This window comes from Cupressus sempervirens, chromosome 3 (genome assembly GCF_028749045.1).
Source record: "Cupressus sempervirens isolate cs-2001-9-10 chromosome 3, ASM2874904v1, whole genome shotgun sequence".
In the NCBI taxonomy this organism is placed as follows: Eukaryota; Viridiplantae; Streptophyta; class Pinopsida; order Cupressales; family Cupressaceae; genus Cupressus; species Cupressus sempervirens.
Window position 1 is genome coordinate 127,326,665 of NC_143120.1, and position 72,089 is coordinate 127,398,753.

Sequence of the window (72,089 nt, forward strand, 5' to 3'; positions counted from 1 at the left end):
TCTCAATGAGAAGCTCTCTTGTTGAGTAGCTTTGTCTAAATAGATAAGATGTATGCTCAAGCTTTATGCTTCAAAAAGGGCTTCAAATGGAGTTGGAATTTGAGTGTGAGTGTATGGTTTTGATGTAAAATGGCTTCTCAAAATGGCATTATAACTTTACTTCATGGATTGTGTTATTTTGCAAAGAGGAAGGATGCAATTTATAGGCAAGAGGCTTGAGGGATTGAGGGCTAAGATGCAAGGATGGGAAAAAGCTCATGGAGGGCTCAGATTGCATGAGAGGAGAGCACATGGATTGTGCTTCCTTACAGCCAATTAGGGAGTGACACATGTCACAGGGTGAGAGGATGGAGGAAAGGGGAAGGATGAGTCAAGAAAGGAGGCTCAAGGGATAAAATCTTCATAAAGACCCTCATAATGGCTTGTAAAAGCAATAAAAGGCCTTTGGAAGAGTCATTTATGGCCTAGTGGGCTTCATAAAGTTTTATGCTTGGAATATTTTGAGGGAGATGAGAGGAATTTCGACTTGGGCTTGATTAGGAAAGTTTTAAGCTTGCTTAGGCTTGTGCAAATGATTAGAAGATGGATTAGGATGGTTTAGGATTAGCTTAGGGATAGGCAAGTGGATGGCATTTAATGAGGGTGGGTGAAGGAGGAGATATTTGTTAACTTTGGCTCAGGTTAGTAAGTCTTAACCCATGTTTAGAGAATGTGACAAGGTTAGGAGGGGATTACGATTAGGTTTAAAGACATCTTCTAGAAGAGTCTAGACTTTGGATGAGGATAAAGACTTTCTAGAATAGTCTAGAATTTCCTAGGATGAGGATGAAGACTTTCTAGAAGAGTCTAGAACTTCTTAGGATAAGGATAAATTAGATTTTTAGGAAATAAATAAAGTTTTATTTATTTCAAGGGTTTGGGTTGAGCATATATTTATTAAAACTTTTTTAATAAACATGAGGATTAATATTTAATCTTAATTAAATATTTTGAGTTGGGATTAGGGGTAGAAAATTATGGGATTAGCCTTTAATCAAAATTAAAGAAGGATTAGAAGATTTTGGAAGAGGTTAGTGGTCTTAAGGAAATTGGCCAAGTTTTGGGCAAAAAATAATTTTTTTATTTATTTTAGGTTTTTTTGTCAATTTATTAATTAAATAATTAATAAATAAGGAAATAATGTTGAAATAAGATTTAAACATTTTTGGGAGGGATTCCTTAATTAAATATTTTTAATTAAGATAAAGGGATTTAATGGCATAAAAATAAATAAATAAATAAATAAATTAATTACTTAATAAATGATGATGTCATCAGAAATTTTTTAGAAAATAAAAATACTTTATTTTCTAAAGGTTTTTAGGTGTCTACACAACTAACTAAAACTCAAGAGTTAAATGTAAACAACTGCTAACTAGCTTTGAGATTCTTCAAACAATTAAAGTAAAGTGATTTTGATTTTAAACTTGATGCTCATTCATGATTTCTCCATATATAGATTGAAATGATTTATTAGGGCCTCATCCATTGGTATTCAAAGTCTATTCAATATCCTAGACCTAATTTACTACATTACAATCAATATTATCCACAATTCTTACTAAAACTCATTCTTACACACATCCTTCCTACTACCATAGAAATCATATCAACTTCACTAAAACATTTACATAATTTGTTGAATTAAAACCAATAGTAAAATGACATACAACTTAATTTAAATACATTCAATTGAACAAGCTATGCTCATACAATTTTAACATAACTAGGTAATAAAAATGGAGATAAGATCTAGGAAGAAAGATATGGGGATAATTCATCTTTGTATTAATTTCCTTTGAAAATTGTATAACAGTTGTAATAGAACTCAAATGACTCAAGATAAGACATCAAGATCCTGTAACATCAATGTATTCTTAGATACTTGCAGAGAAAATACATCATAAAGTTTACATCAAGACTAGACCAAACAAAACCTAGCAAAACTAAAATTATGCAATGACTCAGGCCTCTTCTCTATCCTTGGAATCTCACTTATATAGTGTGAGATGCAACAAGCTTTTGGCATAGAGAACTAACAGTTGTCCATAAGACAAAGGATATTTACATTGTTACTATCACAAAGGACAAAAATTTGTTCAATAGAATGTCTTTCATCATAAATATTTTTTTATGGGACCATTTTCTACTACATCCTTTTGTTACATTTCTTTGTTGATGAATAGTTGATGATTGGCTTTATTTCTATTGTGGCTCCTCAAAAGATGTAGCTAATGGAATTTATTGTGATGTATCTGGCTTTTCTTGTTGCAAGCTTACTTTAACTCGAGGCTCTCCATTTACATCATTATGAACTAATAAGATAACATTCATATCTAATTTCTCTTTTGCCAAATCACTAGTCTAGATTTATGTGCTTGCAACTGCAATTGGTTTCTCACCTTTTTCCTCTTCTTCTTTTACTGATGTGTCAATAATTTGCACTTCATCTTATTTCATTTCTTCATCATTAGTTTCAACACCTTCTAACTGCTCAATATGAGCAAAATCTACCATCCACTTGTCAAAAAGTGTGTCATCTAGCCAATTAAAACTTAGAAGATCATGTTGTTTCTTCATTACATATTCTCCTAATTTATCAATTTTAACAAAATCCTTCTTCAAAGAATCAAAGAATAATTTCACTTTTATAACTTCCTCATTTTTGGTTGCCCACCATGCATTTCCTTTTTCATTTATAACCTCATTAATTCAAAGGCACAATAAATCATCTAATTCTTGGGCCAACTCCTCCTTATTTTTCAATCCATCCTTTCTATCTATAGTATGTGGGAACAATCTAAAGTTAACATTCTTATATTTGTCTAGATAATTAGCAATTCTCCTTTGTAGCTCAACTCTTTTATCATCAAACTCTCAGAGATCACTAGTAATATCATAAGTCTTTTCTATATATTGATAAGATAAAGTGATGATAGAAAAACATAAAAGAGTAACCTCTTTACTCCTTTTACTCCATTTGTTCACAATTGGCTTCACGACTTCATCATTTGCCTTTATCTCATCCCATATATTTATTGTCTTTGATAGTTGCTCATAAAATGAGGGCCAATAAATTTTGTTAACTAAGCACATGAGAGCTTTCCTTAACTTATCCTCATATTGTACATCTAGTTCCACATGTAATGCCCATAATTTTCTCTTTTATTCTTCAAAGTCTTTTATCGTATAATACTATAGCCTTTGTTGTGTGTCTAAGATTTCAATGAGAGGAGTGGATTTAAAAGTCTCCACTGATGGGTTAGGATAAGTGATTCTAGGCTTTCTAGAGTTCCCTTGATGTCCCATCATTTTATTTTCTAACTCAATTCTTTTTTGAACTTTTTTATTATAGGTAGCTAGAACCTTTTTATACTTATCTTACAATTCCAACCTTTTCTTTTTGTCTCTTTGAGTTGTGGCTAAGGTAAAGTTGGATGATCCAACACCTAGCTCTGTAGCTTCTACACTGGTAGTTTCTTCAACTCTTTTCACCATTAGGTTGGCTATCAAGCCAATATCAACAGGTTGGGAAGAGCCATTCTTGGATCCTTTTCTCACTGACCAAATGACTAATGTAGCATGATCCTCACTAAACTTAGCACCTATCATTTCTTTCTTCCCCTTCTCCTTTGTACTCAAACTATTTGTAACAAAATTGAAGACCATGGCATCTGCAATATCCCAATTGTGTAGCAGCAAAACACTAGATGCTCTTATCATTTGTCTCCCTTCTTCAAGGATCAAGCTCTTGAATTCTTGCATCATCTCTCCTTTGATTTGGTTTTTCACATCTACCTCTTCCATCTCTAGATGCTCTATTTTCAATTTTTTGCATCTTTCCTCAAACATTCCAATGTTTGTTCTCCAAGAAAATTAGTAAAAGGCTCTAGATTTGATAAAATTATTATTAGAGATAAATTCATGGCAAGCCTATTCCATCATAAGGTTCAACTCCCTTCCTCTATAATCTACCACAGTTAACTCAAGGCTTGGCATTGGAGGTTTCTAAGGATTTCCCTCTTCTAATTTTGATGAAGTAATAAAAATTCCCCCTTGGGATCCCAATTGCTCTAGCTGCTCCCTAGTGAGCTATTCATCTCCTATTTGTAATGGGGACTAAGTGGGTGAAGATTCCTCAATTTGAGGCACTTGTTCTTTTCCCGCTCTTTGTCTTTTGGGCATGGGCTCATCTGGTCTCTCCTCAAAAATAACACTAGTAGACCCCATTATTTATTTTCTCTTATCTATAGTGGCCCTTTTGTTTTGAATTACACTATAACCAAGTCTTCTTTGAATAATTATCTACCCTAATCCTACTATACAAGTAAATGATAATCTCCTCATAACTTCTCCAGCCTTTTCTAGGAAAGAATTGATAAAGTATATTTTTTTCTCATTCATAACTTCCATAATTTTAGGAAAAGTAATCATAACTTTATTCAACTTGTCTGCATTTGTTTTTCCATCATCTAGATTCTTATACCCTTAAACAAAACAATGAATGAGTTCCAAAACTCTAGAATAGACCCTCCATTTTTTCCTTTTTGATCTCTTGCTCTTGCAAAGAGAACTCATTTCTTATTATATCTTCAAGAAAATATGACTCATGGTCTTTTGCACTAGTTCTAAATATTTTTGCAAATGCCTCACTATCACAAAAATGAGGATAAGATATTGCCATCTTGTACTGGTCCAAGAATTTATATAGGAATATCCAACCACCCCTAGTGATAACAAAATGATGAACCATAGTACAAGTGGAGAACAGTGAGCCTCAAGATCTACCAACCAACTATGTTTCTCCTAACCCACTTATCTACCATAGCATTTCAACTATCCCTACCTTTAGAGGTACCTTGTAGGGAAATACATGGGGGGTCCCTTGAAAACTATATACCCTAAAAACTATAGAAATAGGGTAAGGTATGATATCAGCCCAATTGTGGGATACTTTCAAATCAGAAGGATTATCCATAGGTCTAATAAAATCCATCAGGGCCTTGCGGATTTTGGGATTGTCCCTTAATATGAGCCACCTTAATCTAGATGCAAAGTATCTATCAAATCTAAAAAAAATGGCCTCCTTTGCATCCCAAGCCATATTTGCACTCCATAACTAGATTGGTAGAGCCTTTCCTTCATATTCTCTATTTAGAACCTTCGCTTTTCCAAAATATGTAACCCCTTGGAATAAGAATATGTGCATTAATAGTGAATAATGGGAAAGAGTCTTTTCCACCTTGCTATTTGAAATTCCAACTAACCCTATGTGGATCTCTTCTAATATATAGGATACAAAATAAAAGATAATATCCACACAAAAAGAAGAGATTTGAGTCATCATATACATAAATTTTATTGGCAAAAAACTTTGTTCATCCTCACCAAGAATCCTACACAGAGTAATATATATTTATATGGCCCTAGAAGTGAAAAATTCCTTCTTAAAGGGCTCTTTAGTAGATGCAATAACCAATTGAGCCCAAGTGTGCCCTCAGTGCACCCTACCTACCTTATCCCTTTTAGACAAGTATTATTTTTGTAGTCCTAGCAGGTCAATGGTTTCATGATAATCTGAAAGTGGTTCCAAACCAAAAACCTCTCTAATTTCTTCAACATTTATTCTTACCAAGCATTCCCCATCTATTCTTCTTACTATCCTAATTGCTGGGTCACAATTTTGTGCAATGGCTGTGAGTAGATCAAAGTCCATGAAAATATTAGGGACCACTACTTTTCCTAGATCAAAATTCCAAATATTGCCATGGGGAACAAATAGTTTTCTTTCCAAAAACCACTTTTTAAAAAGATAAAGCCCTATTTTGGAAGTGGTAGAATCCTTGACGCAATTAACTTTTTCATACAAGCCATTTGCAATATTGAGCCTGGGGTTCATAGGAATTAACTTTTTAACCTAGGCTAATTCAATCATGGATTCAGGTAATTGTTCAAGAAAGTCATCATGGATATTTCTGCTTGTGTACTCTACCTTTCTCAAAAAGACTTTCTTTGGAGGCATATTTACTAATGATGTTGAATACCAGAATTATTTACTATCTAATGGATCAAGATACTTACTCGGCTTGTTCGCTACATTTCATTGAAATTCTGCAACACATGGTAGATACTAGAAATTCTTTTCCACTCTAATCTCATTAGAGAAAGCTTTCAATAGGTTCTTAGCTCTCGAAGAATCTAAAATCTATTTGCATAGAGAAGAACTAATTAAATCTTTACAATATATCCTTGGTTTTACTTCATACAAGGAGCCTTAATTTTCATAAATAGATTGTAAGGAACACAAGGTGGTATCACCTTCTAAATTTAAAGATAGGCCATCAATTTCAAAAAATTCAACGATCTAGCAATAAAATTGTTAATGACTTAGTTTTAATCATCTAGGTTAGCAGTCAACCCAATCAAAATTCTCCACATAGGCCTTTCTTTCAACTATTGGTAAGTTTTATTGGAACCACTGGCACTTTTGGACATGTGTTACACTCTCACTATGTCACTATGCATAAACATTGAGCAACTCCTATATGTGACATAGCAAACATCATTGATGCAACTTTAATTGGATGATGCATAATTCATGATTATTTTATTGGAACTATGGTGTGTCCTTCTAAATTTTCTTTGGTCACCATATTGTGTACACTAAAGATCGAGCAAGTTTTTATAGTGATATGGTGACCACCATCAATCTGGGATGATCTAATGGCTCCAATGAACACATATCTTTTTCTGAGTGTGAATTAATGTGGCACATGACATAATACCATCTTGACATGTTGACAGGGCTCTTTATGACATGTGGTTTCTATAGCATTGTCTTTTAATCAAGTCCCGCCAGATTCTAGTTTCACGGGGGCTCACCATGTCATATCTAGCAAAGTTCTCAATATTTATGATGGAAAAATAGCAACCACCATAGACTTCATAGAAATTCAGTGTCATGAAATAAAAACATGTTCTTTCCATGGTACATCCTTTACTATACTTGACACTTCTAACATCCCATCATGTTAATGTGGTTCATTAATGATAACCATAATTTATGGCACCCATATTTCATTTTGGCCCCGTCGTGTTTCTCTTTTGTGGGAGCTCACCATGTCATGACTAGTAAAAATCTTACAGTTCCTAATGTGACATAGTGACCACCATTGATCTTAAAGGATTTGGTGGCATAGACAAAGCACATTAAAACTATGCTAATATTTAACAAGGTGCCAGAGGCATATTACTTGCTTGGTCACCATGTCACATGCTATAAAATAAGTAAAAATTTCTATAGAAACAATACAACTATCATAGATCTTAAAAAGATCTAATAGTAAGGTATATTTTGGGAGATTTTGAAGCAAAAATGAAAATTCTATAAAACATTCTCAAAAAATGATTTTTCTTGCTTGATTTATAAGATAAAGGCATACGGCCTAAAGGGCTTGCTTATGGCACAAATTTTGTCTAATTAGGTTTTTTTCTTAGGGTTAATCAATTTAGAAAAAACCAAACTCTAGTTTTCACATAAAAACCAAGAGCACTCTTAGTAAAATATACTCTTAAAACATGAGGTAAAAACATGACCAATAAATCTAATGATTTCACTCTGAGTGCTTATACTAATGCTGATTGGGCAAGTAGTATGGATCATAGAGAGAGAACTAGTGGTGGCGCCTTCTTTCTTGGACGAAGATTGGTTTTTTGGTTGAACAAGAAAAAGGATTGTACCACACAAAGTGCAATAGAAGTAGAATATATTGTAGTAGCAAACAATTGTAATCAAGTTGTTTGGATGAAGTAGATGCTAAAGGATATAAGGATAGAATTCAATGTTATTTTCATACATTGTGACAATACAAGCATAATAAATATGTCTAAGAATCTAGTGTTTCATTCAAAGACTAAGCACATTTCTATCAAGTATCACATGTTGAGAGATAAATTTGTAGAAAAGGAAATTAGATTGGAGTATGTGAACACTAACGAGTAGATTGTAGATATATTTTCTAAGTCTCTTCCCAAAGAGACTTTTGAGATGCTAGGGGTTACACCCCTTCCTACATTGGAGTAGAAGATGCAAAAGTGCATCAGTCTAGTGTAACAAAGAACCATTGTTTGTTTGGATTGAATGATGATGCTTCCTATATGGGGGAGTATCTGTGATGGACAGAGTCATCAAGGACTCTTGTTAGATGATGTTTTTGAATAGTTTATTTAGAAACTTGAGCTAGTAAGAATCATTTGTTGTAGAATTTGATGGAAGTTGAAACCTTTGACATTGATGTCAATCTAGGAGAAGATTAGCATGAAAAACAAGTTGGGGAGAAGATTCAAGTTGGTGAGAAGATTAGCATGGAAAACAATTTAGGAGAATGATTGACGAAGAGGATTTGAAAAGTGAGATTAATAGTCTTGAACTATTGGTATTCTTGGAACTAGATGTTTTTCATCTATGTTGCCATCAATGCCAAAGGGGGAGATTGTTAGAAGCATGAATGCTGATCATATTCCTATGGGGGAGTATAGTAGATATGTTACTATGATGATATGTTACATTCATGATCGAGTTTTTTATTGATGTCAACATAGTAGTTTTCCATGGTATCTGACAAAAGAATAGTAGAAAGATTAAGTTAGTATAGATGCCTAGTTGAGTATTCTCACTATTGAAGGTTTTTGGAGATACTTCTGAGTATCTAGTATATGTAGTTAACATTAGATGAAGAAATGTCAATTCTGGAAGAAGTTATGTAAGTTTTGGTGATGTCTTTTCTAAGATAGCATTTATAGAGGCATGTTCTAGTAAACTTGTTATATCTCTTAGAGGAATTGTTATTCTTAGAATTGAGGTTGAGGATGTATAGAAGATATGTTGATGATGATGTGGTTAAGCTCACTTTTTATAATATTCCATGTACAAAAATTTACTCAAGTTTCAAGGTGAAAGATTAATTTTATTGCTAAGTTTTACATGTTCTTAATGTGGTCCTATAATAATTAATTGAGAAGATGTAACTGAGCTGAATTAGGAGATTTTTTTATGGACTTGGTATAAAGGAAGGATATCTTCCTTTATCATGATATATGTGGATGAAATAAAGAAGTAATTGAAATAAACACAAAGAGAACAATGTGAAGTTGAGAAAAGCAGAGAGTAAGTGAAGGAAGCTTCATTACAAAAGTTTTATTGTGTGATTCAAGGTTTGATATTTGGATCTAAGGTTCATGACCTAGTCTACAATTATTGATAGTGATTGGTTTGGTTGAGAGAATAGAGGAAGGAGGACCTTAACAATAGATTACTTGTTTGGGTAGTGAGCTCCTCTTTCAATTGAAATTGCATGTTTGGGTAGTGGGCTCTTCTTGCATATAATGTACTACAACTCCTGATAGGGTTGGAATCTCCTAATAGGGATTCAAAGTCCCCTAATAGGGACTCTATGTACTAAATTTTTTAATGGACTCCTAATAGGTTCCATCCTCTAACAAGGAATACTTATATTAATATATCATCTTGTGGGCATCATTCTCATCAGGGTTTTCCCTCTAATCAAGGGTTTCCCTAGTTAACATATCTGGTGTAATTGTCTATGTGCATCTTATTATAGTTTATTTTTACTTTGGTTAAATAAATGATATTATTTAATGATAATAAATGTTTTAATCATTGGATAACTGATTCACCCCACCACTCCCCCTCTTAGTTATCTTGGTGGACTATTGTTTCTAAGATAATGTACCTCATTATAGAATAATAGATCATATCCAAAGGGTCAAGATTATTTTTCACAAGAAAAAATGCCACAAAGACATTCAAGTTCCTCACCTAAGTGAAAGCACTTTCTCAAATGTGCTTCATCTAAGACCCTAGGTTGTTTTCTCTAATTCCTCCCTTCAAAGGATAGCCCACTGGCATTCATAATGAACTCCTCACTGAACTCAAATGGGGCACCATTAACAATCACCTATCTATCCTTCAAAGAGTCATTAAGTTGAATAGAGACCCTTCCTTTGTGGTCCTCAATGAAATCTATCAAAGGAATCAAACTCCCTTCACGTAGATAAGACAAAGAGGCTTTGTCTTTCTAATTGGATTCTTCAATCCTTTGTGGCTCAATATTAATTTTGTTACTCTCTATGGTTGTTTTTCTAAAAATGTAAATTACCAAACCTTCTAAAATTTATGACATACCCACAGCTAACCAAGTAGAAAAATTAGAGGAAATGGGAAAAAATTTGACAAGGTCACCTTTTCTCAATTGATAGAAAATGACAATACTATACAGGGTATTAATGTTAAGGTAACACTTGATTTCATCATAGGTTAAAAAGGAATAAAATATATTCTCCATGCACTACTGCATTTCCCTATTGAAGTCATATAATAAATGAAGAATAAGAAGCCTTCAAAAATTAGAATGTCCACCCTTAGGGATTGTAAATAATCACTTCTGATCTCACCTTGAGCTCTATACATGTCCTTTGCATATGAAGAATAGTTAAATCACTCATTGAAATGAAAACCTATTTCAAAATTTCCATCATATATACATTTTCCAAGGTAGACACCAACTCATCCCTACCATCCACATAGCACAAATTTGAAAATACCATCATAACAATATCTAATTATCTTTTTGAACTAGTGATTATAGTGCTCTCACAAGATTCTACTCCATTGCCTAGACATGTTGATTTATGAGGCCATGCTTATATGCAACCAGACTATCAACCACATGATTACCCTCACAGTACACAAATGTTGAATGGTGGTGGTATTAAATTTGTTTGGAAAAATTTGAGCATCCTTAATTATCATCATGACATGCCAACACATTCTTTTTTCCCCTTAAACAGCCTCAATGATAAGAAGACAATCACACTCGATCACCAATTTTTAAATTCTAAAAGTAATAGTAGTCTCAAAACCCCAAAGAAATCTCATAGCCTCCACCTCATTTCTTGAAATATTACCATAGTTAATTGCATACACCACAAAATTTTTGCAAAGATTGTCATGAATAACTCCCCCAGTAGTCAGAGTACCATTCCTACTAGGGTTATAGAAATTTATTTTCCACCAATTTGGTGGAGTGAGTGACTATCATTTAGTACCCTTCCTCAGAAGAGATTTATAATTATCTGTCTTTTCAATTAAATGAGATATATTCCAAACCTTCACCCAAATCTTATATAGCTATAAAGGTGGGCAACGAGGAGATTTCCACTTCTAAGGAAGAGTGCATTCCCTAATAAAAGCCATAACTCTATGGGTAACCACCTTAGAGGGAGAAAATTTCTCTATAAAGATGTCATTATTGTATTCTTTCCATATGTTTCAACAATATATTGGGGGATGGATTCCCATAGAGTTTTAATGAGGGGATAATGGGAGGGGAAATTCCAATTTCAAATAAATTTGCATGCTAATTTTAAAGATCCAAGTTATCCTCATCCAACAAAATATATTTGATCAAACAACAAAATTATAAGAGAAATGAATTAAGAGGTGAGGACTAGTTTCGTCCTTTCATTTGTGTATAGCACACTAGTTAACAAGATAATAGCCATGCCTTTTGAGGTTATCAATGATGATTTGATGTAGTACAAGGGAGCAGAATCCTAAAAGGAGATGTCCTAGCCCTCAGCAAATAACTGCATAGAGGAATATACACAATAACATAGAGATCTAGATCTAAAGTTATACCAATTCTCATAATAGAATCATTAGATTTCCATTCAACATGCCCAGTTGTAAGGCCTTTTAGATTACAACCAAATACATAAGTAAATACAACAAAAATACTACAAGATCTTGCAAGATCCAACATCTAGCTAGTCAATATCCACAATCTAATAGAAACCCTCAAGAAGAATCTAAACTTATGTTTCTAAGTCACCAAGCAACCTTCTTATTCTCCAAGCAACAATTATCTACTAGCTCTACTAAAATTCGCTCCTTCTCAACTACTACATCTTCTCCATGTTGGATGATATTGACTCAAGATTTCATAAGACACTCTTCTTATACCTAACTAATCCATTGGATGACCTAGCATGTTACAAATTAAATAAACCCTTATATTAAACAAAGACTCTAGCCACAAGTCAAGCTCATGCAATTAGAACACAAGAAACATAAACATCCTAAGTCGGCTTAAAATAATCATTAAATACACATAAAAAAGATAAAATGGATCCAAATAGGTCCTCATGCATCCCTACCATTGTGCCATGTCATGATCATACTCAATAATGACACACATCTTCTTTGATTGAGCTCTCTATCAACCTCAAGGGAAAACCACTCCAACATTCAAGATTTCCAACTATCCTAGGATGGTGCTACATCATGAGTATAGTATTTTACATAACTAAACACCAAAAAAGAATTCAAAACATACTTCCAGCTCTCAAAGGAACTCCTTGGGCCAATACTATTATAGTAGGCCAACCTCACACTAAAGTTACCTCTAGATTTTTTGTCCTAGATCATTTTATCCTTGTTAGGGAAGGAAAGTATATGAATTTATCTCAATAGTTTCATGAGATCCATATTTAAAAAACCATCAACTAAATTGAGATTACCAATATTCGCAACTTTCCATTTGCCATTCTCAACATAATTAGACACCTTGAGACCATAGTTAGCCAGACTACATTCTTTCAAAGATGAAAACATGGTGAAAATAAGAGGAGAATCCCCAATCCATATTTCTTCTTAGAATATATCCCTATACCCATCCTCAATGCTCCATCTCACTCCTATTTCTTAAGAACTTGCAATATTTAACAATATTTGACTAGGTCCTCGATCTAGGTTTGAGGTTTGCACTATAAAAGAGCTAGTTGAAAGGCTTCCCACACAATTTTTTGTCTTTAGTTATCCTACACCATCCAACAAAGTTCTAAGATAGCCTCCATCAAATCTTAGTCATAAGTTCTTTATTAATGTCCCATATTCTCCTTAGGTTCAACCTTCCCTAGGATTTTGGCTTACAAGCTCTCTCTCAACTAACAAGACTTATTACCATTTTCTCCTATGTACCTGACCATAAAAACATTATTTGGATTTTCTCCAAGATATCCTTTAACCAACTGGAAACATTCAACAAAGACACAAAATGGATCAGATTCACCTCAAGAGAAGTATCAATAAGTTGCAATTTCCTAGCATTACTAAGCACCTTTACTTTCCAACCTGCCAACTTCTTCTACATTCTTTTGACAACTAAATTCCAAATTGAGGGGTGAGTTCATTCAAACTAAAGGGTAGGCCAAGATAAGTTTTATGGAGTGAAGCAACCATCTAGTTTCCCTAGTTAGACAGTGTTGGAGATCAATCTCAATGTTGAAGAAAAAATGCTTTTTCTTCTAAAAATTAGTGTATTGTCTAGAAACCTTTGCATACTAATTCAATAATTTCTTCTAGGCTTTAGCTTCTATTATATAAGATAGGCTATCCAAAAATTTACCATCAACACACTTTTGTAACACCTCCAATAGAAGAGAGGAAGTTCATTTAAGTCACATAATCTTCCATTGTGCAACCATAGAAAGGAGATTCTAGTTCGAAATAATAGCCATTATAATAAATAAATATTGCGATAGGATGTTCCCTTGGCATAACCCCCAGGTAGAATTAAAGAACTCACCTAGGGAATGATTAGCTAAGACCAAGAATTGGATTAAGTTGATAATTCTCCTAATTAAAGTAATGACCTTCTCCCCAACACCAAATTTAGCCAGGATTTTCAATAAAAACTCCCTCTTAACTTTATCACAAGATTTTGAAATATCTAGCTCCTATTGACAATTGGCTAATAGTGATATGTAATTTTTGTCAATTATGGAAACATATGATGTACATGCTGATAGGAAACCTCAAAAATAAAGATAGTTTTTGGTAATCAAAAAATTGTCTAAGTATAGAGTTTGGTTTACAATAGTATATTGCTTTGTTTATAAAATGTTGCAAATTTTATATTATGACTAACAAAGTTACATGGAGATAGTCTACACATTGGTGATGACATGTATATAACATCATAATTTTGTACAAAATATTTAGAACAAAGATAATCATGTTTTGTTGAAGCAGGATAGCAAAATTGAAGGAAAAAATTGTTTTGTTTACAAATTACTTGTCCAATTAGGGCCAACATCCTAGATGTTTACTCTAACTTGGAAAAGTGAACTGTGGTCTTACTTGACCCAATAGTAATTTTTGTAAAGGCATGGTATTCATGCAAAGGACTTGTTGTGATGAGAAGAGAGTGTGTTCTTGTGAAAGTGTGATTGTAACTATGAAGTGAGTGAACTTTTGTGAAAGTGATTAATGTGAAGTTTAGTTTGAGCTATCTAGTAATCCAAGATCAAGCTTAAGATCATGGATTAGAAAAGGAAGGAAAATAATAGTAAATTACTTTTTTGAGTAGTGAGCTCTTCTTGTAGTTAAAATTGCATGTTTGGGTAGTGGGCTCTTCTTGCATACTTTGTACCACAACTCTTAACAAGGTTGCAATCTCCTAATAGGGATTCAAAGTCTCCTAATAGGGACTAATTATACTAAATTTTCTCATTGAATCCTAATAGGGTCCATCCTCTAATGAGGAACTTATATATTAGTATATTATCTAATGGTTATCAGCCCCACTGGGGTTCTCCCTTGGCTAGGGTTTCCCTAGTTAACAAAATATGGTGTTATGAGTTATATTTATGCATTGTTAGTGTTACTATTCAACATTAATTTATTGATTTTTTATGCATGGTTTAAAGTAAGTAATAATGTCCATATGGCAACAAAAGTTTGTAGATTGCTGATTCCTATTTCTAATAGCTTCATCTCTATACTAGGATTCCCAATATTCTACAAAGAATATAAAACCTTGTGGGAGGTTATAATTGCATCCAAGATCTAAAACTGAGCCACAAAACTATTCTAAGTGGGGCTAATGACTTTGTCACAAAGAGGTCTTGTGTATTCCACCATTATCTTGGATAGGATTTTGTAGATAGTATTGCATAGTCTAATTGAATTGAATTCCTCCAAACTAGTTTCTACCCTAGTCTTGGGGACTATAACAATATAAGTCTTATTAAAATCTTTTAGGATTCTATCAATCCGAATAAAATCATATGTTTCTTGTATCAGATCATACTTAATAATTTCCCAAAACTATTAGAAAAAGGATGGGTGCAAGCCATCAGGCCCCAAGGATTTATATGCTCCCATATCAAAGATAGCTCTTCGTAGAATTCCTCTTCACTAACTTTTCTATTCAATTCTTGATTCATTTAATCATAAATCATGGGGTTGATAAAAATAACTAGAGTTTCCTCATTATTAGGACCCACTAGCAAAGGAGGGGAGTTTTATGTGTCCTAGAAGTACATCATAGCCCAATCCCCAATATCCTCTTCATTAGTAAGTTTGACATTATTACTATCAAAGAGTATCATAATGGTGTTCCTCTTCTTATATTTAGAGGTTGACCTATGGAAGAACATTGTATTCCTATCAGCTTCACTTAGCCATTCAATTTGAGATCTCTACTTCCAAAATACTTCTTCTCTCCCTATAATTAGCTTCCATCTCCCCTGTCATTCTTGATCCTCCTTGTGGGTAACGAGAAAGATATCCCTACATGCCATAACTCATGAATCTCCTCTAATTTCTCTTCAATTTCCTTATTCTTATTAAAATTATCTCCAAAGAATGGCTTATTCCATCCCACAACCTCCCTTTTAATATTCTCTAAATTTTTGGCTATGTGAAACATAGAAGTACATTGGACCCTAATACTACGCCATTGGTTAACACATTCTCTACATTGTGGGTGAGATTGCCACATAATCTCATATCTAAAGGGCTTCTTCCTATTAGTCTTCTAGTCAAACCTTTTTAATAGGAGCATAGAGTGGTCATAAATGGTCCTTGGGAACATGTGTAGGGAGGTATAGGGGAGGATGTCCCAATTAGTTGAGAGAAGAACTATGTCAAGCCCAATATATATATAAGTTTGTTGCTAAGATAATTATTAGACTATGTGACATGATGGAGAATCTTGCATCACATAATTAATTAGGGCATAATTTAAAAATTTGATGAAGGGGTAAACACTTTGACCTGGAGCTATGAACCAGTGAGGCCACAAATAGGGGACCTCATCCCCATAAGATTTGAACCTTGATGGCAAGGATAACAACTCAAAAACTTAACCATCACAACATGCCACTATTGGCAATTAAAGAATAATTTAAATATATAAAATAAAATTAAAAACTTGTGGAGGAGAGAGAAAGTGATGAAAGTTAGTGAAAATAGTAATGGGAAAAATGGAGAAAAAGGCTTTTTCATTTATCGAGGTGCATGGGTGGCACAAAATAAGAATAAGCAAAATAGTTGTCATTTCATTTATTGAGTTGTATAGGTGGCATTTTAGAAGTTAGTGGAAAGTTCCTTCTTTCATGTATTTAATGTTTTCTACCAAGTTAGCTTGTGACTTGAAGGTGTATTTAATGAGAGTGTTTATTCAATATCTTTCATACTAGGCAAACTTGTAGCTTGGTTTAGCATAAGTAGAGGGTCTTGTGAAGTCTAGACGCATTATCCAGTTCAATGTGGAGTAGTTGAGAGGAGTGAAGTTTATGAGAAGAGCTAGTAGTTGTGGCTTGGAAAACAAGAAGATTTCTTGGTGGCTTGCGAGAATGAGTTTAGTTTCTTATTGCAGTTTTCTACTAAATTACTGATTTGGGCTTGTAGGGTTCGGATCTTGTGAGATCTTGCAAAGAAGTTGTTGTATTTTCTTATGTATTTAGACATAACCTAGAATTATTATTATTATTCCTTTGTTGTTTGGTTAATTTTTGGGGGCTAGGATATCTCCTTTGGGAATTATCTTTCCTTGTACTACATCAAGTAATATCAGAGCAGTATTCAATCTTATGGTGGATTATTCCTTCTAGAGTCCTAGATAATTTTATTGTGAAGTAGTAGATCATGTTTCTAACTTACAATCACAAAGGACTTGCAAATGGATTGCTGGCTACAAAGGTAGAAATTTGATCTTGTTGACCAAAGTTTTGATCTCATTGGTGATTATTAAGAGTGTGGATTTGTTCTAAAGGGTTCACAAAGATCTTGGAAGATGCCTCTCAGAATTAAGATAGGACCCTAAGATGATTATAGATCTCCATAATGTACTGGAAAAGAATATTTTAGAGACATTTTCTTGGTTGGTACCTAGTTTGATTAATCAAGCTAAGGAAGGGGTAATTGAGTTTCACAAAGATTTATGGAGCTGGAGTCTATCGATCTGAAAGAGAGTGGTTTGGTTAGTTTAGAAGAATATGTATAGCAGAAGACACTTTGTTGTTAAGGAAGAGGTAAAGGACAATTCACTAAATTTGCAGAGGATATTTGTTTTCATGATCAATTAGGTGGATGTGGCATAAAAATTTAAGAGCATTTTATAATGGATGATGAGAATGGTGATTATGAGAATTCACATATGGATATTTCTACTAATGTGGATTTGGATGTTGCTAGTATGGATTTGATAGCTACTGATGTGGTTGAGGATTTACATGATGTTGATTTTTTTTTGGAGTTACCTTATGTTGCTGATATTGATTTCATGTATGAGGATATTTTTGTTGGTGGTTGTGATTAGTTGTAGAGATTGTAGGTGAAGCATTATGTTCAGCTTGTTGATTGGGTTGCTGAGATTCATTCGATTTTGATGTTTGAGTGGATGAAGTAGAGATGGTTTATTTTCATATTTTTTCTTTTATCTAGAATGGATTGGAAACCTTTGGTGAAGATGAAGTTATGTGCAGATATTTCTTTTGGAATCATAGTATGGGATATACTTTTCTATCTAGCTTGGGAGTATGATGTAGGAGCATCTTCCATCACAAAATTAAATGCGGCACAATTTAAATTTATATTAAAAAAAAATTAACAAAAAAATGTCAAGGAGACAGAAAGTGAAAAAAATTAGAGAAAAAATATTAATATAAATATAATTGGAAAAAATGAAAATATTGGAATTATTACAATGTTTCAAGGAGAATCTAAAGAGGATCACCTTGTTGAAATATAAGAGGAGTAATTGCAAGGAGAGCAGCGAATCAATTACCACTAAAGCAATTCCAAATCTCTTAGATGTCAATACAAATTTCCTTTTAACTCACAACTCGGGTAGAACTAGATATTCACTATAACTTAGTTAACAGAGAAATCTTGAGATATTAATGTGTATTAACCTTTAGTAACTTAGTTGTAGAAAGATAAAGAAAAAAAAAAACATGAACACAAGAGACGCCAAGATTTAACATGGAAGCCCAATTTAGGAAAAGAACCAATACAACTAGTTATAACTTTTTACTCTTCTGAACTAAGCCCTATTAGGAGCCAACCTTATTAAATATTACAAAAAACATTGTTACGTGTGATCCTATTAAAGGATTTGAATCACCCTATTAGGAGTGGCCTTGTTAGGGGTGAATGCACCAAGTTTTGGTACCAAAAAGCTGGCACACAACTTTTTATTTTCATATTTGCAATAGCATGCACATACTATTGCTTGGGCTCCATAAGCCGAGCCTTAGGCTTGTAGTGCCTAAGACACAGTGCATGCTAATTATAGCACGCACATGCTTTTTAAAACTAATACTTATGTGCTGCAACCTATAGCCAATATCATTTTTTGTTTCTTCTTGCTTGTTTCCTTCTTTGCCCACAACAACATGCACACATTTTGTAAAAGGCCCAATATTTTCTCTCCCTCCTCCTCAAATGCCTCCTCATCACCGGAGATAAAGATCAAGGTCATCAAGTATGTTTTCTACTCTTTTTTCTGCATAGTTTTGTATTTTTTTTAGTTTTTCTTCAAATTTATTTATTTATTTAAAATGAAATTGGTTTCTTATTAGGAAATGTGAATAATAAACCAAAAAATCCTTAGTCAGATCAACAAAATCAAAATAAAAACCCTCCATAATATCAAAATGGAAACCCTCGTGAGGAAGAGCAAGAAATTCCACAACCTTCATCAATTGAAAGACCTCCTCCTAGCACCCAAGACAATATAATTAATGAAATAGAAAGAGGGAAAAATGAATGAGAAGTAATCATTGGTAGGTTAAAACCTTTCAAGATAATTAATCATATGAGAGCACAATTGTCATCCTCCCTTGAGTCTATTATGAGTTATGTAGCTTATGTTAGTGGTCAGTTGGATATTTGGCATGTTAAGTGAGAAGAATAAAGAAGATATTATGAAAATAAATTATCCTATAGAGATGTTTAAGAAAAAAGAACAAAATGAAAGTTAACATATGTGCATTGTTTAAAAATCTAGGAGAAAAAGACACTATTAAACATACAACTAAAAGATTCTCCATCCACTAGTACATACCTAATGATATTAGAAATAACTTTTAGGATAGATGGTGGATGGTCTTTGATACCCATCCCTACAATAATCATGAGGTACAAATCTATTTCTTAAAGAAATTGTATTGTGAATTTCTCCTTGGGGAGACCCCCAATTATTTTTACATGTTAGATTTTCAGGGTAGAGGTGAGGGTTCACCATTTGAGAGTTAGGTGGCACATCAAGACCCTAATGTAGTTAGGGCACATATTTTCAAGCCATAGTGATGTAGGAGCATCCAAAGGTATAAGAGCAATCCCGTGTCACCAAAAAAATGTACTTAGACTTAGTTTCTGTTTCATGTGTTTTCATTTTTGGATACCCATTTGGGTCAAATAAAGGTTTCAACTCTCACAGTTCCACTATCAGTGTGCTAAAAAATCCCAAAAAAATAGGAGCATGTTATTGGTCCATCATTTTGGTAAACTAGAAGGTGTGAATTGGCTAGATGAATGTAATTGTGATTTTGAGCATTCCAGAAAAAAAAATAGGTCAAAAGGCCCCACAGTTTGAAAGTTATTGCAGTTTTTCAAGTTTTGGAGACCTCCTAAGAATGCTTCAAAGTCAGGTTAGGGGCATTAAATGACCTTGAAAAGGGCCAAAAAATGGGGGATGAGCATAGCTCATCCATAGGGCTATAGAGAACTTCAAGAGCTTTTCGAAAATGTAAACAGTTCATCAATCAGAGCTACGGTTCAAAAGTTATGTCTCCCAAAAGTTCAGTTACCGTTTCTGGATTCTTCTAGATTTGCGCCAACTTCTAATGCAGCTTCTAGAACCTTCTATTTGGTCAGTGGATGCCTACTAGCACTTTCTAGAATGTACTCCTATTCCTTAACCCTCTGGGGTCTATTTAAGGAGATTGCTGGCATTGGAAAAGGCAATTCGGAGTGGAGTTTGAGAGCAGGTACTGAAAGGAGAAATTATCTCCACATTTATGCTATTGTAAGCCCTTATGGCATGTTTTGAAGTTTACTTTCGTTGTACTGAATGTACTAGCTTATTTTTTAGTTAATACAATTTCCCTTTTCTATTGTGTCCATTCTGTTCTTGGGTTGTGACACCATCAAGTGGTATCAGAGCTAGTTTTCCTGAGTGTGTAGACAGAGCGCCGACTATGAGGCAGTTTGCACCAAGACTATGTGGTTGTGGGTTTGAGTTAAGAAGATGCCTCCATGAAGAGAGCGTGGTAGAAGGGCCAGAGCTATTAATCCTGAGGAAGTTAGAGCCCTCCAAAGGCAAGTACAAGCATTGCAGGAGGAGCTCCATAGAGGAGCAATTGTGGCTGTAGGTGATGAAAGTGAAGATGCTAACAAAGAAGATGAAATTGGACCAAAAGCGGAATTTGATGGGGAAGTTCTAAATCATGCAAAGGAAAGGCTTTTTAGGGCCATTACTAAGTTTTGGAAAAGACCTACAATTGAAGTGGGTGTATTTTCAAGAAGTCTAAAACCAGATGAGTTGATTGATTGGATCAATGAACTAGAAGAATACTTTGAGTATGAGGATATCAGGGACCCATATAGGGTTAAGTTTGAGAAGGCCAAACTGAAAGGCCATGCCAAAATTTGGTGGCAAGAGGTTCAATTGGAAAGAAATAGAAGAGGAAAGGAGAAGATCCGAAGAAGGTAAAAGCCATCTTGGAATGGCCTACTCCAAGGACTGCTACTAAGGTAAGATCATTTCATGGTCTAGTTAGCTTTTACAGGAAGTTTATTAAGAATTTTAGTGGGATATGTGCACCCCTAACTGATACAATAAGAGGGGATAGAAAAGAGTTCAAATGGACTGCAGCAACTGCAAGAAGTTTTGAATTGCTAAAGAAGAAGGTAACAGAACAACCTATGTTGGCACTTCCAAATTTTAGAAAGGCTTTCCAGGTGGATTGTGATGCTAGTGGTAGTGCTATTGGGGCTATATTAAGCCAAGAAGGTAATCATATTGCATATTTTAGTGAAAAATTGAATGATGCAAAGAAGAAGTATTCTATTTATGATCAAGAGTTCTATGCAATAGTTCAGGCCTTAAAGAAATGGAGGCATTATTTATTGCCAAAGGAATTTGTTTTGTATACTAATCATCAGGCATTACAGTACCTAAATAGTCAAGGTAAATTGAATCAGAGGCATATGAAGTGGGTAGAGTTCTTGCAGAGCTATACATTTGTGTTGAAGCATAGAAGTGGAAAATCTAACAGGGTTGTAGATGCACTAAGTAGGAGACAATTTTTGCTTACAATAATGCAGGTCGAAGTAGTTGGGTTTGATGAACTCAAGAATTTGTACCCCGAGGATCCTGATTTTGCTAAAGCATGGAAAGCTTGTAAAGAGCCTATTGTTGTAGATAGAACCAAGTGGTTAGACTATTTGATTCAGGATGGCATGTTGTTCAAGGGTAGTCAATTGTGCATTCCAAGGAGTTCCATAAGGAAATATCTGATTAAGGAGAAAAATAGTAGACGGATGGCAGGACATTTTGGTCGAGATAAGACCATTTCCATTCTTAGAGAACATTATTTTTGGCCTCAAATTTCACAAGATGTGAAGAAGTTTGTACAGAGTTGCTAGGTTCGTCAAGTTGCCAAGGGGTTTAGTCACAATACTGGCCTATATCAGCCATTGCCTGTTCCATCAAGGCCATGGGAGGACATAAGTATGGATTTTGTTCTTGGATTGCCAAGGACACAAAGGGGTAATGACTCAGTATTCTTGGTGGTTGATAGGTTCTCCAAAATGGCACATTTCATTCCATGCCACAAAACTCATGATGCTGTCCATATTGCAGACTTGTTTTTCAAAGAGGTGGTAAGACTACATGGTCTTCCAAGGACTATAGTTTCTAACAGAGATACTAAATTTGTGGGGTATTTCTGGAGGACATTGTGGAAAAATTTAAGAACCGACTTAAAATTTAGTTCCACGCATCACCCGTAGACTAACGACCAAACAGAAGTGGTAAATAGAAGTCTAGGCAATTTGCTGAGATGTTTAGTTGGGGATAAGCCCAAGGGGTGGGATTTGATTCTACCACAGGAAGAGTTTTCTTATAATAACTCTATAAATAGGAGTACTAGAAAATCAACTCTATAAATAGGAGTACTAGAAAATCACCATTCCAAATTATATATGGGAATAGCCCAAGGACTGCACCAGAATTGAGGAAGATAGAGCAAGGGGAGAGGACAAGTGCTAAAGCGGAAGAATTTTTTGAACATATCAAGCGTCTACATGAGGAGGTTCAGGCACACATTACCAAGATGAATCAAGAGTATAAAGCTAGGGCTGATCAAAGGAGAAGACATAAGGAATTCCAAGTAGGGGATCTAGTCATGGTGCACTTACAAAAAGAAAGATTTCCAGTCGGTACTTACAACAAGCTGAAAATGAAGAAATTTGGCCCCTACAAAATTTTAGAGAAACATGACTCAGGAAATGCATATGAAGTGGAGCTACCAGATGGTATTCACATTTCTCCCATTTTCAACATTGTAGATTTAACAGAGTATCATGATGATGGTGCAGATGAGGAGCTGGTGTTAGAGCCATGTTCAATTCTTGCTTCTAAGAAGGAGGAGATAGAAGACATTCTAGATCATTGTGTGGGTAGGAGTACCAGAAACAAGCAGTATGAAGAGTATTTGGTCAAATGGAAAGGATGACTGATCGAGGACTCAACTTGGATTTCAGAAGCTGAGGTTTCCCATTTGGGATTTCCTCTACCATTCATAAAGTGACAGGGTCACTTTTCAGTCTACCCTGGGTGTCTGATGCAGGAGCATCCAGAGGTATAAGGGCAATCCTGTTTCACCAAAAAAATGTACTTAGACTTAGTTTTTGTTTCATGTGTTTTCATTTTTGGATACCCATTTGGGTCAAATAAAGGTTTCAACTCTCACAGTTCCACTATTAGTGTGCTAAAAAATCTCAAAAAAATAGGAGCATGTAATTGGGCCATCATTTTGGTGAACTAGAAGGTTTGAATTGGCCAGATGAATGTAATTGTGATTTAGATCATTCCAGAAAAAGAATCAGGTCAAAAGGCCCCACGGTTTGAAAGTTATTGCAGTTTTTCGAGTTTTGGAGACCTCCTAAGAATGCTTCAAAGTCAGGTTAGGGGCATTAAATGACCTCAAAAAGGGCCAAAAAATGGGGGATGAGCATAAGTCATGCATAGGGCTATAGAGCACTTCGAGAGCTTTTCAAAAATGTAAATGGTTCGTCAATCGAAGCTATGGTTCAAAAGTTATGCCTCCCGAAAGTTCGGTTACCGTTTCTGGATTCTTCTAGATTTGTGCCAACTTCTAACATAGCTTCTGGAACCTTCTATTTGGTCAGTGGATGCCTACTAGCACTTTCTAGAATGTACTCCTAGTCCTTAACCCTCCGGGGTCTATTTAAGGACATTGCTGGCATTGTAAAAGGCAGTTCGGAGTGGAGTTTGAGAGGAGGTACTGAAAGGAGAAATTATCTCCACATTTATGCTATTGTAAGCCCTTAGGGCATGTTTTGAAGTTTATTTTCTCTGTACTGAATGTACTAGCTTATTTTTCAATTAATACAATTTCCCTTTTCTGTTGTGTCCATTCTGTTCTTGGGTTGTGACACCATCACATAGGGTGAGCATGTCATTATTCATTTAGCTATCAAGAAACATGTAGAGACCAGTACTATAGGGACTATCAATGCTTTTACATAGACCCTCATTCATTATGCTAGTCCATTTGTTGAGGAAGAGACTTCTTCATGCCATACTCACATGTGCACATTATGTGAATCCTTATGCACATCATGTGGATCTTTGTGCTCTCTCTCTCTCTCTCACATTATCTCACCCTCTCCCATGTCCTACTCTATCTATCTTTATACCTCCCTCTCTCTCCCCCTCCCTCTCCCTCTCCCTCTTTCCCTCTCCCACCCCCTATTCTCTCTCCCCCCTCTCCTACCCTCTTCTATGCCCCCCCCCCCCCTCTCTCTCTCTCTATCTCCATTTCTCCCTCCCTCTCTCCATATCCCACCCTCTTCCATCTCCTACTCTCTCCCCATCCTATACTCTCTCTCACTCTCTATCCTCTCTTCCTATCTCCTTCCTCTCTATTAAAATGCAGGCTTACAAAGTGTGTGCACACTATAATGTGTGTGCTATGTAAGCCTAAATTTAGAAATACTTTAAATAACATGCACACACTATTTAAAGCTTTGGATTCTACCAAGCCTAAGGCTTGGATTTACCATTGGGATCTAACCCAAAGTTTTTGAGTCCCTAAATTGGTCTAAGATGTGTTTTGTAGCAAGCATAAAAAGAATGATCAATTTTTCTTGTGTTCTCTCCTTCAAGTTTTATCATTTTTGAGCATCAATAAAATCAAGTTACATGATATTGTAGATCTCTATGTTATCTATATAACCATATAATTTATTTTTAATTTTAACTATTCCAATCCTTTCAACTATAGTTTCTTTTGAGTGTATGTCCATTTTCTCTCAAAAACCAACATATAATAACTAGGGTGTAGATTTTAGTTCATTCATTAAATTTTGCAACAACTTAGTTTTTTATAAACTAGACTCCATTCTACACACTTTGAAAAAAAAGAAATTCTGATTTTATATTAGTTTTCAATCATTTCTAGGAGAAGGACATACATATTTGACATTTTTGGGATGTATCCAATTACAAAATTTATAAAAAAATTAATCAAAAATCTGTGATAACTACATTATGTTAGGTAAATTTTTACCATAGCAATTAAAGAAGTTTTTTATAAGAGTTAAAATTTTTGTGGCACACACTTTGCACTATGTTATGTCTTTTTATTAAAAAATAGTACCACTTTCTATAACCCCTTTTTTGAGGATGTAAAAGTTAACCATTTTGAAAAAAATATAGTACTTTAGAAACTAGATTCAAAGGACTACTACTTTTGTTTTTTTCATATCGTAAAATTTTGAGTGTAATTATTGTCAAATTCTTGTTGAAGTTCAAAAATTGTTAATTTAAAAAAAAACAAAAGTGGCCACTTATACCCCACTTTTGGTACCACAACTTGGTGCACTTACCCTTAGAGGTCTTAGGACACTTCAATCTAGAAATGTCACTTAGTGAGACGATTTACAAAATGACTATTAAGTCAACTCTATTAAGAGATTTCTTCACTACTACAATTGTTAGAGAGTAACAATGTTTGACTTGATTGATGAAGCAATTGGTTTTGCATATTCAAATCATTGTTCTGGTTTATCCTTTGGATCATTCCTAATTAGAATATTCTTTTAAACTCCTTGAATGTTCAGCCCTTAATCAAATATCTTTCTTAATTTACATCTTATCTTCTTTCACAACTTCATATTTGAATCCATAACTTAATTTTTCATATATATGAAATCCACTATCAAGTTAGCTTGAATACCCTTACAAATAAAATAATATCATCCACTAAGTTAGCTTGCATATACCAAATAATAAACAAATTTATTCTGCTGCAAGTTGGCTAATACTGAAATTGGGTCACTTGGTTACCACTGAGTTCCTTGATAATCAACCTAACTTGATTTATATGGAACTCCTTCAGTAATTGACCTGGCTCAATTTACACATGAATCCCTTTGGTAACCAACCTAGCTCAGTTTTCACTTGATCATTGAACTTGGCTTCTTCTTAAAAAGATTCAGCTAGTACTAAAGTCTTCTAAGCTCAGTTCCAACTGGTAGTGCTCAATTAGAGTATAACATTTGTGTAACATCAATGAAAATATACAATTGAATAATTATTATCAACAACCTCTCTCTTTGGAATTGATGGCAACACAACATGTCATTAAGAAAAGAAAAATTTGGAGCTAATATCATTAGTTTGATTCTAATTCTTTGATCATGAGGACTCCAACAAGATTCTCCCTCTACCATCTTATCTTCAGACTCCATCAGGTCAAGTTCTCTCTCTTGCTAATATATAAATTATTGCCTCTAATTCTTCTCTTATTATACCAATCTCATCCTTAATCAATATATGACATGATTTAGTCTCTCCATCTTTGATATCAAATAAAAAAGACTATATACAATGAATTTATAAGGTACCTGATGTACTAATTCATATGCAATGAGATCTGACTTCTTTGCATCAACTTGATAGATCTTCAATATAGTTTGGTTGATTCATCTCTTATCTATACTCTAGTGAGCATCAGATAGTGGAATAACCCCTAGATTTCCTCTTAGATACAAAAATTCATCCTTAGGTAATGGTTTGGTAAATATGTTAGCAACCTTCTCCTTTATGTTCACATATTCTAATCTGATGTCTTTATCTTAATCTCATTCTCTCATAAAATGATACTTGATTGCAATGTGTTTTGTCTTGGTGTACATTACTAGATTTTTCAATAATATTTTCTTGATTTATTCCTTCATTCTTGATAATAGTTTATTGATACAACATACTCTTCTTCTATTGTAGACTGATATATGTAATTCTACTTTTTGCTTGTCCATGATACTAGCCTCTTTATAAGAAAAGAATGCTCCTCCACCCGTGATCTTCCTCTCATCAATAATTCTAGCCCAATCATTATTAGTAAAAGATTTCAACTCAAATTTTCCTCCTTTCTTGTACCATAGACCATAATCTCGAGTCCCTTTTAGATATCTTATGATTCTTTTGAATACCATCATATGATTTTCTTTGGGATTTGCAAAAAATATTGCAACTATATCAACTACTAATGTAATATCAAGTCTTGTGTGAACAACATACTAAAGTTTTCCAATCATAGATTAGTAGGTATTCTTATTTACCTCCTTTTAATCATCATCATTTGATAGTTTATGTCTAGTAGACATAGGTGTCCCAACTAGTTTAGAATCTTCCATTCTAAAGGTCTTCAATATCTCCTTGACATATTTTGACTGAGTAATATAAATGTCATCCTTTATTTGATGAACTTGTAAACTAGCAAAGAATTTTATTTCTCCATATATTGATATTTCAAATTCTCTCCTCATGTGTTCAGAGAATGACTTGCATAAGTCATCATGACCAATAAATAGGATATCATTGACAAATATTTCTACTACAAAAATCTTATTTTATGGTCCCTCTTTAATATATAGAATAATATTTTCATTTGTTCTTTGAAAACCAATCTTTACCATATATCCATGTAGTTTCTCATACCATGCTCTAGGAACTTGATTTAGACCATATAAAACTTTATTTTACCTTATAGACCTATTGAAATTACAATAAGAAAGGTAAACTTCTGAGAGGGGAGGGATGAATCAATAGTTTAAACTTAGACCAATAAAACTTTTTGCATACATCCATCTCATGCATTCAATAGATAAACTAAAATAACATGTAAAGCATGTACATCTAAAACATGTAATCAAGTAAACATTCACACACATTTAACACTAGATATGATTACCCACAAAGCCTCCAATGAGAAGGTGAAATTGGGGTGGGGATGACACCCACAAATCTTCACTACTGCAGTAATAAAGTGTATCCAAATAATGTTACAATATTTTGATCATGAGACATGAGCTATCTTGTGAAAGGTCTACCCTGTTAAAGGCTTACAAATATTGTTAGGTCTCACCCTATTAAAGGATTTCAAGTGTGCCTTGCTAAAGGAATTCAACTCATAATTAAGTAAGCACCTTGTTAGAGGATTTTAATACAACCTATTAAGACTACTCTATTAAGAGAATTTGACTAAAATTACCTATTAGAATGTCTTAGCATTGATCCTATAGTTATCACTTGATTTGTTGATAAAAAATCACCTCTAAATTGTTGTATTCTTGATCCTTCTAGATCAGATGTCTCATTTTTGTAGTCTCTTCTCTTCTTCTATTCTCTTTTAATTGATTTGCCAATGCAATTTCTAATCATAACTCCTTAGCCACCATGAATGCTCTATTTTCACATACAAACTTCTCTATAATCTCTTTCATTCACCTTCTTCACATTCTTAAGAGTTTAGGGTTTTGCCTCCTTAAGAAGACATAAGTGACTTATAGTTAGGTATGAATCAATGGTTGTGATTCATCAATTTTGTTGCTTAAGCCTTCCCTTCTTTATAATTAGATGCATGTAATTTCTTTAGGATTCCAACTTAAGATTTTTCCTTTTCTCCAAAATATTGTAATTCACCTTTAAGTTAGCTAAAAAATGGTTTACAAGGTGTTTGTGCCATTAAAAATAACTATGACAAAATTGTCTCACTTGGCATCTCAAGTCTCTAATGCTCGACATATACTAATCTTTATATTGTAACTTGACATATGTATCACTCATCATGTACTACTTGCTTAGCTCCTAAATCAATTGCCATGTACTACTTGCTCTGCTCCTGAATGACTGAACACATGAGTGGCTTGGCACTCACTATGGACTCGGCATGCTTTATGTTTTACTCAGTATATTTTACTTGTTCGACATGATCTAAGTAAATGGCTTAAGTGTGTGGACACTCATTAGTCAAAACTAATCTAAGATCAACAATCATCCCCTTTTACATGAGTTTCAAAAACACTTGGTCATGCATTAATATATTTATTCTCATGAGCATAACATATCTCTAATTTAGCTTATGTACTAAACTTCAAAATTTTAAAATTTTGTAACAACTTAGATAACACAAAATCTGATAACTCCCTTGAGTTAATAGGTTTGTTCTATATCCAAAATATTGTACTCCTACTAAGTAAATATATGTCATCTAATATTATTTCATCTAATACTTTGTATCTAGTTCTCTTTATTCTCTCCCTTTTTACTTTATTATCCCCCATAAAAATTTATCCCCCTTTTTGACACTTATGTCAATGGGCTATACATGTAGAGTGTGTTTGTTCAAAAAATATTTATGGACATCTAGTATTATATTGAGAGTTGCATACCAATTGTCACATGCAACCTCCAAAGAATTGATTTCGATGGCAAGCTCGGCAACAAGGTGGACTAGGTTGTCTAATGTTGAAAGATTTGGGACCTTCTTCATGAGAGTTTCAGCATAGCCTAGTTCCTTGTGCAAAATTTCCATGTGTGGGGTGAGGGATGTTTGGATGCTAATTAGTTTAGCGTTTATATTGGCTTCATTTGCTAACAATGTAGCTAACTAACTCTATTTTTGTAGCAAAGTGTTGAAGTGCTTCTCACTTTGAGTTGGATTCATAGGTAGTTTAGCACCTAATGAATGAATTTGACTCTCCAAGCTAAAAATGTGACTTCTAGTCTCTTGTGTGAAGAGTGTTGGATTGCACAATTTAGTGTACAATGAGAAAATATTCTCAATTACCTTCTTCACATCCTCAACCTTAGTTGCCAATGCAACTTGTGTTAGTGCTATGTCACTTGATATATTTTCATTGACTTTGCTCTAAAAAAATTTTTCTGACCATCCTAATAATTTGGCATTTGTGTCTACGTCTACATCACTAACCTTTTCCACTATGTTTCTTAGTTGTTCAATTAGTGGCTTGGTCTCATCTAGAGTTGGTAGAATGAATGCATCTTAAAATATTTCTTTAATGTCCAACAATGCCTAATTCTATTGAAAATGATTGAGTAAGATTGTTAAAGAGGGAGATTGATATATATGTTTCAATCATTGTTTTGTCACTAATGTCAAACCTGCTATTTTTTGGTAAGACAACTACTTATATGATTTAAATACTATCACTTATTTGATTATTGAAGAATATTTGATCAAAAGATGTAACAAAAGCACCTAGAGAAAAGGTTGAATTATGATTATGTAAAGGAATACAAGAATCAAATAAGATAGTAATAACATGATGCATTGATAATCTACTTAAGGTTACAAATGTTGGCTACACTAAGAAAGCTTAGAAGAATAAGTTACAGAAAGTTTTTCTACCAAGCTTGACTGAGAGGATAGTAGGTTTTGAGCAAACTCAATGCAAGACAAGTAGAAAATCAGTTGGAGCTAAGTAAAAGAAAATTCTAGTGGAGGTCGAGTAAGACAGTTGATACCGAGTAAAGTTTAGTTGATGTTGAGTGTTGGAAATATAAGAGGACTAACTAAGAGGGGAGGGTGAATAAGTTACTACTAAAATAAATCCCAGATCCCTTAGATTTTAGTACAATCTAAAAACTAAATAATATTGATGCTCGATAAACATAAAATGTTGTAACTCGGTAATTACTAAATGTACTCAATAAATGTTTGACACACAAACTTTAGATGTTATCTATGATTACCATTACTTTAACTTAGTTGCAAACATATAAACTAAAATAGCATGGACACATTTGACACCAAGATATAATGTGGAAACCCAATTCAAGAAAAATCACTAATTGTAACTAGTTACTATTTTCACTCTTCTAAAGTTAGCCTTGTTAGGAGCCAACCCTGTTAAAGGTTACAAAACACACTGTTAGGTGTGACCCTATTAGGAGTGGACTTGTTAGAGGTCTTGAGATAATTCAATAGAACTGCCACCTTGTTAGAGGATTCACAAATAGCTATTAAGCAAACTCTATTAAGAGATTTAGATAATTGCTACAATGGTTAGAAAGTAACAATTAGATGATGTGATTTGAATGCAACTAAATTTTTGATTATAGATCTTTATACTAGCTTGTACTTGATCATTCCTAATTAAATATAGCTTTTCTACTCCACAAGGATATTCTACTTATCCTTCAAATTTTCTTCCTCTTCTCATGATTAAATCTTCAATAACATCTTCATACTTGCACACTTTGAGACTGCAAATTAACCTTATACTTATATCTTTCATATTGTCAAGTCAGCTTAAATACAACTTAAAATAATTAATATTCATCATCTCAGTTGGCTAAAACCAACAAATAAATCAATTAATCTTAATATGCCAAAATAAGAAAATCTTACATTAGCCAACCTAGCTTGGTAGAAACTAACTTAGAAGCAATTGCTTGTGTTAACCAACAGAAGGTTAGTTAACACTACAAACTTGCAAAGATCCTTTGGCAACTGAGTGAGCTTAGTTAGCACTAGTTCGATCCAAATTTACTTTATTAACTGGGTGAGCTTAGTTAACACTCATCTTCTACATACTTTCCTTCGACACCCAAGTTAACTTGGTAGACATTGCCTTCAGAACTTGACAGACTCAAAAATGCTCGATAGACACAAAAAATTGCCTTCACTACTCGAGTGAGCTTGGCATACACTAACTAAAACTAATATGAAATTTGTGTAACATCAAAGAAAATACAAAATTAATCAATTGTATCCAAAAATCTCCCTCTTTGGCATTGATGGAAAGACAACATGTCATAGCATAATGAAATTTTAGAGTGGGAGTAATGTAAGGAACATATCCTTAGTTTTATTCTGATTCTCATCTATGAGAACTCCCTTGGTTAGTGTGAGCTCTTCATATCTCTAGTTCCTTTGTATGCTTCTCCCTCTTACAATAAACTTCTTTTTCTAAAAAAATTCTTTGAGATATGATAGTATAACTTCTCCCTCTTTGAAAACACATGCCAAAGACAACAACTCTATTAATATCAATGTACCTTAAGTATTGATTCATCTGCAATATGCCCTTGTCAATTTTGCACCAACTGATTGATCTTCAACTTATCTCTTGTTGATGCATCACTAAGATTTATTTAGTGACCCTTAGATAGGGGAATGACCCCTAGCATACCTCTTAGATACAAAAATGCATCCTTAGGTAATGGCTTGGTGAATATGTCTGCAATTTGTTCTTTTGTATTAACATATTCCAATCTGACTTCTCTATTCTACACCAACTCTCTTAAGAAATGATATTTTATAGAAATATGCTTTTTTTTGGTATGCATCACTAGATTCTTTGATATATTGATTGCACTAGTGTTATCATAGTATATGACTATTGGATCCTTGATCTCTATCTTCATTCCTTCCAACAATTATTTCAACCAAAAAATGTTAGAAAAATTAACTACTGCTACCACATATTTTGCATCTACTATGGATTGAGATGTACAATTTTACCTCTTCCTTGTCCAAGACACTAGTCTTTTACCAAGAAATAATGATCCACCACTAGTGCTTTTTTTTTTTCATCAATACTTCCTATCCAATCAGCATCAGTAAATACCTTAAACTCCAAATTGCCACCAAGTTTACACCATAAGTCATAGTCTTCAATACCTTTTAGATATCTCATGATTCTCTTGATTTCCATCATGTGATTTTCTTTAGGATTTTCTAAGCATCTTGCCACTACTCCAACTACTAGAGTAATATTGGGCCTTGTATGTACTACATACTACAATTTTCCAATCATTGATCTGTATGTGGTCTGATCTACTTCTTTGGAACCATCATTCTTGGAAAGCTTATGTCTAGTAGATAGAGGGGTTCTAGCTGGTCTTGAATCTTCTATTCCAAACTTCTTTATTAAATCCTTGATATACTTAGATTGAGTGATGTAGATACCTTTTTGTTCTACTGTATCTATAACCCAACAAAGAATTTTATCTCATCAAACACAGACATCTCAAATTCTTTACTCATTTCTTCTAAAAATGCTTTGCATAAGTCATCATTTCCTATAAATAGAGTATCATCAACAAATATTTTTGCCAACACAATCTTCTTGTCTAGTCCTTCTATTGGTGCTCAAAATTGTAGATCTGATTTTGAGTACCATTGAAGAATTTAAGCCCTATAAACACTTTGTGATGCCTATGTACCTAGTTGTACCTTTGAGGCCTAAGAGGTTTTTAATTCTTCTAGCACCTTTCATTTACTGCGTCTATGTGCTCCATCAAGTTAAACTATTGTTCTGAGTCATTTTGTGAAGTCCTGTTTTGAGCAATTGTCATTTTTGCATTTTTGCTTGTGTCAAATATCGACAGGAGCCTATGTTTGCAATTGAATACCTTGCACCCAGTGATGTCTCATGACTTGTTGCTTTGGGAGTATTTAGTGTCCATACCTGAGATCTTATGTTTTATATTTTGAGTTTTTTGAAGTCCATTTGACTAGGTTTTGAATCCCTCAAAGTTGGTCATTTATTGTTGTCATGCTGATTCAATTAGTTCTAAATTCTAGGAAGCCCTATTTGATGTGTTATAACTTTGACCCAATTGACCAAAATGCTAAAATTCCTTTTTCCTTGAATTTTAGAGGTCAGAGACTTATTGCGTTCCAATTTTGAGATCATGATGAGTTCATTTGATTAGTTTTCCAACGTGATTCCAAATGTAATTTCTATCCTTTTACTGGTGTCAAAAGGAGCAGATTTGTCAGTAACCCTATTTGTGATGTCATAGCTTTGAATATATGATAGGTGAGATCAAATGGATTATACCACTATGTTATAATTCAAAAATACTTCAAGTATTCCAATTTTCAAATCTTGATGAATCCATCTACACACTTTTGTAGGACAATTCCATTTGTAAAAATTGCTTTTCTACCAGTGCTTTTAATTTACAAATTCCAAGTAACCCACTTTGGTTGCTTTCCAAATGCATTTGGTTATTCATCATGATCCCAAATTGTAGATTTATACTCTCCCTATGATATTGAACCAATGTCCTAGTTTTTGTTTCCCCAAGTGTCCATTAGCCCAATTTTCAAAGCCAAATCCAAAAGCATTCTATTATTTTCTGACATGTTTACTTGCATGTAGTTCTAAGAGGTCATCTTTGACGATCAATATCTTGTGACCTCGAATTCTTCATGAGATGAGATTCAACAAGGTAGGAGTATGCAGATCAAAGAATAAACATGTCTAAGTTTAGAGCTCAGTCAGGTGTTTTTATTAGTTTTAAAGTCAGTCAAAGGACCTCTTAGCACCAAGTTGACAAATTGCAGAAAGAGGTGAAATAAGTTTTAAAAGGTTGAAAAAGTGATGCAAACTAATTGATTCTTCATCAAACTGGTATTAGATGTCCTATAGATCAATTTGAGGATTCAGTTGTTCGGAAATGAATTTTTTTTTAGTTAGACCCACTTTGGGCTTGACTAATTTTATCAAATTTATGATATTTTGTGACAGCTAAGAATTGTTTTTAAAAAAATTATTATAATGACACTAGTGCACCTAAATAGGCATGCTATTGCACCAAAATACATTAAGGGAGGACTTTTATCATAGCCATGTAGCTACATAGCTATAGAGCTCTTCAGTTTTCCAAGGAGGAGGGTCTATATAACCCTCACTCTCCTTAAACTCCTCACTTCATGTTTTTCATCTTTGACTCTTGCTTCCCTTTGAATCAACCTTTGAGCACAGCTGAGCTTTTAGAGAGGTCCACCCTATTTCCTTGCTCCACTCTATCTCCTCGCTCTGCCATTTTGCCTGCATAAAACACATTGGCCATTTTTAGAGTTATGTAAAAACTTTGTTAAAAAAACTTAAGAAACAAAATGAAAGACTAAAAATAATATTCAATGAAAAATTTTAGGTGCACACTAGCGCACCTGAAATTTTGATAGGAAATTTTAAAAATACTTAGAATTGGTGCCCCTGGAGTACTATATCTTTTTGTTTTCTGAGGCTAGAATAGGTTATTTTTCATGTTTTTGAGAATTTTTTTCTTTGTATATTTTGTGTGATTTAGTTTGAGGGTTTAATTTATTCATTGTTTCTTCAATTCTAAACTAATTGGCATCCTCATGTGAAGATATAATGGCATCCTCTTCATCTTCCTTGGGCGACAAAATGACACCAAAACTTGTGGTCTTTATGTTCCGAGGCATTCTAACAAAGTTAAGGTTCCAAGATGACAATATAGAGATTAGGGATGCTAATTTAGGGTATATAGGTCTTGTGGAATTTCTAAAGATATGCAATAAACCAATTGAGAGGTTTTCTTTGATTTTCTTGGGTTTAGTGAATGCAGCTTCGCACCTGGTGTCGGTACAATCTTCAGAGCTTGTTATGACACATGCAGAACACTTTGTCCCAGAGTAGAGGGTTGTGAAGACCATAATGAGAGAGATTGTTCTTGATCTTTGACCTGAAAACATCAAGAAATAATTTCATCTCCCACATGTAGATCAATTCATCAAGCTTACCTATGAGCAAGTAGAAAATGTTGTAATAGGAACATATTGAGGAGGCCTCTAAGATCATTCAATCATCCTTCCTCATAGAGAAGACTCCTTTGTGAAAGAAGACTAGCAAAGTTGACATGACCAAATGATACATGAAAGAAGACATTGGATACTCAAATATACTTTTGAGTAGGGTTCTGGGTCTATCGATAGCCAAACATCTGAACATCTTTATGGTGTATTTTATCAAGACCATCAAGATGACAAAGATGCCACTTGATTGCACCTCTACTTTGAGTGAAAATTTGTGTGAATAGTTGGAGGTGAGAAAGAAGAAAAGGAAATTTTACATGACATCATACTTGGTGTACTAGTTAGCTGCAAGGGTGACAGATATCTAGGGTTATACAAGAGGGGTAGCATGTAAGATGCTAACACATGGCCATACATTATGTACACTTAGGTAGTAAAGAAGAGGCTCTCAGAACAAAGTAAAGAATATAGAATTGTGAATGATGCTTTCATATTCACTATAATATGACTTGTAGAAGGGGATTATGCAAAAAGGTTATCAAATGATGCAATAGCATAGATATCAGTACTTAGGGCTTATTATATCTAGTTTAGAAATTTTATATATTTGAGGGTGGCAAGTACACTTCTCAACCCTAAGAAGCTCCCAACGTATCCTAGTGACCAACTTATTATCTTGGAGATCTCCTAACAACTCTTGTCTAAATATGAAAAACTTAGAAAGAAACATAAGACATGTTGGACATGGCCTTTGACCATAGGACCTTTCGAGTGGATCAGAAGCAAGATATTTCATCTTTTGAATGTGAATGGGATTAGTATCCCTTGGAAGAGTACAATTCTCCAATACCATGTTTTGATAACATTAGAAGAGTATAGTATTTAGCAAGAAAATAATTCAATAATGAAGAAGCTATTGAGTACCATTGGATGAATGTGATAAATGACTATAAAGTCCACATCAGGGATTATGGTAGGATGACTTTGTATTTGGTTGAAAAGGTCTTAAAAATAAAGGTTCCACTAATAGTTATGCAACAAGACTCAGAGGAGTTACTTGATCCTTTGTTATATGGGGATAAGATTGGTGAATGACCCATTATGAATGCTAAGGTTGATAGAGAAGAGAACTTAGATATCAACCATAGAGCAAGAAACATCATCAAAATGATGCGGGATTGGATCAAGAAATCATTTAAGCTTAATCTAGTTCCAAAAATAGTGATCTTCCATGCATAAGCCTACCCAGTTAAAGGACAAGGAAAAAAGGTCACAATACCTACATTCATAGCCTTGTCACTGGTAAGGCCTGAAATGGTGTACCGACTTGATAGACTAGTTGGATACAATCAAGCTTAGAAGGGCAAAGGGGAGGGCAAAAGAAAGAGGAATTTTCCTCAGAGTGGAACTTGAAGAAGGTGAAATCTTGGTACCTTCATAAAGAAAAGAAAACATACAAGGGTTAGAGAGTACTAAAGCCACACAAGGCCAAGGTAATCCTCAACTACCACTAGTTGCATTCAACCAAACAAAGATAGAGATTGAGATTCAAGAGGTCTGCCCACCTCATCAAATAGAACAAGCATCTCGTTTTGCATCTCAAAAAAGAAGAAAGATCAAGACTCAAGTCAAGAAATGACAAAGGGTGATCAAGAGGGTGATTCCTTTCACATCAGTCCCTAAGCCTATCCCAGAGGGAGAAGAAGGAGAAGAGGATGATGAGGAGTCAGTGGATAACTTACCCTTGAATCAGAGGACTCGATTAGCTAGAGCCATAGAGGGGAAATGGAGGAGAAGTTCCACAACTACATCACCATCTATCGCTAATGAACCAATACAAACCAGTACATGAGAAGATGAAATGCAATAGTGGATAGATGAGCATGATTTGGAGGATACTAATGTCTTTCAGTTATCAAATTTTGATTTTATGCCCATGGGTACTGAGTTTATTAGGGATAATATTAGAGAAACTCCAAGTAATAAACCTCAATAGGACGATTAGAGTCAGATGCCACCCAAATCACAAGGACCTAAGATAGCACCATCATCCTTAGTACAAGTCACATATTGTGTCGATAAGGGATCAACTACTCCTCTACCTCCAAACAGTGAAGAGGAATGGGTACAAAGGGAAGAGCTACAAGAAGTATCCACTGAGGAAGTGTCAAAAGAGGGAAAAAGAGGAGAATAGCCTTAGCAAACTTCCCAAGACACTAAGGTGAAAACTATGGGCTCAATCGAAATAGAGACTATAGATGAGGAACCTTCACAAAAGGAAAAGACCTTGAAAAGGAGTCATAAGGGGAAAAGTGTAGCCAAAAAAACTCCTTCATCCTCAAAGGGAATGTCCTCAACACAAAATGTTCCAAGATGGTTCTAAAAGGAAGTAATCAGAAACAAGAAACAAAAATTTACTACTAAGGAGGAGGATAGAATGGAACTAATTGAAGTATTAAGAAAACCTGATTCACCTCCAAAGGATGCAAGAGCATTAGCCTTCATCATGAGTGATTAGAATTGTGACCTTTTTTCTCACATGGCTATCCCTCCTCCAAAATCAAACATTGAAGAACTAACTCCTAGAGATTATCATATCTAAGAGGTTATGTTTGGGAAGCCAACTTTGGAAACTACAAAGCTGATGGTTACTACAGGGATAAAGGAAGTTTTTGAGAGCTTGGAATGGGATGGAGGAGAGTTGATAACACTTCAAAAATAGAATCAAATCCTAAAAGGATATTTAAATGAAGTTGTTGTCCCTTTGGATTCCACTAACCCTGAGGAGACTCTAAATGCAACAATTGAAACGAGAGATAGGGGAGCAGTGCAAATGGACCTATTTTTGAATGCTTGTCAGCAATGGTAGGAAAGTTTTGAGGAGAAAAAGCTTACTCATCATCCCAGGTAATCTTAAGCTACTATATGTCATGCAAGAGAATGTGGATAAAATGGTAGCAATTTTGAATCAAGATTTTGGTCTTATGGATGAGGTACATGCCTGGGGAAATGATTTATAGGTGTTACAAGAAATAAAAGGCCAAAGGTATTGGATGCTTATGGATGTATATGTAGCAGAGGAGTTAGATTAGATAGATGATTGGATAGAGAAGATAGTAGATAGAAATAAAGTAATGGAATCATTACATGTAGAGATCCACCGGCTCAAGGCCGAAGCCCAAGAGAAAATTTTGGAAGCTAAGAAGCATTATAGTGATGCATGCCAAGACATTTTGGAAGACAATGCACATGAGAAGTTGATACATATAGAGTTGGTAGTATAGAGAATCAAGAGGATTTTTGATGAAGTTTTTAATGATGACGATAGTTGGTAGGCATTTAGGATAGAAGAAGATTTGTTAGAGCTTGATACAAAACTTGAGGATTTTGCTAAAACCCTTATAGAGGTAGATAATTATAGGTAGAAAGTTAAAGATAAATATAATGTCATAGATTTACTGGATGTGGTACAATTCACTAAGATAATAGAGAAATTCAAGGACAAACACCCAAATATAGTTTTGGTATAGAGGGGAACAAAACCCAAAACCCAGAATTTCATTTTTGATACTTAGTAAAATTTTGCATTTTTGGATCCTTTAGGTGCATTATTGTGCTGCTGGGCTAGGTGCACTACTATGCTAAGTGCACTGGTGCACTTTTTGCAACAATGCGTTGGAGGAATTTTGGAGAAGTTAGAGGTGCACTTCTTTTTGAGGTGCGCTTTTTTAGAGGTGAGCCAAAAGTTAATTGCCAGTTCCAAAATTAGAGCTTTCCATGCACCAAAAATGCATTCTAATTGTAGTTTAACTCTTACAAATGCCTAGTTTAGGTCGAACTTCTATTTTGACACTTCCAAATACTCCTAGATCAATTGAAGGCTCTCTTCTTCTTATTTTCTCATGTTTTCTTTGTTTTATGACATGTAAAGGCTCATGCATCCAATTAATAATATAAAAATAGATGGAGTCCTACTTAGCACTAGTTTTATAGTTAGTTTGTACATAAATAGATTGTCCTAATTATGAGATCTTTCACTCTCAACACAAATTGAGGAGATGATTTCTTATAAATACGGAATTGTAATATGTAATTAGGGCCACTGGTATTTGCAAAAATAGATGCTTTTGGTACTCGCATTTAGAGTGTAGTGATTCTTGGCTAAGTGTGTTATATTTTTTGGATGTATGTTCATTGAATGTGATTGAACCAAAAGTCTATTGCATTATTTCTAGTTTTGTGATCTTTTAATTCTAGTGTTTTCTATAGTTTTACAAATTTTGTTGACATATCTAGTTCAAGAAGAGATCACCATCTTGTTCATTCATAGCTTTTTGTCTCAGATGAGCACACTTTCCATGGTTGCATAATTTGGTGAAAGGTGAAACATCATACGGTTAGTGAATTCTCATAGACAATTGCATTAGTGGAATTAAGGAAGTGTTGCTCCTATTTTCATTAGTTAACTACTGATTTCTTTGAAGGCTTAACTCATAGACATGTTGTTTCCCTAGCTTATCTCCATTAGGATTTAATTTCATGTTATTCACTAAATTTTCTTATTACCTTATCTTAATTATTTTCTTTACTAACCCCTTGTTAAATTAGGAATTCATATTAGTTGCATTATTAGGTTGCATTCATTGAAAAACATAAAAAATACAAAAACAAATAAAAAAAAGTTATTTTGTGTGTTTACTATTTTAAAGTAGTGAACAAATTCTACATCTCATTTGAATTCTTTAGAACCTGCAAAGGCCTCCTCATGAACATTCACATTTATCTTGAATTGAGTAGATTCTAGTAGGTCACAAGATCACCTAGAACCTTGGAGTTGATCCTTGGATTTTCTTTTTAAGAGAGGAGTTTGAAAGGATTCCTCTCATTAAGCATCATTCAAAACAACAACTCAATAGAAGTAGCACTAGAAGGAGGGCCCATTAACATTTAGATTAGAAGAGAAATTTGCCAAAAGTTCAAAATTCTATACCTTTTACAAGTTTAGAATTTTTTTTAAGTTTCTAAGAAATTTAGGTGCACTACAATGATAGGTGTGCTAGGTGTGTTAGTTGTGACTATTGTGCTACTATACCAAATTCTAGAAGTGTGCCTTTTTTGTGAGAAAATATAATTCTGCACAGGTGTGCTTTTTCTACAATTGATGCAAACTAGAAGAACCTAATCCAAAATCCCCATTTTAATGAGCATTAAGATCTTCACCAAGTGCACATGAGTTCCTCAAGCTTACTGATTTTTGTAAGCCTCACAGTGACAAAGGAATCCCTTGGATTCTACCACTTCCATTTAACCTTTCATCATCTTTTTTAGCTTCACCTTCACTACAGCCACCCGACAAACCCCCTAGTCCTCCAACAATTCCACCTCCACAACAACCACCCTTAGGCCCACCAAATCCTCTGATGGCCTTTTTTGCAAATGTTGTAGACTCACCAATCAACTTAAGAGGTGTGTAAAATGATCTTCCTAAGAATCTTGAGGAGTTTTGCCCAAGATTTATCTATGGAGAAATAAGAACTATTGAAGATCACATCAAGGTATTCAAGAAAATTTTCAACTGAAAGCAGATTGCAAACAAGAATGTAGTTCTTTTATTATTCCCCTACTTCTTGGGGGAAGTTTCCTTTAATTGGTATGTGAATCTACTACCTGGGTGTATTGGAGACTAGGATACTTTTGAAAAAAAATTCTTCGAACAATTTAAAACTTTCATCAATTTGGTTGTGATACATCAACAATTCATATCAATCAAAAAGGATCTAGCTGAGATAGTTTCACACTTCAATCATCACTTTCATATGGCATATCATGAGTTGGAGATGCCATACACCATATCAGTTGAAGCTGTTATTCAAATTTATCTAAATGTTATGGATCCTTTTACTGCTATTTTTATGAGAAGAATTCCTACAGTGAATATTGACACATTGGATAAAGTCTTCATAGAAGTGATTACCTTCACAAAGCGAGCCAATCCTAATGGAGGAGGATTGATGCTTCCAGCTCATGCTATTACAACAATGGCAACATATCCTATTGGAGCACCTATGATACCTAGCAAGTTCATACCTATGAATCCAATTCCATTATATGAAGCACCTGCTCCACAAAATTCAGCTTTAACATATCTAGGGTATAAACCTCCTAAAGTTTCTTTCTTCCAACAAAAGGCAGCAATTTCTACTAAGGTAGACAATAGTTTTGCCTCTGAATTTGGTCAAATAAAGAAGGACATGTCACAAATGAACAATGAGATGACTCATCTAATATTGTTGCAAAGGTAGAATAACAACATTGAAACAAGCAACGCTGGTCCTTACAACAACAATAATTACAATCAAAATTACAATAGGAATTTTTCCAGAAATCACAACATTAGAAACAATAATAATGCAGGAAACAACAATGCTAGAGGAAATAACTTCAATCCTCTTGATTGAAAAAATGGTTTCCAAAGATAGAACCGACAGTGGAATACTCGTCCAAATAATGGAAGCATTCCTACAAATAACAATATCAATCAGTATGAACATGTTCAAAATGCATCTAAAAATGATTGTGTGTACTATAATAGGAATCAAGACATGACTCAAAATTCACAAGCAAATGACAATGTTCCTTCTATGCAAGTTAATGCTATGCTACTCGACTCTTATGATTTTGTATAGAATACATAGGTAGAAAAACAAGCCAATGAAGAATTCTCATTTCCATTTAGTCAAGAACTAGACATTCAACCTGAAGAGATGTTTTCTTTTTGCAAGGACAATCAGAACACATACAATATATGAAGTAGAAAAGAACCTATGATAGATGGAATTCCTCCAGGACTACAAACAACTGCTCTCAATCCAAGAACAAGTAATAATCTAGCACCAATTAGACCGATGTATGGAGGACAATAGAATTAGAATCGAGCAACTGTGCCAATAATCTTGAAAAATCCAACTTGGTCTACTAAGAAATATAATGTTTTCAAAAATTTGTAATGAATTAAGGCCAACATGTCCATGTTTGACATGTTACAAAATTGTCCTCAACAATGAGAAGCAATAATTAAAACTTTGGATCATACAAAGGTACCCCATAATAAAAATATTATCCCTCAAAAGACAGTATCTCAACAAGTCAATGCTTCAGAAGCAATACCAACTATGTTCAAAGACAAGGTTGAGGTGCCTCTATTTCTACTTAGTTTTAGGATATATGGGAAGAATCTTCATAATTTCCCAACTGATTCAAGAGCTTCATGTAATGTAATTCCAATATCTATTGCATAAAGGCTAGGAGTCACTCCCCAGTCTTCCAATTGAATAGTAATACAATTGGATAAAATAGAGGTGAAGATCATCAGTGTGTTGAAAGATGTTTGGATATAGTTGATAGTTGACCGTAGAATTCAAGACATCATTGATATACATGTGGTTGATATACTTGAGACATATGGAATGTTACTAAGCAAAGAATGGATGAAATACCTAAGGGGATGGTTTTCTATGGATTTTAATTAGTTATGGTTACCATAGAAAGGGTTGAACAATCAAATCAAAATAGATGTAGAACCCAAGTTTAAAACAATGATTATAGAATCCAATGCCCCAAATGATGTGGCATTCTTACAATCACATTTGAGCTCTTAGAAATTGATGGCTTTTAATTCAACTTCAACCAAAATATCATATGATCAAAATGAAAAGTCCAAGATTTCAATTTCAAAGGAAGAGATCATAACACAGTTCATAGAAAATATGGTGGCTAATTTGCAATGTTTAGGAGAAGAAGCTAATCCTAGAATTCTACTACTCCAAGGATTTTGTCAATTACATAAAGTTAGCCATTTAGAGTTTGAATGTTCATTGTGCCAAGAAGCAGTTGCTAAGGTGTTAATACAAATGATGGAAGCCAAGAGTGATATTATTCCAAAAGATGAACCTATAGGAAATCAAAATTCTCTAAACACATCTAAATCTATTGAAAAAATTGAAGAGGAAATTGAAGATCTAAACACATCATATAGTGACACCTCTTCAGATGGTGCAGGTTTGTCTTCCCCTCCACAAAGAATGATCAAAGTTCAAGGAAGAAGACAATACATGAAAGGACAAGGAATGACTTTAGTAGTTATCCATCTAAAACCCAAATTAGATGAAATAAAAGAATTGATTGGGGAAATTCAAGATAAACAAGAAAAACCATACACCCCCTATATCAAGGAACAACAATAGAAAATCATCAAGTCCACCCCATGAAAGACTATAGTGGATGCCCAAGAGAGAATCCTTTCAATCCCAAGTGAAAGAGAAGATGAGGATGAATAAGCATAAGGCTAGGAAACCAAAAGAATATCTGATATGGGCACTTCATTTCGATGGTTCCAAATGAAAATCAAGATCTAGAGTAGGTATTGAGTTGGTCAACCCAAAAGGTAAGTCTTTCTATGATGCACATCAACTACAGTTTAGACATACTAATATTATTGGAGAGTACAAAGCATTGATCCATGGACTTCTTTTTGTACTAGAAAAAGGAATCACAGTTCTCATCATCAAAGGAGATTCTCAATTAGTAATCAGAAAAATGAAATCATTATACTCCTGCAATTATAGAAGGTTGCTTGCTTACAAAAAAAGGGTATGGGATTTAATGGATGATTTTGAAGATTTGAACATAAAGTCAATTCCGAGAAGGAAAAACATGGTATCAGATGCTCTCACCATTTTAGCTAGTGCATTACAACCAATCAAGAGGTCAAAATTGAAAATATTTTCTATTGAATTGGTTGCTACTCCATCTATCCTAGGTAATATTATGAACTTTCAGGTCTTTCAAGATGATCAACGTATAATTAAATTTATTATGTGTAGTGGCCTCTTTAAAGGGTAGGAAATTGATGACACTACAGATGAAAAACCTGAGAATGATGAACTTAAAGATGAAGATGGGATTATAAACTTAAAAACCAACACTATTCCCAAGGGAATGGTTGAGTTGGACAGCATTTTTACCATGATGAATCAGTGCTTAATAGGAGAATAGTCAAAGAAAAGGGAATCGAGGAATGTGACTCATACAACTTAGGTACTAATGATGATCCTTGAATGGTAAGGATTGGAAAGGTATGCAATGCACAAGAAAGGGAAGATATGTTCAAATTACTTTCAAAGTATAAGGATTTCATTGCTTGGAGCTATGAAGAGCTAAAAATATGTGACCTTGAGATTATTACACATGGCATTCCTTTGAAACTAGATGCAAAGCCTTTCCATCGAAGGTAGAGACCTGTTAATCCTATTATTGAACCACTAATAATGAAGGAAGTTAAGAAGTTACTCAATGCCAAGATCATATTTCCCATTCACCATTCTACATGGGTGGCTGATTTGGACCCTATGTGAAAAAAAGATTGGAGAGATTTGTCTTTGGATGAATTTTCATAACTTGAACCTTGCATCTCAAAAGGACAACTATCCTTTGCCTTCACTAGATGAAGTCCTACAAATTGTAAATGGTTCAAAGATGACGTCTTTCTTGGATAGATATTCAAGATATAATCAGGTAATGGTTGGTGAATAAGATAGCCTAAAGGAAGCCTCCATGACTAAATGGGGAACTTTCACCTATAGAGAACACCTTTTGGGCTAATTAATGCAAGGGCTACATTTCAACAAGCCATGGATGAAGCATTTAAAGGATTGATAAACAAATGTATAGTCATTTACATGGATGACTTAACTATATTTTCAAAGAATTGAAGCACTCATATTGCTTATTTAAGGTAGGTATTCAATAGATTTTGTAAGTATGACATATCTCTCAACCCCAAAAAAATTTCATTTGGGGTCACTAGAAAGAAACTCCTAGGTCATATCATCTCTGAAGAAGGTATCTCCATTGATCTGGATAGAATTGAAGCTATCCTGAAGTTTTCACCTCCTCACAGTCGAAAAGAACTTAAATATTTCTTTGGGAAGATAAATTTTGTGTGAAAATTCATAAGTGGATTTGCAGAGATAGTCCATCCCCTTAATGGTTTACTCAAGAGAGGAGGTAAAACATAATGGGTTTCAAAGATTAAGAAATCATTGAGGATATCAAAGTAACCATTTCCATGGCTCTAGTACTAGGGAGTCTAGATTATGAACTCCCTTTAAAAATATACTCTTTTACCTCAGAACATTCATGTACAGGGATTCTTACACAAAAGAAAGAAAAGGAAGATGAAAGACCCATTGTCTTTATGAGTTGTCCTCTAAATAATGCTAAGTTAAATTATTCTAACCTTGACAAGTAGTCCCTTGGTTTAATTAAATTGGTAAAAAAGTTCATTATATACTGAGAAGCAAGGTATATGCAATTGTCCTTGATCCAATAGTTAAGACATTGCTAGCACAAAATGAACTTGGGGAAAGATGAGGGAAATGGATGGAAATCCTACAAGAATTCGACTTAGAAATTCAACCCATGAGATTAGTCAGAGGTTAAGGATTATCAAAGATGATAGTAGATAACCAAATTGAAGATGCAAAGAAATTCATATTTGATGATGAAAAAAATATGGAAGATCATAAGAAAAGGATTGTAGTATCCCAAGTTGATATTGATTAGGGTGTAGTAACTGATGTCTAGTACTAGAATATTGTTTATTATCTTTTGCAAAATCAATATCCCAGTTGGATGAAGGGTTCACAACATAGGGGACTTAAAATGAAGTGTGAGTCCTATATGCTACATGATAGAAAATTATACAAAGGAACTATGAAGGGATCTACCTAAAATGCTTGGGAAGAGATGAAGTAAAAGAGGTTCTCAAACAATTTCACAATAAGTATGGTATAGGTCATGGTTCAGTAGAAGCAACTAATCATATGATTTTAAGATCAAGTTATTTTTGGCCCACAATATTCAAGGATACTTTTGAGCATGTGCATACTTGTCATATCTGCCAAACTAGTGCTAAAAGAGAAGTACATCCTATAATGCCATTAAAACCAGTGTTTGAGATACACCTCTTTGCAAAGTGGGGGTTGGATTTTATTGGTCTAGTCAATTGACCATCATGAATTGGACACACTATTATTCTCAAAAGTAATAAATATTGTATACATTGGATAGAAGTAGAGATATTTAGAAATTACACAGCTAAGGTGGTTATAGACTTCTTGGAGGAACACATTGTTACTATATTTGGAATACCATTCTCCTTAGTATGTGAAAATGGAGTGAATTTTGTATCAGTATTCCTAACTCAATGGGCATTAGAAAATAAAGTCATTATCAAGTTCTCTTCAAATTATTATCCACAAGGGAATGGTGTAGTAGAATCTATGAACAAAAACTCAATCATAGTAATAAGATGTTTATTGAAAGAGAATCCTAAAGATTGGCATACACAACTCAAATATGCGTTATGGATAGATCGGGTTAGAGTCAAAAATTCTTTGGGGACATCTCCATATTTGCTAATTTACAGATAAGAGCCAATATTCTTGCTTACCTCAAAATTCTTGTTTTGAAATTCAGGAGTGGGTATGCTAAATATGCTCACAAAGTGCAAATCAAATTGATGAATGTTTTAGAGATGGATGAGAAATGGATAGTTGCATTGGAACACATGGCTAAACATCAAGCAGTCATCAATAGGTAGTTTGACAAGACGGCCACAATAAAATCCTTCAAAATATTCAACCTTTCTCTACTTTAGGATAAGGCCAAAGAAAAGTTGGGTAGCCATACAAAGTTTTGATGCTTATGGATTGGTCCCTATTAGATCATGAAAATTCTCAAAGAAAACACTTTTAGGTTGAGTTCCTTATAGGGGGAATTAGTTCTGTTGCTAGTCAATGGGCGATTTCTAAAGCATTACTTTGAAGTCTAGAAGACCCAAGAAAAAGAAAAAAATAATTAGATAGATTTCATTTTTGCAAGTGTGTTTTCTTTTCAGTCATGTGTTTTCTTTCAATCACGTGTTTTCTTTCAAAGTTGCATGAGTCTAGGGGGTAGATGTACTCAATATTTTATCATGACATATCTTACTAACTACTCTTTTGGTTCTAATTTTAGGAAGAGGTATTTCTTTGCCAAAATATTTTGATGATTGTGTGTCTTATACCAACTAAAGAATAGATGTTACTTGAAGTAATGGGGGACTTTCATTCTTGAATTCAGGATTGTAGATCAACAAGTTCTCGACACTTTGAAAATTTAAAGATCAATTGTCTCAAGTGTTGTCAAATTAAGGTTGAAGATAGAAAGGGATGATCCCAACCCTAATTGGTTCAAATAGAAGGGTTTTCTCAAAGGAATTGCTAAGATCATTATTTTCCATGAGAGTTTCTAAAAGGTTCTTAAAAAGAGGAATGTAAGCGATGTTCACGAAAGATGAAATCCAAGAAATGAAACCAATGTCTTGACCACATAGTCTGAGCATGGTCAAGATATAGAAAGAAAAAAGAGAGGAAAGAATGGTGTTAAGATTAAAGGATTCTAAGAGATCCAAAAGGATAATGTAATAAATCAATATGTGCTCAAAATAAGTTATCTATGCCAAAACATTTGCTCCATCAAAGAACCAAATGGATACATTATGAATTATATGGAGCAAAGATTCAAAAGATTGCTTGAGAAATTCATATAAAAAATGTGACAACCCACCAAGAGTCCTCGAAATTATTCTCTCATATGGTCAAACAATGATTAATAAACAAAATTTATGAAGATTCCCAATGAATGAGCTAGATCGGGTGGAAGGTTGTTTTTGAGTTGTCAAAAGCTTTTGATAGACCACATTCTAAGATGTTGAAGCTAATTGATATACTAAACATACACACTGAACTTGGAGCTCAAGATTCTAAAGTTTTGATTGTGAAGTGATTTGAAATACATTTGGAATGTTTAAGATTTTGTTGGTGTTTGACACATGTCAGAGGAATGTTTACTGATAAAGAAATGCCTTTTCCTTTTAGTTGGGGCTATTTTTTGTGGTTTCACAATGCACACCCCATTTCCTAATAGAAATGGGGACCTCCTACTTTATTTTTTTGCTTTTCAGAGTCCTATTTTGAGATCTAAGCCATTTTGAGGTCTTTCCTAGTCTCCTAGTTTGCATTTGAATCTCAATCAAGTAGCTCATTGGTCCAAACAATAGATACTTTATGCAAAGAGACTTTTTTTTTGCATTAAAAAAAAATGGGAGTGTCTGGGGCACCAACGCACCTAAATAGGTGCATTGATGTGCCAAAATACATTAAGGGAGGACTTTATCACAACTACATAGCTACACAACTATAAAGCTTCATAGTTTTCTGAGGAGGGTCTATATAACCCTTACTCCCCTTGAACTCCTCACTTCATTTTTTTTTCATCTTCAACTCTTGCTTCCCTCTGAATCAACCTTCAACTATAGCTATGCTTCAACCATTTCCCCTAAACAAAATGCATTAGCCCATCGAGATTGGGTGCACATCTGCACAACTACTCGATTGAGTTGATGTGCACCCTGTCTTATTCTTGAAAAAAAAACTCTTAAAAAGGGGGGGTTAAAACATTTTAATAGTGCATAAAATTAGGTACACATTAGCACACCTATCTAGGTGTGCTAATGTGCATCTAATTTTATCTAAAAACATTGTTAAAAAACTTAAGAAAAAAAATGAAAGAGTAAAAACAATATTCAAGGCAACATTTTAGGTGCACACTAGCATACCTAACTTCATGCACTAGTGCGCACCTAAAATTTTGATAAGAAATTTTAAAAATATTTCAAAATGGTGCTCCTGATGCACTATATCTTTTTGGTTTCTGAAGTTAAAATAGCTTTTTATTCATGTTTTTGAGCATTTTTTCTTTGTGAAGTTTACATGATTTAGTTTTTAGGGTTTAATTTATTCATTATTTCTTGGATTCCAAACTAATGGGCATCCTTATGTGTAGATATAATGGCATCCTCTTCATCTTCCTTGGGTGGAAAAATGGCACCAAAAACTATGGTCTTTAAGTTCCAAGCCATTCTAACGAAGTCAAGGTTCTAAGATGACAATGCAAAGATTAGGGATATTGATTTAGGGCATAAAAATCTAGGGGAATTTCTAAAGATATGAAATAAAACCATTGAGAGGTCTACTATCATCCCTTCTTTGATTCACTCAGGTTTAGTGAATGCAACTTCACACTAGATGCTAGTACAATCTTCAAAGTTCATTATGACACTTGTGGAAAACTTTATCCCTGAGGAGAGGGTTGTGAAGAGCATGATGGGAGAGACCATTCTTGATCTCCATTCTAACAACATCAAGAAAGTATTTCATCTCCCATTTGCAAATCAATTCATCAAGCTTATCTAGGAGCAAGCAGAAAGGTGGTACCAAGAACATATTGAGGAGGCCTCTAAGATCATTCAATCATCCTACCTCATAGAGAAGATTCCTTTCAAAAAGAATACTAGCAAAGTTGACATGACTAGAGGATACATGAAACAAGACATTAGATAGTCAATTATACTTTTGAGTAGGGTTATGGGTCTACCAGCAATTAGACATTTGGACATCTTTATGATGCATTTTATGGAGATCATGAAGATAGAAAAGATACCACTTGATTGGGCCTCTACTTTGAGTGAAAATTTGTGTGAATAGTTTGAGGTGGCAAAGAAAAAAAGGAAATTTTACATGACATCATACTTGGTGTACTTGTTAGCCACAAGGGTGATAGACTATCTAGGGTTGTACAAGAGGGGTAGCATGCAAATTCTAATGCATGTCCATACATTGTGTACCCACATTTAGTAAAGAAGAGGCTCTTAGAATAGAGTAAATAATATAGAATTGTGAATGATGCTTTCATATTCACTATAATCCAATTCATAGAAGGGGTTTATGTGAAAATATTATCAGATGATGTAGTGGCATAGATATCAGTACTTGGGGCTTATTATATCTAGTTTAGAACTTTTACATATTTAAGGGTGGTGGGTACACTTCTCAACCCTAAAAAGCTTCCAAGGTATCCTAGTGATAGACTTGTTCTCCTAGATATCTACTAACAACACTTGTATGCATATGATAGAGCTAGAAAATAGCATAAGACATGTTGGACATGGCCTCTAACCATAGGATCTTTTCATGTGGATTGGAAGCAAGATATTTTGTCTTTTGAATGTGAATGGGATCAAAAAGCCTTGGAAGAGTACAATTCTCCAAGGCCATGTTTTGATAACATCAGGAGAGTATAGTATTTAGCAAGAAAAGCATTCAATCATGAAGAAGCTATTGAAGACCTAATCCTTTATTCAATGTGGATAAGATTGGTGAACGACCCATTATGAATGTTAAGGTTAACAAAGAAGAGAATTTTGATATCAACCATAGAGTGAGGCACATCATCAAAATGAGATAGGATAGGATCAAGAAACCATTTAAGCTCGATCTAGTTTTGGAAATCATGAACTTTCATTCACAAGCCTGCCCAATTAAAGGATGATGATAAAAGGACACAATACCTACACTCACAGCTTAGTCACCAGTAAGGCTCAAAAGGGTTTACCTACTTGATAGACTGGCTGGATACTATCAAGCTCAAAAGGGTAGAGGGAAGAGAAAAAGAAAGAGGAATTCTCATCAAAGAGAAAAACCTAAAGAAGGTGAAATATTGACACTTACACAAGGAAAAGAAAACATACATGGGTCAAAGAGTACTGATTGCAAACAAGCCTAGGGTAATCCTCAAGTGCCACCAGTTGGATCTATCAAAATGGAGATATAGGTTGACATTTAAGAGGTCTTTGCACCTCGTCAAACAAAAGAGGCATCTCCTTCTACATCTAAGAAAAGAAGAAAGATCAAGACTCTAGTCAAGAAAAGACAAAGCGTGATCAAGAAGGTGATTGCTTTCCCATCAGTCCCAATGCCTATCATAGAGGGAGAAGAAGGAGAAGAGGATGATGAGGAGTAGGAGGTTAACTTACCCTTGAACTAGAGGACTTGATTGGGTAGAGCCATAGAGGAGGAATAGAGGAGAAGTTCCACAACTACACCACCATCTATCTTTGATGAACCAATATAGACCACTACATCATAAAATGAAATGTAGCAATGGATATATGAGTAGGATGTGCAGGGCATTGATGTCTTTTAGATGTTAGATTTTGATTTTATGCCTATAGGTACTTAGTTTATTAGGGATAAGAATAGAGACACTCCAAGTAATCAACCTCAATAGGAGGATTGGAGTTACATGCCACCCAAATCACAAAGACCTAAGATAGTGCCATCATCCCTAGTGCAAGTCACATTTGTGTTGATAAGGGATCAACTAATCCTCTACCTCCAAACAATGAAGAGGAATAGGTACAAGGGGAAGAGCCATAATAAGTATCCACTAAGAAAGTGTTAGAAGAGGGAAAAATAGGAGAATAGCCTCAACAAACTTCCAAGGATAGTGAGGTGCAAACTGTGGGCTCAATAAAAACAAAAACTACAAATGAGGAACCTTCAAAAAGGGAAAATACCCCAAAATAGAGCGATAAGGAGAAGAGTGTAGCCAAAAAAACTCCTTAGCATAGCATCTTCCAAGATGGCTTTGAAAGGAAATAATTGGAAACAAGAAACAACAATTTACTACTGAGGAGGAGGATAGAATGGAGCTAATTTAAGTACTAAGGAAACCTAATTCATCTCCAAAGGATGTAAGAGCATTGGCCTTCATCATGAGTGATTAGATTTAGGACCTATTTTCTCATATGACTAACCCTCCTCTAGGATCGAATGTTGAAGAAATGACTCCTAAAGATTATCAGATCCAAGAGGTTATGCTTGGGAAGCTAACTTTGGAAACTACAAAGTTGATGGTTACTACAGGGATGAAGGAAGTTTTTTAGAGCTTCAAATAGGATGGGGGAGATTTGATAACACTTTGGCAATAGAATCAAATCCTAAAAGTATATTTAAACAATTTTTTTGGCCCTTTGGATCCCACTAATCCTCAGGAGACTCTAAATGCAACAATTCAAAGGAGAGATAGGCGAGCAGTGCAAATGGACCCATTTTTGAATGCCTATCAACAATAGTAGGAAATTTTTTAGGAGAAAGGTGTATTGATCAACCAAGGGAATCTTAAGCTACTACATATCATGAAGGAGAATGTGGATAAAATGATAGCAATTTTGAATCAAGATTTTTGTTTTATGGGTGAGGTGCATACCTGGGGAAAGGATCTATAGGTGTTACAAGAAATAAAAGGCCAAAGGTATCAGATGCTTATGGATGTATATATGGTGGAGGAGTTAGATTTAATAGATTATTGGATAGAGAAGATAGCAGATAGAAATAAAGTAATGGAATCATTACATGTAGAGATCCACTAGCTCAAGGGCAAAACTCGAGAGAAAATTTTGGAAGCTAAGAAGCATCATAGTGATGCATGTTTGGACATTTTTGAAGAGGATGCACAGGAGATGTTGATACCTATAGATTTTGTAGTGTAGAGTTTCAAGAGAATTTTTAATGAAGTTTATAATGATAAAGATATTCAGTAGGCATTTAGGAAAAAAGAAGCTTTGTTAGAGCTTGATACAAACCTCAAGGATTTTGCTGAATCTTGTGTAGAGGTAGATAATTATAGGCAAAAAGTCAAAGATAAATATAATCCCTTAGATTTACTAGATGTGGCACAGGTCACTAAGATAATAGAGAAATTCAAGGGAAAACACCTAGACATAGCTCTAGTATGAAGGGGTACAAAACCCAGAAGCCAGAATTTCATTTTTGACACTTAGTGAAATTTTACATTTTTGGATCCTCCAGGTGTGCTACTATGCTAGTGCACTAGGTGTGCTACTATGCCAAGTGTACTATTGTGTTTTTTTATGACAATGTGCTAGAGGAATTTTGGAGAAGTCAGAGGTGCACTTTTTTAGAGGTGCACTGACAATTAACTACCAGTTCCAAAATTAGAGCTTTCAATGCACTAAAAATGAATTCTAAAAGCAATTTAACTCTAACAAACACCTGGTAAAGGTTGAACTTCTATTTTTTACACTTCTAGATAGTCCTACATCAACTAAAGGATCTCTTCTTATTTTCTCATGTTTTCTTTGTTTTATGACATGTAAAGGCTCATGCATCCAATTAATAATATAAAAATGGATGAAGTCCTACTTAGCATTAGTTTTATAGTTAGTTTGTACATAAATAGATTGTTTTATGAGCTTAGAAGCATATGATTGCATTAAGAGATCTCTCACTCTCAACACAAATTGAGGAGATGATTTCATATAAATATGGGATTGTAATATCTAATTAGGGCTATTGTTATTTTAAAATAATATATTTTTTTGGTGCTCACATTTAGAGTGTAGTGATTCTTTCCTAAGTGTGTTATATTATGTGGATGTATGTTCATGGAATATGATTGAGCCGAAAGTTTATTTCATTACTTCTAGTTGTGAAATCTTTTAATTTTGGTGTTTGCTACAATTTTACAAATTCTACTGATGTATCTAGTTTGAGAAGAGATCACCATCTTATTGCTACGTAGCCTTTTGTCCCGCATGAATGGACTTTCTATGGTTGTGTGATTTGATGAAAGGTGAAACATCATATAGATATTGTATTCTCACAAATGATTGCATCAATGGAATTAAGGAAGAACTACTCCTATTTTTGTTGGTTATCTACCAATTTCTTTGAAGGCTTAACTCACAGACACTTTGTTTCCATAGCTTATGTCTATTAGGATTTACTTTCATGTTATTTGCTTAATTTTCTTGTTACCTTATCTTCATTATTTTCTTTACTAACCCCTTATTAAATTAGGAATTCATATTAGTTGCATTATTATATTCCATTCATTGAAAAACATTATTAAAAAAAAAAAACATAGTTCTTTTGTGTGTTTACTATTTTGAGGTAGCAAACAGATTCTACATCTCATCCAAATTTTTTAGAACTAGCAAAGGCCTGCTCATGAGAATTCAAATTTATCTTCAATTGAGTGGATTCCAGTAGTTTGCCAAATTGCCAGGGACCTTGGAGTTGATCCTTGGGTTAACTTTTCAAGAGAGGAGTTCATAAGAATTCCTACTGTTAAGCATTATGCGAAATGATAGCTCAATAGAACTCTATAACCATCAATAGTAATCCTTAAGGTCACTTACAGACATTAGCAAATCACTCTACTGTGTTGCTTCACAATTCACAACTCTGCTCTATTCATCAATTTTAATCATAATGTCTAAAACTTGAAAAACATCTTTCCTTTATACCACATTCAATATTAAATCCTTTAGTTGACTTCACATTTTACCATATGTTAATTAAATGAAATACACATTTAATTAATGTTGTCAACTCACAATTATACACAAACTTTCACACGCACAACTTCTATATGTACACACTCACTGATGTCATTAGTGGTTAGTATACTACCTTCAATTAATTTTGAAACCCTTTATATTAATTACAATGAGTTGTATCAATCATACAGTAGGAACTGCTTTACTAATGCTCTATCTCCATGCAACTCTCTGTATATCAACCATATATCTTCTGTATACTATTGATTTAGGTTCTGAGCACTTGTCCATGTGTCCAATACATATTGTAGTATGTGTTGGTAACTATGTATAAGTAGATACATAATGTATTGTCCATAGTATAAAGATCATGGTCTACTGCATTGGTAGTCTTTACAAACTCATTACTATGTTGCCATCAATGGCAAACATAGTCATAACAATGTTTTGCAATACTCCATCATAGCATCATTATTCATGCTAAAAATCTCCCCATAGATGAAAAACATCTAGTTCTAAGAATACCAACAAGTCTCTTCATTAATCAAATCTTGCTTCATGCAAATCCTTTATTGCAACATTTCTCCCCCATAGTACAAACTCTCTCCATTGTTTTTCATGTCACGCTCTCCCCCATTGACATCAATGTCAAAGATAGTACATAAATGGTTCAATTCTTTTAATATACAATAGTCTATCAACATGACCACAAGTCAGTCTATTTCTTTACAACTTTTGCATATATCTCTATAAACAATGCAAGTTTCTAAAGATAATGTTGCATACCAATTACCTATTACCAAGAGTCCTTGACTAACTCTGTTCATCACAAATACTCCCCCATTGAGGAAGCATCAAAATTTGGTCCAACCTAATAATGGTGTTATATACCCTAGACTAATGCACTTTTGCATCATCTATTCTAAACTAGGTAGGGATATAACCCCACGCATACCTCTCAGGTACTCAAATGTATCCTTTTGCAAGGCCTTTGTGAAAATTTATGCAATATGATCCTTAGTGTTGATGTATTTCAATCTAATTTCCTTCTCTACAACTTTCTCTCTCAACACATGATACTTTATAGCTATGTGGTTAGTCTTAGAATGCAAAACATGATTCTTAGACATGTTAACTATAGTTATGTTATCACAATAAATGATAATAGGTTCTCTGAATGTAATTCCAATATCCTTCATCATCTACTTCATCCATATGACTTGATTATAGTTTTTTTTTGTTGCAACATACTTTGCCTCTATAGTACTTTGTGAGGTACAATCTTTCTTCTTGATGAGCCAAGAAACTAATCTTCATCCAAGGAAGAATGCTCCTCTACTAGAGCTTTTTTTTTCATCCCTATCTCTGACCCAATCAACATTTTCATAAGTGCAAAGAGTGAAATCATTACTTCTATCATACCAAATGGCATAATCTAATGTCCCTTTCTGATATTTAAATATCCTCTTTACTATTGTGTAGTGATACTCTCTAGGATAAGCCTGAAATCTTGCCACAATTCCAACTACATTAGCTATATCTAGTCTACTATGAGTCTGATACTGCAATCCTCCAATCATAGATCTATACTTCTTTTGCTCAATAGTAGGTGTCTCATCTTTACTTGATAACATGTGACTAGTTACCATAGGAGTTCAAATAGGTTTACAACTTTCTAGACCAAATATTTTTAGCAAATCTTTCAAATAATTGGTCTAAGCAATAAATATACCTTCTTTGTTCTAACCAATTTGCAATCCTAAGAAGAATTTCATTTCTCCTGTCTTTCTCATTTCAAACTCATTCATCATGTCTTCTGAGAATCTATTACTAGCTTCATCATTTCCTCCAAAAATGATGTCATCAACAAATACAATGATTATTAGCAAACCTTCTTCTATTTCCTTCAAGTACATGTTACTATCTATTGTTCCTTTAGCAAATCCAAGATTTGCTAAGTATTTGTCTAACCTTATATACCATGTTTTAGGTCCTTTCTTTAATCCATACAAGGATTTCTTTAATTTGCAAACCATATCCTTCTCTTCTGTCAAAGGTGAACCTTCTGGTTGCTCAATATAAACTTCTTCAAGTTCTCCATTCAAGAATGTTGGCTTAACATCTATCTGATATACCTTAAAATTCTTGTTTGTTGCATATGCCAAGAACATTCTGAATGCTTCCATTCTTGCTATAGGTGCATACGTTTCCTCATAATCAATTCCTTCTTGCTAAGAGTAGCCTTTGCATACAATTCTTTCTTTATTCCTTATCATTTCTCCTTGTTCACTCATTTTATTTCTGAGTACCCATTTTTCGCCAATCACATTTTTGTCCTTTGGTCTAAGAACTAATTCCCATGTGTCATTTTTAATTATCTATTGAAGTTTTTCCTCCATTTCTTTTATCCAATGATCATCTTTGATTTCTTCATCTACACTCTTTGGTTCTACTTGAGACATTAGGCATAGTTTTTCATTGATTCTACTTCTTGTCATTAGTCCCTTTTCTTTACTTCCTATTATCTAATCAGCCAGATGATTTCTTATTAAATTCCTATTTGGAGTAGTAGTTGCTACTTTAATTCTTATTTTAAGTGTTGTGCTATGTTCCTCTATTACTCCTTCAGTTTGTACATTATTCTACAAGTCATTTTAGTTTTGAGAAATAGTTCATTGCATCTATTGGTCATCCTAGAATAATCATCTCCATCAGAGTTATAATCCATCATCTTTTCCTTAGTGCCAAATTTTTCATCTATTTTCACATTTGCACATTCTACTATAGTTTTTGTTCTATAGTTGAAACATCTGTAAGCTTTACTTTTTAATGAATAGCCAAGAAACATACCTACATTGCTCCTTGGATCAAACTTACCGATATCATAATCTCTTTTGTTGTAGTGTTTTCTTTCAAATATCCTAAAATATTTGACTGGTGGTGACTGACCAAACCGTAACTCATAAGGTGTTTTCTTCATACATTTTCTAATCTATACTCTGTTCAGTGTATTTACTACTGTATTGACTACCTCTCTCCAAAAGGTTTTTGGTACATCATTCTCAAATAACATAGCTCTTGCTACTTCAACAATTGATCTATTTCTTCTTTCAAAAAATTTATTTTTCTCAAGTGCATGGGGTGAGGATAGATGTCTCCTAATTCCATGTTCTTCACAGTAGATATTGAATTCTCTAGAGGTGAATTCTCCTCCTCTATTAGATCTTAAGCTCTTGATTTTAACTCTAGATTCATTCTCTACTTTGTTCTTGAATATCCTAAATTTCTCAAATGCCTTTGATTTTTCTTTAAGAAAAGCTACCCACATCATTCTAGTAAAATCATCAACAAAAATCATAAAATACCTTTCTCCATAGAATCCTCTTGTTCTTGCAAGACCACTCAGATCTGTATGAACTTATTCTAGTTTTTGTGTAGTACCAAACTACTTGCTAGGAAATGAGACTTTCTTCTACTTAGCCAAGATATATTCTTTACACATAATGTCAGTGGGCTTAGTGATCTTAGGTAAATCTCTCATAGCAAGTGTATTACTAGCTTTCACAATGTTATCAAAGTTAATGTGACAAAATATTTTGTGCCATAACCAATTTTTATCAATCTTAGCTACCAAACATATTATTTCTATGGTGTTTAACTAAAGTACATTACCTCTATTTTTTGTGCTAGTGCTAAGCAATTTTTCTTCCTTATCTTTGATGATACATGTGTCATTACCAAAATTGTAATTGGTAACCCTTGTCCATAAGTTGTCCAACACTTAGCAAATTATGTTTTAGTCCATAAACAAAATAAATATCATCAATATTTTTTTTACCATCAAGTGCGATAGATCCAATTCTTTTAATGTGAAAGGGTACATTGTTCCCTACTCTAACAATTCCTCCATCATGGCTTCTGAATTTCACAAATTTGCTCATATCACAAGTCATGTGGTGTGAACAACCACTATGAATGATCTAATCTTTCCTTTCAACTTGTGAAATTAGCACACTTTCTTCTCTAATTTATCTTTCAAGATTATCCTCCTTTATAGCTATGAATCCTAATTTATCTTCACTTTTTTTTTAAATCAGATTCTTCTTCTTCTTCTTCATTAGCATATATAGGCAATTTTTAGGTCTTCTAGATTTGAATCTTCCCTTAAACTTCCTTTCTCTTTTAGGACACTTAGATGCATAATGACAATATTCATTTTTATTCTTTTGGGCAAAAGTGGCTAGCCACTATAATATTTATTAATCTGATTCAAAGAGGTCAAATAGGAATAATGACTATATTCATTACATGTCCAACATTTAAAGATATTCTTACCATTTTTTTCTCTGCCCACCGAAAGAGCTACTCCTTCTTGGATCTTTTCCTCAGTAGACTTGCTACTACTAGAAATGTCTCCTTATGATTTTGTGCTCCTTGCTAGACATTGTTTAATGCTTAATACACTAAATGTTGTTTCAACTTTTGCTAATTCTCTAGATTGTTTTAGATTGAATTTTGTAGCTTCCAATCCACCAAGCAATGTTTCTTTGGTAGAATTAGTAGTATAGGGTATCATCAGCTAAATCATTTGTGCTGCTATCTTGAAAGGTGGTGTTAGACTTTTCAAGATCTTCCATATCACTTCATCATCAGATTTATTTCCATAAGAGATGTGATTCCTACAACAATCTTAGATATTCTATTGATATAACTCCTTATAGATTCATCTTCCATCATTCTAACATCTTGGAATGCATAATGCAATTTTTTCAATTTAACCCTTTTTGTATGTGTATCACCCTCATAATTAACCTCTAAAGTTTTCCAAATTTTATGAGATGTTTTGAGTTGTTTTACTTGACTATACTCACTCATAGGTAGAGTTGACAATATTGGTTCTCTCACCCTTATGTTGCACATAAATACTTCTCTCTGCTTCTTGGTATAGATTTCAAGATTGTCTTCTTCTACAATGTTTTTAGATTCCTTGGTTACAAGCCAATATCCTAGACCCATGCACAAGAGATGAGTCTTCATTTTATCCTTCTAGTTATCATAGTTTGTGCCATCAAATCTAGGGATTTTCTTTATTAACAAATTTGCAATGGATCTCCCAAAGTTTTTAAACTTTTCCTTCAAGGACCTAAGACTCTGATACCTATTGTGAGAAATAATAGTTCACCAATATAACTGAGCTAGGGGGGTGTGAATAAGTTACATAACAATTTGAAATATTTATCCTTTTAAACAATCGTAACCATTCAATAAAAGTAAACAACAACCATAAAGAGATGCACATAAAAAATTACACTAGATATGTTGACTAGGGAAACTCTTGATCAGAGGGAATACCCTTGTGGGAATGATGCCCACAAAATCATGTACTAATATAAATATTCATTATTAGAGGATGGACCCTATTAGGATTCTATTACAATACTTAGTACAAAGAGTCCTTGTTAGGAGATTCCAACCCTATTAGAAGTTGTAGAAGGTAGTTGAACCCACTATCCAAACAGCTTCAGGATCAGATCAATGAATCCACTGTACAATTGATCCCAGTATAACTATTCTTTTTTAGAATAATAGATGCATGACAATATTTTACTTCTTTCTTTGTCCAATATGTCAAAATTCTTCACCTTCAAATCATGCAATTAGATTTGGAACTCTATAACCATCAACAGTAACCCTTAAGGTCACTTATACACATTAGAAAATCACTTTTCTGTGTTACTTCATAATTTGCAACTCTATTTCCTCATTGATCTTAATCATAATGTCTAAAACTTAGAAAACATCTTTCCTCTATACCGCACTCAATATTAAACCCTTGAGTTGGCTTCACATTTTACCATATGTTAATTAAATGGAATACACATTTAATTAATGCTAGGAGCTCACAATTTCACACAAACTTTCACATGTGCAAATTTTGTACTTGTGCACTCAATGAAATCATCAATGGTTAGTTTACTACCTCTAGTTAATTGCATAACCCTTTATATCAATTACAATGAGCTATATCAATCATACAATAGGAACTGCTTTCCTAATGCTCTATTTCCATGCAGTTCTTTGTATATCAACCATATCTTCCTTAAACTGTTGATTCAAGTTCTATGCACTTTCCCGTATGTCCAATACATACTGTAGTATGTGCTGGTAATTGTACATAAGTAGATACGTAATGTATTTTCCTTAGTACAAACATCACAGTCTAATGCCCTGTTGGTCTTTACAAACTCATTACTATGTTGTCATCAATGAAAAATACTATCATAACAATCATCTGCAATACTCCCTCATAGCATCAGCATTCATGCTAAAAAATGCTCTAGTTGGTAGATTGACTACTTTTGAGTTAGATAACTTTGATAGCTATGTTCCTAGCTCAAAAATTATTGAGTCTATATTCGAAGCTAAACTCTCACTCAAGAAAAAGGATAAGAAATCAAATTCTAGTCAATCAACAAGTGCAAAACAAGAATCTGAAGAAATTTTAGACAGTGATCATGAATATGTTGAAGCCCTACTTGTAAGGAAATTTTCCAAAGGTAGAGGAAAGGACAAAGGTAAATTTCCTCTAATCTACTTTTCTTGTGAAGAAGTTGGTGTAATGACCCCTTTTTAATTCTTGACCTAGTAATCAAAATTTAGTATAGGTTTAGGAAGTCGTTCAAGTTAAACATGCCTTGGATCCTTATTATTATTCAAAGATGAGGAATTGAGCATTATAATTTAATTAATTTAATTTACTTAGGAAGTTTCACCTAATAGCGCCAAGCAATCTTCTCTCTTCTAGTTATGACTATCTGGAGATGGTAGATTGACGGTGCAAAGGGTGCATGAAACAAGCTACAAGAAGCTCTCTAGAGGATACTATCAGGTGCTCTAATTTACACCGCCTCTCCCTCCACCCACTCCCTATCTGAAGATGTCATAGCTTAGATGAGAGCAAAGCTTCCTGGTCTATAGTTGAAAATACATTTTAATGACAATTCTTAAGATTGTTGTAATTGTAACAATATCTCAATATTGTTCTATCCATTATTACAATTTGAAATATTTAACATTGTGTGCATATACTTATACTTGTATATATATTTGTGTGTGTGTGTGTGTGTGTGTGTGTGTGTGTGTGTGTGTGTGTGTGTGTGTGTGTGTGTGTGTATGTATTGAACTAATTTCATCTTATGCATTATTTTTATCACAATAAATTGATAGATGAAAAAGCTATTATAATAAGTATGTTATCCACTGTCAATATGTATGGCCCATTAGAGCTTTACAAATAATGAAATCCATCAACCATGGTATTAATGCTTTGCAAAACTTGTAAATACATTATTGTGAGTGGTTCAGATATCGTCCCTTATGGAATGCGAATGCAATTTGATTAGTTTAAGTACAGAGATCAACTATCTCTCATGTGTTATGCAATTTGTCACCAGAAAGGAGGTCTTTAGACTAAGCATGGTTTTTAATATTAATAATCTTCCTTCTTCACCAGAAATTTGATGTTAAGTTCAATGCATTTTCCCTGACTTTTTTTCTTGACTTATATATACTGTATCCGTCACTTCCTGTCCTTCCATTTCCTGACCTAACCCTAATAATGGGTATTTATATATCTTTTGGTAGTCAGGTATGTAAAGTTGTGACTTATATATATGATTTATAGTTGAACTTTCTTATTTGTATAATTCAATGCGTGAATTATGTTTATTCAAATAGCGTTATTATATTTATATCGTAAGCGTTTTGTAATCATACATAAGTATCAAAATAATAATAATTAATTGATTAGAGTCTTCTTTCAAGGAATTTTTATAATAATCAAATTATATTTATTGAACATCGATTATATTTGTAATAACAAGATTAATAAATTGAAAGTTAATATATAATAATATATTTATAATGTGAATGTTTGTATGGGACTTGGAGATTATGGATTTAATATTTTTTTACTACTTGTATGCTACTTGATGGAAACAATTTAAAGTAATGCCATTATAGAAATAAATGGATTATCTCAATTTTTAAATATTTGAACTTAATACATAATATTTCTGATAGAGAAAAACATATTAATCTAGGTTCATTATAGTCCCCCCTTCCTGAATTTTCTTGTCCCCAAGCAATGCTAAGTGAGAAAGGACTCCTTCAACTCATGTAGCATCTTCCCACTTTTGATCTGGAGTGCTTCAAACTAATACTTTATATTGATTTGAAATGATCTTATGCATTAAATCTGAAAGAGTTTGTAATCATGGTGCTATCCACATATGGAACTAGCTATTAATTTTGAAATTGAAATGCTCATTTTCAGCTTGTATAGATGTATAAAGTAGGTTGAATGCTTTTGCAACAAAGTGTTTGTATATCTTCACACCATGTGACTAAAGCGACGAACCACCCTTTGACTAATCATTTTTATATTCATAAATCAGAGACATTTTTACTTTCTTGATTATCCAAGAATCCTTATAATATTGATTAGCCAAAAACAATGATAACTTTTCAAGATTGTGAGTTGGACATGATATTGAAAATTGATGAGACTTTTTCAGTCAGATACATGCCTTCTATCGATCTTATATATATTTAGAGTTTCCATTAAATATTGTATTGGTTTTGTTCTTATATTATCTCTTTGCCTAATATTATCAACCTATTTGATTGCTTCTCTTCAAGAATCATTATTGTTTCTTAATGAGTAAAATTTCTTCTTTGTATCTAGAATGCTTGATTGGTGATTAATTATTTTTGGTCCTTCCATATTCTATGGTAACATGGAACTGCATATACTGTTTGTGCCTATTGGTTATCTCTTCTCCAATGACTAGATTGCTTAATAACACCATCATGCATATCTCTTTACAAAAAAAATGGTTGCCATTGTTTGAAATGATCCATGAATTACCAAGACAATAATAGCCATTTCCGAGTAATAAAGTGGTGTATGTAAAAGTTATATATTGGTTTGGGATCATATGAATATCATGCTGAGTTTGTCATCTGCTAAAAACCTCTTAATATCATAGTCATATTTGAGAATATAAATTCATTTATATTTCCCAATTGATTATCCCTTCATAGTGTTCTAGATACTTTCTTTGCTAAAGCTCAAAACTTAACCAGATGATAATTGGCCAATTTGTTGTACTGCAAAACTCTCAATCATTCACGGTTTCCTTGGGTACCATCTTTTAAAATTAATCTATGTTTGTGCTTATCAATCACACGCAAAAATCATAACACGAAGGCTAAGCTTACATAGTTCAAATAAAACTTACAAGGGAAACCTTAGAGGCAATTGCGTTGAAATAGAAATTTTATGTATTAGCCTTTAATTTATGCCTTCTAATTGCTATGTGTGAGTGATCATTGGTTGTTCAACTGTTGTAGCTTACATTCACTAGGATAATTCGTTCTGGCTGTATATTCTTGTCATTTGACCATTTTGATACTTCATGCCTTGATTAATTGTGTATATAGGTAAAATACCTTTGATGTTGGAACTACTTCGATAATTGATGAAAAAGATCGGGTATTAATGTATTATTTTTATTTGTTATTCGAGGAAATTAATTTGATTATTTTTATGATGTTGGTAGGAATACTTCCCTAAGACCAATTATAATGGCTCATTTTTGTCATCCTTTTAGTTTATCCAATTTCTGAAAAATAGTCATTTCTTTATAAAAATAGTTGTAACTTGATTTATTTAATATATACTTAGGTTTATCCTTTCATATTCAAAAGCTATAACCAATGATATTAATCTGCTCATTTAATAATTATGCATTCTTATTGCATTAGGTTTGTGCAATGCATTAATGTGATAGAGTATTATTCATTTCATAGTGTCTTATTGTTATATTATCCATTTGGTTTCTTAATCTTTGAGAGAATATTATCACGGTACTATTTTATATCATTACTTACAATTTAGGGTTTCATATGAGACGCATCTTCCTGTGATTGTACATACTCCTAGCCTATGCATGAGTGTGTGTGTGTGTGTGTGTGTGTGTGTGTGTGTGTGTGTATAGTATATTACTTCTTGGCTGTGTGAGTGGATATGCCTTTGTTTGTATACAACTTCTTATGCCTTGTCTTTATAGGATGTAGCATGCTTCAAATATAGGTCTTATTATTATTTTTAAATGAGTTTGACATGGAACAACAATAATGGCTTTTGCACAAAGAGGTATGTGATTTTAACAAGCCTATGATAGCTACAAGGGCAACAGGAAGGTCTCACCTAGTTAATCTACTATGAACAATAATCTTGCATTTATCCTATCCTAGGTGATTATATTTCAAATCATAAACCCTAAAATTAATAAAGTGTTTGGTGTTTTACAGCTCCTCAATTTTCATGAATCTAAAACAACAATCTTGGCAAGATAATGTTGATTTTTATGCCAGAGCTTGAGGCGGTGAAATCAAAGTATCCATGAGATTAAATGGCTTGGTCAACATTCATCATATAATCTAGAAGCAAGGGTTGTACACAATTCTTCATGGGCCAATTGCCAATTTCCATTGAGAGATTGAGAGACTAGTTTTCATGAGCGATGGATAGGTGGCACCTCATTTTTCTTCTGTGAAAATAAGATTAGATTATCGATATTGTGTATCTAATCAACATTTCTGATAGCATGTTTTGTTATCACTTCTAGCTTAAACTTGTGTCATCCTTAAATTGGAGGACATCAAACACCTATTTACTGAAAGACATTTTCCTCATTGTTGCTTCTAATGCAAAATCCCTCAATTTTTCCTACTCATTAAGTGTGTGTTTCATAAGCATTTTCTTGGGTAAATTGATTTCCTCTTCATTATCAACTTTGTGCATAAGCTCTACTTTTAGGTCAATGATCAATTGCTCACTCGAATTAAGGTTATCTTTACCAAAAGGGATTTATCAGTCATTTCTGATGATCCAATCTCCACTATCTCTGGAAACTCATGCTTAGCTATGAATAAGACTAACTGGCTTGACATCATGCTCAACTAGCACTCAACATCTGGTTCGATGCAATTTTGAAACAATTCATCTGGAACAATCTCTAATTTATGTAATCCATCTAGAATCGTTGTTTTCTAGATTTCTATTTCTTGTAAATCATTCATATGTACCTCAAATAAAAGTATGCCTTAAATGAGCCCTACAATGAAAGAGGTCAAGCTACTAACAGTCTTAGCCTTGCAGAGAGGGAACGTTTTCTGCATAATGAAGAATTATTTTTTTGGTAATCACAGTCATGTTCCTTGCATACATACTGTATTGTGCCTTGGATACTAGCTTGGCTGACTTAAGTACTCAAATTTTAGTTCTAGGACAAGCTAATTACATATCTATGATTATAGTGATAATTATGTAGCTTATTTAATAGTTACGATAGCTACAAGTTAACTACTCATAATATAATGATTATCACAGGGTTAGCAACATTGCTTTCTCATGAATTTTTTTATATCTTACAGGAATGTTTCATTTCTTATCTATATTTTAGTGTTTGTTGTGTGTCCAATGTTCTTTCAGTGTGTTTAATCCATGCATGTTTGATGATTACTTTATGCTTAATAGTTATGAAAATGCTACTTTCTCCTAGTTTTACTACTACTTCAAAAATCCATAAACTTGCATCTATAATTAACATGAGGAGCCTATTTTCAACCATAAAGGCCTTTCTACAATCTGTAAAATCCTCTTAAGTCACTAAGAAATGCATTCTTCACATCCAATTTGACATAAATGCAAATAGAATATTTTTGCTAAAGATATATGTGAGTTAGATTTATGGTATATAATTTAGTTCGCTCTTTGTTGAAGACGTGCTTGTTTCTAGATAAGTATATGGATGTGAATGTATATTAACAACATTCAAATTTGCTTCTGGATAAATATAGATATATACATGATCTGTATATTATTATTTTTGCTTCAATGTATACATGGTTACTGAAGCATTTTATATATTCTTCTTATATATTATCTTTTTCCATCTATCATTTCCTTGGTGTTTTTTGCATTAACTACTTCCCATAGGTTGGCAAGAAAGATGCTCTACTAGAGTTTGGTTTTTCTATTCCATAACATTCCTAATTTCATTAGATAATTGCTCACTCATTTTTGTTCCTCCTTTCATTTACTATTTTTTTAGGATGGCAGGATCAGGCTCTGATACCAATTGTAATGACCCCTTTTTAATTCTTGACCTGGTAATCAAAATTTAGTATAGATTTAGGAAGTCATTCAAGTTAAACATACCTTGGATCCTTATTATTATTCAAAATTGAGGAATTGAGCATTATAATTTAATTAATTTAGTTTACTTAGGAAGTTTCACCCTATAGTACCAAGCAATCTTCTATCTTCTGGTTATGGCTATCTAGAGATGGTAGATTGACAGTGCAAAGGGAGCATGAAACAAGCTACAAGCAGCTCCCTGGAGGATACCGTTAGGTGCTCAAATTTACTTTGCCTCTCGCTCCACCCACTCCCTATCTGAAGATGTCATATTAGCTTAGATGAGAGCAAAGCTTCCTGGTCTATAGTTGAAAATACATTTTAATGGTAATTCTTAAGATTGTTGTAATTGTAACAATATCTCAATATTGTTGTATACATTATTACAATTTGAAATATTTAACATTGTGTGCATATACTTATACTTTATATATATATATATATATATATATATATATATATATTCATCTTCTGCATTATTTCTATCACACTAAAGTTGATAGATGAAAAAGCTATTATGATAAGTATGTTATCCACTATCAGTACATATGGCCCATTAGAGCTTTACAAATAATGAAATCCATCAACGATGGTATTAATGCTTTGCAAAACTTGTAAATACATTATTGTGAGTGGTTCAGATATCGTACCTTATGGATTGTGAATGCAGTTTGATTAGTTTAAGTATAGAGATCAATTATCTCTCATCTGTTATGCAATCTATCACCGGAAAGGAGGTCTTGAGAGTTTTTAATATTAATAACCTTCCTTCTTCACTAGAAATGCGATGCTAAGTTCAATGCATTTTCCCTGACTTTATTGCTTGAGTTATATATATACTGTATATGTCATTTCCTACCCTTCCATTTCCTAACCTAACCCTAATAATGGGTACTTATATATCTTTTAGTAGTCACGTATGTAAAGTCATGACTTATATATATGATTTATAGTTGAACTTTCTTATTTGTATAATTCAATGCTTGAATTATTTTTATTCAAATAGCGTTATTATATTTATGTAGTAAGCATTTTGTACTCATACATAAGTATCAAAACAATAATAATTAATTGATTAGAGTATTCTTTCAAGGAATGTTTATAATAATCAAATTATATTTATTGAACATAGATTATATTTGTAATAACAAGATTAATCTATTGAAAATTAATATATAATAATATATTTATAATGTGAATGTTTGTATGGGACTTGGAGATTATGGATTTAATATTTTTTTGCAACTTGTATGCTATTTGATGGAAACAATTCAAGGTAATTCCATTGTAGAAATAATTGGATTATCTCAATTTTTAAATATTTGAACTTAATACATAATATTTCTAATAGAGAAAAACATATTAATCCAGGTTCATTACAGTCCCCCCTTCCTGAATTTTCTTGTCCCCAAGAAATGCTAATTGAGAAAGGGCTCCTTCAACTCATGTAGCATCTTCCCACTTTTGATCTGGAATGCTTCAAACTAATACTTTATATTTATTTGAAATGATCTTATGCATTAAATCTGAAAGAGTTTGTAATCATGTTGCTATCCACATATGGAACTAGCTCTTAAATTAATTAAATTATAATGCTCAATTCCTCAACTTTGAATAATAATAAGGATCCAAGGCATGTTTAACTTGAATGACTTCCTAAACCTATACTAAATTTTGATTACCAGGTCAAGAATTAAAAAGGGGTCATTACAGTTGGTCACCTTGCTTCAAGATGTCCAAATAGAGAAAACAAAGATGAAAAGAAAAGAAATAAACACTAAGGCAAGAAGGATTTCATGAACTACAAGAACTTCAAGGACAAAGGTAAGAAATCTTGTTTTATGGCTAAAGATTCTGATAACAGTGAAGATGAAATGGTATATATTATTGTTAAGGATGAATCTGATGATGAAGGAGATAAGATGGCACTTCTCTCTCATGTTAGCAAAAATGATACATGGAATATTGACAGTGGCTATTCAAATCATATGATTAGAGAGAAAACAAAATTTGAGCACATGGAATATTATGATGGAGCTAATGTGAGATTTGGAAATAATGAACCTTGTATCATAAAAGGAAAAGGATGTATTTATTTGACTAAGGAACTTATATGTGACAATTCTTATTGGGTTGAAGGACTAAATCATAATCTACTGAGTGTGGCACAGTTGAATAACATTAGATTCAAGGTAGAATTCATGAATGGACAGGCCAAACTACTAGATGGAAAAGGAAATTTAGTTGGATCTGGCAAGCAAACACAAGGTAATCTATTTTATCTTGATCTAAGTGAATGTTCATGTTTTATTGCCCATGTAGAAGAAAGTTGGTTATGGCACAAAATTTTATGTCATGTAAAATTTGATAATATGGTTAAGATAAGAAAACATAAAAGAGTAAAAGGTATTTCTAGTTTGAAGAAACTTGACATGGGTCTATGCAAGAATTACCAAATTGGTGAGATGGGAAAGACTAGTTTCAAAAGAAAAAACTATTAATCTAAAGAAGTCTTAGAAATTGTGCATATTGACTTATGTGGACCTATTGGAATAGAGAGTTACAGTGGAGATATGTTTTTCATTCTTTTTCTTGATGATTACTCTACAATTATGACTATAATGTATCTAAAATAAAAATCAGAAGCTTTGCAAAAAATCAAATGGTATCTGGCAAGAGTAGAAAAAGAAACTGGAAAGAAGTTGAAATGTTTGAGATCAGACAAAGGTGGCAAATTTATCTGCAATGAATTCAATAATTTATGCATTGAAAGAGGGATTAAAAGACAAGTATTAGCCCCTACTACACCACAATAGAATGGTATAGCTAAAAGAAGGGATAGATCCATCATGGATTGTGCAAGAACATTGATGATAGAAAAGAATGTTGCTATCAAATACTGGAAGGAAGCTATCAGCACTATAGTTCAAACCTAGAATAGAGGACAGTTGAAGAAAGACTCAAAACAAACTCCTTATGAACTATGGTATGGCTACAAACCTAATGTAAGTTACTTGAAAGTATTTGGTAGAAAATGCTATATCTTGAAATAATTTAGAAAAGGAAAATTTGATATAAAAGGTAATGAAGGCATATTTCTAGGATATTCCTATAGAAGTAAAGCATACAAATGTTTGAATCTGTCTACTCATAAAATCATAGAAAGTGCACATGTTAGAATTGATAAGTTTGTAGAAAGGAGTGAAGAAGAAAGTAGCAATGAGCCAGAGGATTACAAAAGATTTTTTTACTATGAACTTGATACCCTACAAAATCTATTTGAAAGAAAGGAGGCTTCACTTCCTAAGTCCCCAAAATCACCAAAAGTTACCCAGTTGTAGATAGTGCAACCTAAGTCATAGTCTGAAGGACCCAAGTTGTAGTTATAAGCTACCGAGCTAGTTTAAATCGAGTCTCATGGACTCGAGTGTAGACAATGGGACCCACAATTGGCATTGATGTTCATGATGAAAATAGTGAAACTCATTCCAAATCTAAAGAACCTATATTAACAAGATATGTCAAAAGGCATCATACACATGATCAGATCATTGGAGATAAATCTAATGGAACAATGACAAGAAGTAAATTGAAAGGTACATGTTTACTTGTTGAATTTGAAAAAAGAAATGTTAAAGATGCTCTAAATAATGAAAGTTGGATTGAAGCAATGAATGAAGAAATATAATAGATTGAGAAGAACAAAACTTGGACCCTTGTTCTTAGACCCAAGGATAAAAATGTAATTGGCACAAAGTGGGTGTTCAGAAATAAGCTAAATGAATATGGAAATGTTTCCAGAAGAAAAGAAAGATTGGTGTGCAAAGACTATTCTCAAGAAGAAGGTATTGATTATGGTAAAACTTTTGCTCCTGTTGCAAGATTAGAAGGTGTCAAAACTTTACTAGCATATGCAACACATAGAGGATTTAAAGTGTATCAAATGGATGTTAAATCTACATTCTTGAATGGAATTCTTGACATGGGGTAAAAGAACAAACCTGTTTCACCTTTTATAAAAAAAAATAGGATATTAGAATGTGACAGTTCAACATTAATGACAAAAAAAATGGTATTTGTGTTTAAAATATGAAGATGATGTAAACTGATGAAATGTGTAGAATTGGATGAATTTTATGCCTATAATTTTTATAATTTTTTGAGTAAGAATTTATTCATTTTATTTTATTTAGAAGTCTCTTTTTTAACTATAAAAAATATAGGATATAGTTCATGTCAAACAAGTATATGCAAATCATCTTCTTTTGTTCTGATTCAAAAATATCTTATAGATGACATATATAGCTAGTGAAAAAAAGAAGAAATAATTTATTTTGATCTATATTTTCTTTGTTATAAGTACTCAAGTTTGACCTTATCAGAATCTAACAGGTTTTTCCTCCCATCAAAACTTCCCTATCACACTAGTACATTTAACCCCATTTTTAGACCAAAATTTTTGACCATCTATTAAAATGTTTTAGATTGGTCGGAATATGGAAGGAAAAATATCTTTTTTTAAAAATCCATGCCTTTGTTGGTTGAAATTTTGATCAACACTAAGTGGTGGTCAAAATTTTGACCAACACAAGCTTAACATGTTAAAATAAAAAGAGGCAAGTTAGGGTTTATTGTTATGTTTCACGAAGCGCATGTGGGAGCTACACAAGCATTCCATTTGGAGCATGGGAGCTGCAAGAGCATGTCAATGACATCCCCAATGATGCAATGAGATTCATAGTGATGGCAATCACTTATCAAATCTACTATTTGAGTAGAGAGAACAATATAACAAGGGGTGTAGCATATGGTGCTTATCAAATCATTCATTTTGTTCTAAGTTCATTCATATGGTGTAGCATAATGGGTCGAAGTTTATTGTAAGTTGAAGGTGAAGCTTGTCGGAGGTAAGTGTTTTTAACATATTTAACCCTGATGGTGTGATAATGTTCTCATGCAATGTAACCT